At 39.8% G+C, this 72,089-nt stretch overlaps 1 protein-coding gene across 1 annotated transcript; it reads left to right on the plus strand.

Annotated features, from left to right (window-relative positions):
• Positions 1 to 8,211: 8,211 nt before the first annotated feature.
• Positions 8,212 to 39,226, plus strand: LOC308701814 (natural killer cell receptor 2B4). Its single transcript, XM_081384256.1, has 6 exons — positions 8,212 to 8,295; positions 36,187 to 36,522; positions 36,770 to 37,072; positions 37,224 to 37,334; positions 37,438 to 37,505; positions 38,907 to 39,226. The coding sequence occupies exons 2-6, from the start codon at positions 36,213 to 36,215 to the stop codon at positions 38,952 to 38,954; spliced, it is 840 nt and encodes a 279-aa protein (XP_081240382.1). The 5' UTR covers positions 8,212 to 8,295; positions 36,187 to 36,212; the 3' UTR covers positions 38,955 to 39,226.
• The last annotated feature ends 32,863 nt before the right edge of the window (positions 39,227 to 72,089 follow it).

The following is a 72,089-nucleotide window of genomic DNA, read 5'->3' on the forward strand; positions in this document are numbered from 1 at the left end:
TGAATAGCACACTGATATTTTTCAGAACTAAAATTAGAAACTGAGGTGCTGTAGTTTAAAGCAAGCAATTTTTTTGGAACAAATTAACAAACACAATTAAATAATTTAATTAATCATTTACAGAGCTCATAATTAATAATAAAGGAAAACAGCAAACTGTATTACTACTGTATTATTACAGCAGTACTGTATTACTACTGAAAATTCACATTAAACATTTAACACATATAAAACATATAACATAAAAAACCCATAGGCTATACCTGGTTCTCATGTTCCAAACTCTCATGCAGGAAATATGTACACTTCTTGTTTTTCTTCTTCGACTTTGAGAAAAGATATTCCTGCATCCGAGAGCTGCCAAAGAACTGCTGCCCGCATGCACCACCGGGATCTCCCAGTCACGTGACCCGTAGCCGCGTGTCAGCCATTTTGACGGAATACATCCGTCAGCTACTCAGCGGCAATGGATCTATTAGGCTAATTATAAAATTATCTGTTTTACTTTCTCAGGTTATAGGGCTGTGACGGTGGCAGTTTTTTACCACTGTGGTGGTAATGGACCAACTACCTGCGTGGTTGGGGGGTTGTTTTGAAAATTGAAATAAAAATGTAGGGTAGTTGACGTGACGTGGCTTTTTCACCGTCACAGAAGATAAAAAATAATTTATTTCACATTTTCATCATTTAGATTTGATTAGCCTTTATTGTCTCCTAGCGGAGAAATTCATCTTGGGCATTCGGGACAACAGATGCAGCACAACATACATAACACATAACATGATTTACTACACATAACATGAATTACTACACATAATTATCACCTTAAAATAACGTGAACACATCCCACCTTCCTAGCACCTTCTGCTAACGCATACTGTAATCACTAGCCTCTATACCTAATTACAGCTTGCCCACACCCTATTTGTTTTTATTCAATATTTTAATAGAGAGTGGCACAAAGGAAAATTTAAACCTATTCAGTTTACAGGTCGGTACCCTGTACCTTCTACCTGAGGGCATCAACTCATACTCACTGTAGAGAACATGATTCGGATCATTAATAATTTTAAAACTCTGTTTTCGCACCGCCTCCTCAAAAAGCTCATTAAGAGTAGTCGGTGGCACTGATCCAATTATCTTCCCTGCCCTTTTAATCAATGTTTGGAGCTGTGTTTTTAGTTTAACTGACAGGTTACCAAACCAAGCTATAATACCATATCTCAATATAGATTCAATAACTGTCTTGTGAAAAAGGAGCATAATATCTTTATCAACACCATGAACTCTTAGTCTTCTTAAAAAATATAAACGCTGACACATTTTTGATGAAACATAATCTACATGATGTGACCACTGTAACTGTTTGTCTAAATGAATTCCTAAATATTTATATGTTGTTACTTGTTCAATCGGTACTCCTTCAATTATAATAGGGCTTTGGTCACCTATAGACCTAGGGTCAAAAATCATTTCTTTAGTTTTGTTAACATTAAGGAGCAAGTTATGCTTCTTGCACCACTTCTCCATCTCCTCTATCTCCTGTATATAAGTACCAATGTCTGACTCTTTGTGGAGTAAACTCAATATGGCCGTATCATCAGAAAATTTTATAATAAAATTATTCCTATTGATGTTTCTACATTCATTTGTATATAATATAAAAAGTAAGGGCGAGCTTACACAGCCTTGAGGGGCACCTGTGCTTATATCAATCATCTCGGAAAGAGTGGAGTTAACTCTCGCCTGCTGCTTCCTTTCTGTCAGGAATGAGCCATACCATTTAATAATGTAGGGGTTCACTTCCATCTGATATAATTTGTCTAGCATTGTCTGCGGAAGAATACAATTAAATGCAGAACTAAAATCCATAAATAATAAACGAACATAACATGATGGATTGTCTAAGTGTTTTAAGATAGAGTGGACAGTTGTAATTAAAGCATCATCAGCACCCCTGCCATTATTTAATGCGAATTGGTACGGGTCCAAGCGAAGCTGTACCTCACCTCTTAATTTACCAACCATAATACGTTCGAATGACTTCATCACTGTTGAAGTTAGCGCTACTGGTCTATAGTCATCATTTTGCTGTGGGCATGGTTTCTTGGGCAACGGAATGACAACTGATGTCTTCCAGATAGTAGGAATGACACATGTATCCACAGACAATTGAAATAAGGGGCACCAAGCCGGAGTTAACTCATCCGAAAATGTTTTCACAATAAAAGATGAAATACCATCAGGTCCACTTGCCTTCTTGTTATCCAACTTTTTAAAAACTGCAGTAACATCTCTGGGGTTAATTAATATTCTATCCCGTACTGGGTCACATGATATTGACATAGACAGCTCTTTACAGCTTATCACATTTGTTTCACAATTCAAATCAAAACGTTTATAAAAGATGTTAAGATCATTAGCCTTATCTAAATCATTCTCCACATTTAGTTGCTTCTTACTAGAGTTCATATTAGTCATATCTTTCACCTTGTCCCACATTTTTTGGGGGTTGTTCGTTAAAAAGGCTTCCCTAACTTGTTTACTGTGTTCCTCTCGCGCCATCTTCAGTTTCCCCCTCAGTTCTTTTTGTATTGATCTCAGTTCCATCAAATCATTATTCCGGAATGCTTGCTTTTTTCTCCTGATCAGATGTTTAATTTCAGGTGTTATATAGTCTTTATTGTTCGGATATATGGTGATTGTCTTTTTCGGCACAACAGTGTCAACACAGAAATGGATGTATCCCGTTATTGTTTCCGCAATATTGTCAATACTGTTGTCCCTGTAAAAAACATCCCAGTCTGTAGCCAGAAAGCATCCACTCAACGTCTTCTTTGCTTTCATCCTGCCACACACTGACAGTTTTTAAGACGGGTTTACTTTTTTTAATAGCACACTTAAAGGTGGGGATCAAATGGATGATGTTATGATCCGAGTTTGAGAGGGGGGGTTTAATTCTGGCAGCATATGCATCTTTAATGTTGCCATAGCATTTATCTAGCATCCTATTCTTACGTGTGCTGTTTTTAACATATTGCTGGAATCCAGGTAGAGACAGCTCCAGTTTACATTGATTGAAGTCTCCGAGAACAAATATAGGGGAGTCTGGTTTATCCTTTAGCTGCTGATGGACACAGTCTGCTACACATGCAGCTGCTTTAGATGCATTCCCACTTGGCGGGATATATACAGAGCATAAAAAGATGTTCCCATAGTCTCTAGGTAGATAAAAAGGTCTCAAACTAATGCAGATAAGTTCAAGATCAGGAGTGCACACCCTGTGTTTTATCGTGTAATTATTGCACCAGGAGTCGTTAATATAAACACAAATCCCACCCCCCTTCATCTTCCCTGAGTCATTATTTCTGTCCATACGCACACATGAGAAGCCTCGTACCTGCACCAACGAGTCTGGAAAATCCTCTTGTAGCCAGGTCTCTGTGTAAATCATTAGGCATGATTCGCGATATTCGTTACACGCCTTTGCATTAAGCTTCAGCTCCTCCATCTTATTCCTTAGGGAGCGGACATTGCCAAAGAGTAATGACGGCAGCGGCGGCCTTGTGGCCCTCCGTCGGAGGCGTAGTTTAATGCCCCCCCCTTCTCCCTCGTTTCCGCAGCCGTTTACCTCCGCGCTGCCGTAGCAGCTCCTCCGGAACATCGACCAACAGGCCCGGTTCTGGTGTTATTTTCCTCCTCAGAGACAGCAGCCAGTCCCTGCCATCCTCCCGTAGCGTCTGCTCATTCCCTTCGGCGAGTGCGGTGACATCATATTGTAAGCGGGTGCAAAAGGTGGCTGTAATTAGCAACAGCAACAGAAGCCACACTCCAGTGACTCTCTTTCCCATCATAACTTCTCTTCCTAGTTCACTTCTTCCTCAATCGGCAGACCACAGAAGCACTTCAACACTCTTGACAATGACAAACAAACTTAACTTGGAAAACTTAGACAAACTTTAGACGACCTTAAAACGACCACATGCACCTGTTCTCCCGTGCCCGTGTCGCAAGCAGTGCTGCGCCACCGGAAGCCTATTCAATAACAGTTTAGAATACTATAAATGGTTAAACATTTTCTTGTTTTACATGAATTTGTTGTTTAAATACCTGAGTTATTTTTTATTTTTTTACAACTTTGAGCAAAATCTCAAAATCGTCCTATGGTGTGACGGTAGACAACATTATTTCATAAATATTAACTTTTATAAATAAAGAAAATAATGTTTAAACATCTTAATGAACACTCCTGGCATAATTCTGGCATAATTGTGCAAGTGTCTATTTCACTAAGTGGCCATCGCTTTTCCTATACATACATTTCTAAAAGTGTAGGAATTTAATAAAGTTTGTCACAGAAAAAAAATGTCCTTTTGTGTTATGCAATAACCTGATATTAAGTTGACCAATATCATGGACAACTAAATTATAGTTTCTATTCCGTCAAGATGGCTGCTCCAAGTGGCGTGATGTCACCCGGTACGTCCCTATATTGTTAGTTGTGATATAATGAAAAAAAAAAAAAAAAAGGTTGTGATATAAACCTTTAAAAGAGGTTGCTCAGTCGACATTACATGCACACTGGTGTTTTATGAAGCCAAATAATAAGAATACAACAACAACAATAATAACAATAATAATTTTATATTTTTATTATTATTACTCCAATGACAGTAATAGCCTTTATGTTGTAAAACAAATGCACTGTAAAATAAATGAAAATTAATATTTCATAAGTATATTATTTTACTTTATACTACAGTAGGGAAATTACAATACTTTTATCCTAATTTCTTTAATAGCAAGAGATATTCACAGTTCCATGCTGGTGGAATGCTCTCCCCACCCTGATCCGGAATGCAGAATCCCTGGCAACATTCAAAAGACAGCTGAAAACTCATCTCTTCCGTGAGCACTTAACCTCATAAAAAAAAAAAAAAAAAACCCTAACCTTTCTTTTCCTTTAAATCCTTGCTTATCGGGCTTATGCTACTCTGAACAATGCCTGAACTTCGTATTTTGAGCACTTCTTGCGTTGTTTTTGCCTCTTCACGATGACTCGCTTAATTTAGTCCTAATTTTTTGTAAGTCGCTTTGGACAAAAGCGTCTGCTAAATGACTAAATGTAAATGTAAATGTAGATAAACCCATAGGCTTTTCATTTCATTTTGACAGAAAATGTCTAGGTTACATATGTAACCCTGGTTCCCTAAGAAGGGGAACAAGATGCTACGTCATGGAGTTGACGCCATTTGGAACACCATCAGCCTGATCGGTTTCTGAAGCATGTGTACCAAACACGCCAATCTCATTGGCCCGTGAGAAAGCGTACCTTTAATACATGTTATCAACTCCATTTTCTGAAGGAGAAGTGCAGGCAAGCCCTAGGCATGGCAAAGAAACAGCGTCTCGTTACACTACTCAGGGAACCAGGGTTACGTATGTAACATTGACGTTTCTTTTCTAAGTGGAACTTCAATGCTGCATCATGGAGTTGACACTATGGGGAAACACTGCCCTAGTGAAACCGCAAAGGAGATTCAGCTCTAATTAAATATCCTATAGCAATTAGGGGAGCGCACGTAAGCCCTGCTTGAGCAAAGCTACTTCTCCAGGATTCATAAAAGACTCAGTTAATTTGTCTAAGTTATAAAGTGCTACAATAACAAGGAGGAATGCTACCAGGCAATGTACCATTCCTCCTTGTTATTGTCAGGTTCCTCCTTGTTATTGCCAACCATGTCAGGTTCCTTGAGCATGGATCTTACTAGAGAGACCTTACATGGTACCCAACCAAAGGGGAGCATAAGACCCTACTTCGAGTGCCAACAATAGTTGGAGAGGGTAAAAACCTCAGTAATTAGGCCTTCAGGCTACAACCTTCGATGTTGAAGCTCCTCCAAGGGAGAGCCTACACCCCTGCTCTTAAGGGAGGAAAATGAAAGTAGGGCATATGCAGTGTGACTCTAAACCCCAATGAAGACCTCAGTGTAACTGAGGAAGAGCAGTTCAGTTCAGTTCCTGCCTTGAGTAAAGGCACTCCACCTAAGACCTGCTATAGCTAGAGGTTCATCTTTTTCTTTTAGCATTAAAAGAAAATTCGGGCTGTCCGAATTCACTCATTCGTTTTGGCTTGTTTCACTCTCATATTTTAGATTTGATGAACTGCTGTGTGTTACAGCAATTTAATATTACTCACTACTTCAGTCTGTTTCTCTCCAATAATATTAATGTAATATTCAATATTTTTCCAAATTTTACTCATTATTTCCTGTCCCCCTTTCCTCTTGAAATTCTCAAGTAAAATTTCTCTTTACACACTGTAGTGGCTTTCCTTTAATCCAGGGAACGGTGGTAAGATATTCTTCACTCATAGTTTGGAATTAACAAATAAACAACGTCCACACAGCAATTTCATTTTCAATGCTTTGTTGTCCATTTGATGAAAAACTTGTTTTTGAAACAAGCACACCTGTCCCTCCTGATAACATCTGTTAAATTGATATGTTCAATTTATTGTTCAAATTCATGTTATTTAACATTGTAACAAACTCGACTTAAAAAAAACTGGACAATTTAAATAAACCAGTAGTCACTTAAAAGTTCAGGGTACTCACAAGGCATTAATGAATAAGGGGAATAACTGAATCAACACTTGTAATCAGACAAAGATAGGCATAAGCAGGTTAACCTACAAAGTATATTGATAACTCAATAGTCAAATCAGAAAAAAATTACACTTATCCAGTATTGTCCTTATGTGTGAATCCTTAGTCCTTGAGCCCCAAAAAAACGAATCAAAATGTCCAAGAAAAATGATAGTAATCCTCCAAACGTGATGAAATAGCAAAAACACCCCCAAAAAACAAGTCTTCTCTTGAATCTCGATGGGTAATTTATCCATAAGCGACTTAAAAGGAGAAGGCTAAAAAAACCCAATCCGTTTGATTCAAACAGGTGCTGCATTCCAGTCCACTTTTAGACACGCACTTGCGAACTTCCCTAAGCACTTCCCCTCGGGGGAATCCCTGCCGCCATTTTGAAGTGCGTTCCACTTCGTGAAGTGGACGAGGGAAGTTTATATGGACAGACCCTCGTTCCCTCGATTTTGACCGAGGGAGCGAGTCTGCTTCAAATGTACACTTCAGGCACCTATATGTCCCACAATGCAACACGATTGTGACGTCACCGCATATCTCGTCTAATCACCACCACACAGACAACTCTATGATATATTAATTATACTTTTTTTTAAATTTAAAACAACCCAAACACACCTATAAACATTTGGATGCTGCATTAAACAAATTCTTAAAGGGAAAAAAATGTAAATAATAAATCAACTCCACAGCTGATTCCAAGTGATCAAGTGCTTAGGACGTTCCAGTTCAGCCCATTGCAGTTTCCGCCAGTAGTGGGCACTCGCAATGACGTACATCCGAGTGAACGAGACGAAGGGAAGTTAGCAAGTGAAGGGCATGACAATTTTGGACTGGAACGCAGCCTTGATCAAATCACATGCCCCTCTCTCAACTTGCTTGGCCATCTCTCTTAAAGAAGGCCTTCCTTCCCCTAGGTGCTCTCCTGTCAAAATAAGCTCATCTTCAGGGTTTGGATGCCTTAATATTAACTGCAATGTTTTATTAATTCTTTGTCTCTATTCAAGTTTTTTTCTGACTCATAATAATAACTAAAAATAAATTTTGCTCCCCAATGTTTTTCTATAAATATCTAGGTGTATACTATGTAATATCTCCACTCAGTCACTTATGAAATGCAGATGATGGATGAAATGCATTCGAGGGACCCGGGTTTCATATTCAAGTGTTTATTTACAACTACACCATGATTATTCAGCTTTATCTCTGTAAGTATCTTTGAGTATTTTGAACAGCTTTTCATGTGCTTTATTCCTGTAACTTTATTTCATGTATTCAGTCAAATGTTTGGACACACTGCACTATATTGATTTCTCTTGATACTATGGTAGCCAGAAGGAAACATGGCCCCTCACAACACAGCACAATCACCTGCAGCACCATGGAGAGCACCATCAGAGGAAGACAAAAGGTCAGGGCTGCACCGTGAGGTTCAGGACCAAGGATAGCTCCAACACAGGTGTGCACAATTTCCCCCTCTGGCAGGGAGCCTCCGCTGCAGGCTGTTGGGCCAATTAGCACTTACATAAAAGAGAGCTAAGCAACCACAGTAGGAGGAGAACAGAGGAGGAGATCAGACACTGAGTGCTGGATGTTATACTGCCCTGTTCTGGAGGATAGAGGCCTAGAGGAGGATGTGAGTAGCCTGAACAATCTTTGATAATCCTACATTAGTGATGGTGAAATGAAGCTTTGTGAAGCACTGAGGATTTCCCCTCAAGTGTATCGTAAATTGGTTCATTACTTGAAGCTTTTCAACACGGTGCACACTAACGACATCTTGTGGTCAAAAGGTGGAAAAGCAACAATTTTTTTTTTTTATATATATATATTTTTTATATTTACACATCATTGTTAGTGTTGATGTTTACACAATGTATGAATAAATGAGTCTATGAATTAATTTATGAAAAAATTAATACATAGGAGAAATTAACTCTGCTCTGTTCAACAAATGCAGCCTTAAAACTTCAGCCGTAGTCCTAAACCTATGAGTTCATAGGCAAGGCTCATATAGGCATATATAATCAAAAGCAAAGAAAACCAATGTGGAATGGTGAAGTGCTGGGTAGTGAAAGTGCTTGTGAACTGGGGAGTTGGGTAATTGAAGAAATTAAAGATTTTTATTAAGGAACAGGACTTGTTCAACAGTGTGAGGGCTAAGTCTATTTCTTTTTTTCTTTACTACTTCCCCTGCCTTTGAGAATATTCTCTCACATGGGACTGAGGAGGCAGGAGTGCATAAAAAATTCCAGGGCAAGACAATGAAGATGCGGATAGACACCCTTTTGAGTAGCCCAAAAATGCAGGGGATCTTATCGGATGTGAGGCTTGTAGCTCTGGCCTTGTTCACTTCTTCTTTTGCCTTTTACCATTTTCTTTAATGACTGGCGGGATGGAATAATGTAGTTTGGATCCAACATTCCTACAAACTCCTTAAAGCCAGCATCTTCAACAACTGAAAATGGCTGGTAATCTTTAACAATCATGTTAACCAAGGCCCCATCAATCATTTGTTTTCTGATCCCTGCAATACAGTAAAATATTTAAAATATAACTGACTAAGTATTACATAACTATGCACTATTTAAGATACCTCATTATAAATACAGAAATTGACAAACAAATAAATGAATGACTGATCAGAAGTATACCTTGGTTGCTACTTTGTTGGTCCACTTCCAGAAGATGTGTTTTCATGTTTAGCTCTAAAATGTCTCAACATTGACAATGTGTTATTATAAGAAAGCTGTTGAGAACATTAGGCACTCAACCTACAGAAGGAGGTCACATGTATTAACTGGAGAACTTTATTTTTCATATACATAATGTAGGCCTATTATTTAACATAATATATTTTTTATTATACACTGAATATGCATAAAATTACATGTAAATATCAATTTACATTATAATTAATTCTTATATTTATTTTATATAAATTCGTGAATCACAATTCATTTTAAAATCAAAATATAATAAACAATTCTAACTAGAAAAATGCATTTCCGGAGGAACTGCAAAGTGTGCTTGCTCGGGTGCGGTGCACTAACGTTAGCAGGTAGTGGAGAAGGGTGTGTTGAAGTTTGCTTGATGTGAGAATTTCAACAATAGTACAAGATTCAAGATTGTGCAAAAAGGTGAAAAGTTATGTGCATTAAGAGACATGTCTGCAATGTAGACTAGTGCCAATGGCATTGTTTATGTGGCTTGGTTGTTGGTTTTGAAATAATTGGTTATGAATATACAGCAGAGAGTGGGAGTGTTTTGGGTGATGAAATAGTATTGAAAAGAAGTTGACAGTCTTCATTTACTGTATCCGATAAGCCAATACAAAACTCACCCAGCTGTTCTGTGGTTGAGTGTTCCCTTTGATTAGGAACAAATTTACTATCTCAAATTAAGGTCAACCGTAATTAGTGATGCTTTGATTGCTGCTGTCAAGATGGTTGTCATCACCTACACAGAAACGCTGATTTTTATAGCCTACCGTCAGTCCTCATATTGTAATTAAATGAAGAACGCTATCAGTTTCACTATTAGCTTACTCTAGCGATACAATCGCAACAACATGGATAACGCTGTTTGGCCTTGCCTAACTTTATATGACATATGCGCCATATGCTAGAGTTACACATCCCGCTGCCATTTCAGGGCTTGAATTTCGGTGCAGGAATGTGGGGATTGCACATAATTTAAACCATTCCCGCAAGGTTAGCTTTTATAGTGTGAGAAATTCCCGCACAAATATATTCGCTTCATCTCAGAACAAATGATTAAAAAATAAATTTACAGATGCGAGAAAAAAAAAATGTCAAACTGTCTTTTATTTTTGAATTTAATTCCTCAATCAGCGCTGGACCGCCATTTTCTGTCCTCCGCTGAGCCCTGGCCGTAGACAGATCATATGTTTCACACTGTCATTGCAGTGGTCTGCGTTGCTGATCTTATTCACACTATTGAGTGTAGGTGCAGCATTCTAACATTGAGTCATAATGAGCTGTTTGTGAAGAAATTATCCGCTTCCAAATTATGTCATTTTAATCACGAAATTGAAACATTAAAAAACAATTTGCTCTTTATGGTGTGCGAGTGATAGAGCGCGGCAGCAACGAACCAAATGATCAGCTTGCAGCGTAACAACATTGAATGCTCGGCCGAACAGCTGACAGGGTTTCTGAAGGGATCTTCAATTTAATTTTAATGCCATTTTTTTATTTTTAATGCCATACACGACCCACGATTAACCACGGATATTATGTATACGTATGTATGTATGTATGTATGTATGTATGTATGTATGCATGTATGTATATATATATATATATATATATATATATATATATATATATATATATATTAGTTTTATTTTTTTAACTTAATTAATCACACGTTTTTTCCGTAGTTAAAACACTTACATTTGTTTAGGTTTATATATTTTATAATGTAATCATTTCACAGTTAACCTACAAATGAATGTAGAGACAACATAAAGGCCAGTCTCACTGATACTAATACAGCTACTGATATCTGGATAAAAATGATTTCTCCCCCCTAATTTTAAACATTAATTATAGCCATCCAACATTACAGTGTAATTAAAAGCTATCAAGTTTTTAACATTAGGCTTCAAAAAAAAATATGACAACTTTTAATTTAAGTGAACTTAAACAATCCTCACATAAACCTTTTAATAAATGTCATATTTACCTTTGGCCTTCTTGTCTAACATACATTATCAAACAGTCTGCACAGCATAAATTATAGATTAAATATAGACTAATGCTTATTAAAGCTACAAGAGTTCTTTAGTCAATAGCAGTGAGTAATTTTCTCTGATGCCTTTGTTCTGTGATTAACTTTGATGACAGAAAGCTTTATTGGCTGCTGTCCCTTTAAGAGCAGCTGCTGACAGAAACACGGATCTAATGGCGCTTTTCCACTGCATGGTACGGTACGGCACGGTTCGGTACGGCACGCTTTGGCGCTTTTCCATTGCATGGTACGGTACGGCTCGGTTCGGTACGGCTCACTTATGGCGCATTTCCACTGCATGGTACGGTACGGTACGGCTCGCTTCGGCTCGCTTTAAATGGTACCACCTCTGTTGAGGTTCCAAGCGTACCGTACCGGTACTAAAATGTGACGTGAAAACACTGCAGATCACTGATTGGTCAGACAGAATCGTCACTACCAGTGTCATTGTATTTGCGACACGAGACCATGCACGAGACAAACCCGCTAGATTCAAATAGCCAGTAGACAACAGCCAACGCTGTAGTTTCTTGCAGTTAAAAAGTTTCTTGCAAACTGTTTCTTGCAGTCAGGGGCGGCGCCGGATCATTTTTAACGCACATATGTGTGTGTGTATGTATGTGTATATATATATATATATATATATATATATATATATATATATATATATATATATATATATATATATATATATATATATATATATATATATATATATCCCAGTCAGCAAATTACCTTTGGCACAGATGTGGGCCAGATAAACAGCTGAGCTGTGGCCCAGATTAGTTTGTGTTTGCCGGCCCAAATATGGCCCACATCTCCTTTGCCAGAACTGAACCAAAGGACTGCCATAACTCCACCAAACATGAGCCAAATACTACAAATTCATGTGGCCCATATGTGGGCCTGGTATGCAACTTTAGTACGGTTGAGTTCTGTTAAAATCTAACGGCCCTTATGTGGCCCACATGCAGCTGACAGTATTTAAAGCCTTAACTCACAGGTAAATTAAACACTCAACAACAAATGGACTCAAAACTATTTATTTTGACAAGCATTTAAATAATTACAGCTAAAGTGTTGTACTTAATTACAGCAGTATTCAGTTGAAAACATTTCATAAAAATAAATATAATTACAGCAAGAGTTGAATAATAACAGTAGTATTCAGTTGAAAACATTTATCAAAATAAATATAATTACAGCAACAGAGTTGAATTTAATAATTACAGTAGTATTCAGTTGAAAACATTTAAGAATACATAGAATTACAGCTACTCAGTTGTACTTATTTTAAGTAGAATTCAGTTGAAAACATTCAAGAATACAAATTAATAATATAAATAGCATTCAAAGCTAATTTTTTACAACAAAGTTCGAAACACTCGATCAAAGCTTGTATTAATGTTATGTTTAATTAGTCCAATGAGAGTAATACAAATAAATCACAGTTGGTAAAGAGAACTTTAAAGAGAAATTGAGAAAGTTAAAGCAAACTTGAAAGGTAAAGAGTTGAGAAGTGTGTTGATGTGCAGAGAAGTCTCCAATGACGGTCGGCAATGCGTTGACCTTTTCTAGTATGGGGATTCTGCCTGACTGCACCTGCAATAAAGAAGAATTTAAATAATGTTAGCAGCAATACAACCTGGAAGCTAGAGCTGCAGGATAATACAAAAAATCATTAATGTAAATATCCTTTAATATTTTAATTGCAATTATTAACAAATTAAACACATCTGAATTACCAGTGTATGAAAGTTTTTTTCCAGTAAATTTTCAAAAGGAATTGCAAATTGTATTTTTCAATATGTGGGCCAGAATTATACCGTAATTCCTTATGACAAATTATTTCGATTTTTAGAATACTTTTGCACCAACAACCGGATAAAATTTACATCACTGCATGTATTCTGCTTCTTTTTTAAAAAAAAAAGACATGCACACTCTAATGTAAAAACACACCAACACAGATAGCATTAATGTCATGTTTGAGTCCAAAGACAGAGTCTACAAAAATAAGTGTTTTTACTAACACAAAATAATCTGCAATGATGCGAGACAATTTGGAAGCAGAAACACACAAACAATAATGGGCCAAGTACTGAATGCAAGGAGGAACATAAAGGGTTAGTTCACCCAAAAATGAAAATTCTATCTGTAATTACCCTCAAGTTTTTCCAACTCCTGGGTTGTACGTCAGAGCGTAGACTCACTATTGGCCGACGCTGGTCATGTGTGGGATGCTGGCCAGTCGTGAGCCTACGTTCTGACGTACAACACAGAAGTGCTGTGCTGTTACACTACATTGAATAAAGTCTTTATTTTAGCTTGTTTTGCGCACAAAAAGTATTTTCGACACTTGATAAACTTAAGGTTCAGCCACTGTATTCTTGGACTATTTTAACAATGTCTTTACTAACTTTCTGGGCTGGCAAGTTTCAATAACAGAGAAGCCTATGGAGGAGTGAGACAGCTCTCAGATTTCATCATAAATATCTTAATTTGTGTTCCGAAGATGAACGAAGGTCTTACGGGGGTGGAACAACATGGGTGAGTAATTACTGACAGAATTTTCATTTTTGGGTAAACTAACCTTTTAAATACACAGTGATAATGAACTAAATACAGAAAGTTGTAGGCATGCGCTGGTATGAGACTTTGACAGAATGATAATCTTATATTGTGATTACAGCTTTAAAATGTATGATTGAAACAATATGATTCGCAATATATAAAAAATAACTTTCTTTAAAAACAAAACATAAAACTTCTAAATAAAAAAATGCAGTCACTTAGGCTAAGTGAGCCACGGATGTGATCAGGTAATGACAAAAAAAGTTGTTTGGTTCGATACTGAGATAACAGAAATAAAAATACAATGTTCTGTAAAGCGGTTTTGAAAAGTTGTGAATTGTGCAAAGTGCAATACAAATAAAAGTGACTTCTAAAAAAGGTCTCACCAATGACAACTTCCTTTACGACCAGGCGTTGGACACCAATCTTCCCATTGACTTCTCTCCGATTCATAACGTGCCACAGCAGTTGTAAAAGTGCCTTTCAGCACTCTCCACACGGTGTTATCCAGGTCAGAGCCACCAACCAAACCCACATAGGTAATCTGATAGGAAAAAAAAAACATTGTGTAAGTGGTTGAAATATGCATTTAAATAGACCACCCCCACCCTGAAATGAAAGTGCTTTTATATTCAAAAATGAACTATAAACTATTATTTACTCCATCTGAAACCATATTTTCTAGGTTTTTAATATGGAAATTATTGTCATTGCCCCACCCATACCACACATTAGGGCTGGGTGGTATGACAGTATACCATAGCATGGTATATAAACTATATCGTGAGAAATTAGAGTAATTATAAAAATGTCCTGCCTCTTCCAAGCTTTATAATGGCAGTGAATGGCTGCTCAATTAATTGATAGTTAACAGAAATACAGCAATTCATTGTTTGTTCATGTTAGTTCACAGTGCATACTAAAGTTAACAAGTACAATTTTTTTATATTGAATGTGTTAGTAAATGTTGAAATTAACATTAACACATATTAATATATGCAGTAGAAGTGCAGTTCATTATTAGTTCATGTTAATGTTCAGGTATTGTATCGAAAGTCATAATTTTGGTATTGTGACTTGACACTAATAGCCTAACGTTAACATTACAACTTTAATTTTAAAGAGGGAAAGGTCATGAGAAAAAGTCTTGGTTGAATATCATTTCAGAGTTAAATAAAGATACATACAATAATGCACACGTATTAATGTGTTTATTCTTGTCATTTTTATATTATTATGATTAGTTGAATGATTGTGAACACAAATTAGGATTTAGGTTTTCTGACAAACAGTAACACCAACACCGACATTGGGACCGCGTCGCCTTAATTCACAAATAGGCTACAACACAATGACAAACTATACTATTTTATTGTGTACGACAGTGAGCTGTTGATTTATAAACAAAAACATCTTAATTTAAAACGGCAAACCAGCGAACTGCTATAGCCTAAGTTAACGGTTAAGTTACATTAAACTTTATTGTAAGTTATAGCAGTAAACTGAAGAAAATATTAGCTAGTTCAACCCCTTCCTCGATGGAATGAATAACTAAACGCATAATAACATGCAATATTGACACATAATGCTGTATATTTCATTTATATGACTTTAAAATGCCAAAACATCACTTACCTGAATGTACACAGTCGTGAGGAAAGCAGAGTAAAAGGCGTCAGCTGGCCAGCGTCGCAGTCAAACTCGCGCCGTAGTCTCACTCCACCAATAGGAGGGAAGATGCAGAGCAACCTGAGGTGTGGAACGGCGGATGTTTGCCGCACTTGATTTCATTATTCCTGTGTTTTTCCACGTATAAGCCAAATGTTTACCACAAGTCGGTGTTTCTCACTGTGTGCCATAGCTCAACCACATATGGTCCTCATGTGTTCGTTGTTATCTGGGCCATATACCTCAAAATCAGTTGTGAACCAAGAGAGCATTTCCCGCGGATTTTAAAGTTATGGCAAAACAAATATGGCTACGATTTGGCCCATATCTGTTCAGCCATGCCACATCTAGGCCATATGTGCCTGATAATACCCACATGTGGCCCACATGTAATTGCTATCTGGGTATATATAAATTAGCAAAACTTGGCCACAAAATATTTAATATTCAATTATTTTAATGATCACAAGTTGTAATTTTATTAAATTTAACAAGCGCAAAATTCTGCAATCAAATATTCAAAAAGACTTAATAATAATGTTATTTCTCTCTATAGGCGCGTGGCGATCGTCAACTTCATCTTTGCCAGACACTGACAGAAAACACTATTTTATAATTAAAAATAAATGCACGCGTCCACGGATTTACAAATGCACGTCTTGCTTGTTGCACGCACATTATGTCGAAATAACGAGATATTATGTTGAAATAACATTATTATTAAGTCTTTTTGAATATTTGATTGAATGCTGAATTTTGCGCTTGTTCAATTTAATAAAATTACGCCTATATATAGCCTATATATATATAGGCTACTATTAATAAATGAGCAAAACTTGGCCACACAATATTTAATATTCAATTATTTTAATGATCACAATTAAAGTTTTAATTTTATTAAAACGCATGCACTGATTTTTATTTATAAAATAGTGTTTTCTGTCAGTGTCTGTGCATGGCAAAGATGAAGTTGCCGATCGCCATATTCGTAGTAAACGCGCCTATAGAGAGAAATGCACATAATGGATTACATAAGAGAGTAGCCTATTTCTTTTTGTTTTGAATTATTTCGTTTAAAGACATTTCAAGCTTTGTGTATTTGAGGATGAGATGCGCTCCAGTTAACGTACAATGCAAGTGACTGCTCGGGCGCCTCAATGATTAAATTGTCTATTTTGCTTCTTATTTATTTTGATAAAAAAATTATTAAAATTAAGATACAATTTATACAAAACGAAATTCACTTTAAAGAAATGTTTTCTACAAAACAAAACTTAATGAAGTGGTCAAAATTATGTCCGACTTGCTCCCAGGGGCGCAGATAGAATTTTTTAACTGGGGGGGACCAAGCTGTCAGCAAATGATTTAAACTCAATTCGTTATTTGCGTAATATGGGCTTTAACTAGTGCTCAAGTAGTAACTTTGCATAATCTGGGCTAATGATTTGCATTAAAAAGCCATTGGGGGATTGTTATTTAAAATCATGGATAAACAACAATGACCAAAGGTAAACAAAAGCCTACCTGATCACCACTAGCAATGCATGATCAGACTGTTATTTGACTAGTATGCCAATCACCCACCAAAAACTTCATGTCTTCAGCAAAGTATGTTTTTTTAATCATTTGCTTATCTCAGCATACAAAGTCTATCATTATGAACAAAAAAAGCAAAGAACCTATGTGCAAATAATAATAATACTAATTGTTTGGTTTTTGAAAAAACGAGGTGATTTTTTTGTGTCTCTTCATCGCCTTTATATGACATTTATACAGTCATTTTTTTTCAGTTCAGAAAATCACCGGCTCAGTTTAGAAATAGGGGCTGTTTACACCTGGCCACTTCATGCGTTTTCTGTGATCGGTAGCTATCCGATCGTGAAAAGACCAGGTGTAAATGCCCTCCGAAACGCATTCGAGACAGATTTGAATCCGAGCGCTCAAACCACTTCAGGAGGAGGTCTGGTCCGCATCCCAGACGAAACTGGACAAGTGTAAATGCATCTGGTTGTTGAAACCGTATATGTAAATTTTACTCCTCCCAAAAATGATAAAAAATAAACGTGTGAGAGCGTGTTATAGGCTATATGTAATGTTATAGCCAGATATGGCGATGCTACTGGAACAGCATCGCCGCAGACGAGAGGCTGAACTCAAACGTGCAAACTATCACAAATCAAAGTGAAAGTAAGTCACAGACGCTTAACACACAATCATCATCATTATAAGTAAAGAAATGAAATGATCTTACCAGGGCTGTTACTGCTCTCTCTTATTGCGGTCTATAATTTAGAATTTTTAGCTGATGATCAATAAAATGCAGCTCATATTGGTTACTTTCGGTGACGCGCACTCCATTAAATATGTATAGGCCTATAGCGTGCCAAGCGCGGGAATTGAAGATCGGATTTAAATTTGTTTTGCAAAAACACGTTTATGTATAGTGTATAGCCTACACATAATGTATAGCGAAAACACTGATTAATCCCCTGTTTTACCGATTTTTGTCGCGTTTGGGATAGTGAGGGCGGGGGACGGATCGGGTCACTATGAATCTGGGGGGGTCATGTCCCCCCCGTCCCCAGTGCCATCTGCGCGCCTGCTTGCTCCATGTCTCTCTACTCGTGCTGTTCACTTTTCATAATCAACATAGGCAGATGGAAAAAAATAACAACATTAACTAAATGCGCTTTTTTATGGCAGTAGGCTAGTTTAAAACAGTACATTAGGCCTAGACTCTCTATTTGTAAAGATTGCTGCACATTTATTTAATTCTGAATTTTGCACACACAAGTTGTAAGGCATTTGTTCAAATCAAGTTCACGGATAATTGTGCGTGCATTTATTAATCATTATGATACTAAAATCATAACAAAGTAGGCTATGCTTGCTATGTACAAAAAACCAGATGAGCCCAGAATATGAACGCAACGTTTAATTACACGTTAAGAATTTTCATTCCATATAGTAAACCATTATAAGAATGTTTAATTTAATTTAAAAACATCCACATGCCGAGAATCAAGAGCACCATCCCCTGTGTTGTGCGTTTGAAATGTGGCGCGTTTACGATGATGTCATGGCAGTAGAGGCGGCAACTATAACGATCAGTCCCACCCAGTTTGAAGCGGTACTAACTGCAATGGAAAAGCAACCGAGCTAAAGCGAACCGAACCGTGCCGTACCGAGTCGAGTCGTACCACGCAGTGGAAAAGCGAAGCGAGCCGAACCGTTCCGCGCCGAGTCGAACCGTACCGAGCCGAACCGTGCCGTACCATGCAGTGGAAAAGCGCCATAACACGCGCCCAGGGCCGGATTAATCATTAGGGCAACTGGGCACTTGCCCAGGGGCCCATGACATCTAGGGGGCCCTGACAGGTAGGAAATACACAGAAATTTAATAAAGTTATCAAACTCTTTACGATCTTCTTCACTGCATAAAGTGCATCTACGCGGGTTCACGCAGACTTTCCTCCCTCCCCGCTGAACGCCAGCGATTACTAATTCGTGAAATGCACTCCCACTGGTTGAGCGCGGTGAAATTCGTTTCAGTTTCAATATTAGCCGGACATTTGTTCTATAGGGTCGGTAGTCTAGCAAAGATATCAATAGCAAGATTAGTTTTAACATTATGTGACCATTGTATATCGGCATGATGAAATATTCGTTCAAAATCATTCGTGCATTAATGCTGCATAATTATACCTGAGAATTATGGGATCAAATTCCCGCCAAATATATAGCGGTCGCGTATAAAAAAATAATAAGCGTAAATCAAAAATTTAAAAACACATGTAAAAATATATTGCACAAACTGAAAAAAATAATGCAAAATGATCAGAATAGCAAACAACGTGGTCACGGATCAAAATATAATAAGCGTGAATAAAGAAATAACAAGCATGAATAAAAACTTTAAACACATTAAAAGTTATTTTGCACAAAACTTAAACTTATGGTCATGCTTTGTTAAAAAGTATGGTTTTATTACTGTGTACTTTGTGCTTTCTTGCATTTTCTGCTCATATTTTACTCTTTTGTACGCTTGTGATGTTTTTCTCTTCGCTCTTCTTTCTATGTTCTGCGCTTGCATGCTCTTCCAAATGTTGCAGTTCGAGTTTCATGTAAATTAGGGCGGGCTTAAGCGTCACCATTGGTCCACTAGTTCTAGATTGACAGATACTCCTCTAGCCAATCAATCGAAGAGGGGAGTTGACGTCACACCAATGCGACTCGTGGCTACTGATGCTTACTTGTTATACAGGGGAAGACGACCATCAACAGGACACCTTTAAACTGCATGTGTGCCTGCAACTCAAACTGTTGCCGGTATACGTATACCTGGCAATATGGTATAGTTAAATTCGTCATCCTAACAACGACCTGTTACAGTTATGCCTGTCTGATGATCCATCATTCACCTCTAATGCACTGGACCTGGCACCGCGAACGTCGATCTTCTCCAAGCAGCCACCACCTACTGGCCGTTTTACTTTCATATTTAAAATCATATTTAATCAATAACAAGGATGTGTAATGTCGGTCCTGACTCCTGGGTGCAGAGTTTAGCTCCTTCAACCCTAATCAAACACACCTGAACCAGCTAATCATCGTCTTTAGGATATTTAAGACAGGTGAGGTTTTTAATCGGAGTTGACGCTAAACTCTGCAGGACAGCGGCACTCTAGAAACAACGTTACCTATCGCTGATGGAGATGTTGCTGTATTCAAATTTTAAGCTATATTTAAAACATTAATTCTAAAGTAATATGCAATTATGTAGCTATGTAAGTAAACACAGTAAGTTTGTAATAAACCACTGTATTCAGGGACGTGCACAGGAATTTTGAGGGGCAGTTGCTCTGACCTGAAAAAAGCCCCCCCCCCCCCCCCCCCATGGGCTATATGAAGGACTGAGAATAACAGGGTCTTTATTAAAATATATATACACAAAGAAGTAAAACACTGAAATACAGCACTCAATCACCTTAACTACTACTAATAATAACACAGATTTTATCAATAATAATGCCACTGACGATTCTGATTATCGATCCGATTCTTTAACGGTTCTTCTTGATAGCACTGTGTGGAAAAAATGTAGTATGCTTTTCAAAAAAACAAGTGGTTTTATTTATTTTAAAGCTTAAGCTTGAGTAAGCAAACTGTACTTTTTATGTAATTTATGTAATAAATAGAACCTTATTGTAAAGTGTTACTGATTAGTTATACACCGATTCAGACGTCTCCTGAGTTCACTGTTGGAAAGATCAGTTGTTTTAGCCATTCATTAAAATGAATCGGTTCAAATGAGTCATTAGTTCGCGAATTGGACGTGTCATGCGCCTTGTGTGATTATCCCAGCAGTTAGGACATGGACATCCAAGATTTCTGTCAACACAGAAAACATTTCATCACTGGATAGTTTTTTTCGTTTAATTAAAGTGTTGTTTTATGTCAGCTGAATGTCCGGAACACTTTTCAGAGAAGTTAAGGAAACTTATTTAGCACAATTCACACCCAGCGGTAATTCAGGAAAACAAATCTCCGAATGCTCCACATGAAACTTTTGGTCTTCCGACCTTTTACCACCGTATCGATTAATTTTGATTAATATGTGTGAGGGAGAGAGAGCAAGACAGCGCTTAGTTTGGAGACGGTGAAGTCTTGTTTACACTTTCGCCTGGCTCCGAAGAGAGAGAGTGCGCGCGCGCAATCGGGTCTCTCTCTCTGCTTGTTCTTTCAGTTAAACATGCGCCGTCACAGGCGCAGCAGTTCATCTACATTACTCACCGATCAAATAAGACTTTGGCGGGACAAAAATTCACTTTGGCGGGCGCTAAAACAAGTTCAATGCAGGAATTCTTGCGTGAATTTAACTGAGTAGTACATGACCATGCACTCGCACAAATGTGACCACATAAAACTCGCACATTCTCAAAAAATGGTCGCAGTCTGGAACCCTGATGATGATCGTTCGTTTGTTATACATCACAAACTCACCTTTTCCGACAACGTTGAGTCGTCTCACCCGACAACCGCGACAATCTCCTTCTAGGGCCGCTCATGCAGGCTCAGCTCAGGTGCCGGTCGCGTGCAGCGCTGCAGCCACGTAAACAGAGTTTGCCCTTCCCCTAGTGACTTTCACTTTCGGTGCCCGAATGGAATTGAATGAGGCTTTGCGATTTTTTTTAATCTAGGCCTACGTGAAATTCTGCATCCATTGTACTTTTTATTTATTTATTTTTTTCCCCCTCGGAAGGGCAACGTGAGTCAAGAAGGGCATATGGGCAGTTGCCCGGGCAACCTGAGCAACCCCCCTGTGCACGTCCCTGACTGTATTAAATTCAACTGGTTTCTCTATATCTTCTCTGTAACACAATCATTTTCAATAATCTTGTCAAATTTGGCGAGGTTAATAAAAAAAAGGTAGGCAATGCGTAGCGGCGACAGGTCAAAGTCCTAAAGTCTTCAGACAATGGCCGTTTTTAACTTAGTTTTTGCGACGAATTGTAGTGTTTCATAATTGCAGGATGTTTCGCTAACAGCAGCCTTAACATATTGGCATCATGAGCCAAGTAATATTGTTTAACACCAATTACCTGTGTGCACATTAACATTCTCATGTATCTAAAAAAAAAATGAATTTAATTATTTATGTCCAGAGTTCAGATAGCTTTACTGCTTGAAAGTCTTTGTAAAGTTAAATTGAACTGCCGTCTTCCCTTGTAAGTGTAGCACTCCTGAAAAAGAGTATAATGATTAAAGAAAAATGAAACAAAAGAGAGTGCAGCAGTGCTTCTTTGTTGTTATATTTACTCAGAATGAAGTGCTTCACGGGCGCGCCCCACCCACTGAAGTGTGCGGTGACGTAATCACGCTGGTATGCCAAGCGAAAATAATTAATTTAATAAATGCACATATCAAAGCACAAATAAGAAATTGAACAGTATATAAAAGTATTAGAAAATAACATTTTAGTATATTATAATGGGATTGAAGAAATTGTACAAACATAAACAGCTTGTACCACGAGTCGCATTAGTGTGACGTCAACTCCCCTCTTCGATTGATTGGCTAGAGTAGTATCTGTCAATCTAGAACTAGTGGACCAATGGTGACGCTTAAGCCCGCCCTAATTTACATGAAACTCGAACTGCAACATTGGGAAGAGCAAGCGCAGAACATAGAAAGAAGAGCGAAGAGAAAAACATCACAAGCGTACAAAAGAGTAAAATATGAGCAGAAAATGCAAGAAAGCACAAAGTACACAGTAATAAAACCATACTTTTTAACAAAGCATGACCATAAGTTTAAGTTTTGTGCAAAATAACTTTTAATGTGTTTAAAGTTTTTATTCATGCTTGTTATTTCTTTATTCACGCTTATTATATTTTGATCCGTGACCACGTTGTTTGCTATTCTGATCATTTTGCATTATTTTTTTCAGTTTGTGCAATATATTTTTACATGTGTTTTTAAATTTTTGATTCACGCTTATTATGTTTTTATACGTGACCGCTATATATTTGGCGGGAATTTGATCCCATAGAGAATGCTTTGACGCGTTTCCACAGCGCACGATGCTTAAGGGAACGTCTGCCAATTCCACCAACTGCGTTAAACGTAGTCTATAATTTGTATTATTTAAAATTACTTTTAAGATTTAAAAACAGACGTTTTCAAATCCCAAAGCTTGCAGAAGGTTCCTAATGTCAATACTGACTTTACAGATACAGCTTTCCTGGTAGCCTTGAGTAAATTAACATGTCTATGAAAATGATTCATAAAACGTATAAATATCAGTTGAGCCTATGTTTATTTTCGTCACTGACACAGACGAAAATGAAAAGACTATCAGTCAAAGTTCAGCTTTAGGAGAGGTAGAAATAGGCCAGTATATATAAGAATACTGAGAGAATAAGAAATATGAAGATGAGGAGAGAGCAGACAAATAATCTAATGACAAGGTTTTAAAGCTAGCCTATTTCTTATAATTTTTTGGCCTTCAAAAGTCCTAAATTGCACATATGTAGGTCAGAGAAATCCAAATTTTCTCGGGGGAGCATGCCCCCGAACCCCCCTAACTACGGGGGGCCTTGAGTCTTGTTGCCCAGGGCACAAGAAATTGTTAATCCGGCCCTGCACGCGCCTCATTCTCTCACAACTCTTTGCGTTCATTAAAGACTTTATTTCACTAATTTAAGACCTCTCTTATTTTATGAGGATACTCACAAAACAGACATTTTGGCAAAATTGTGTGTTAATGTTCGTTGCACGAAAGAGGACCGTTTTCTGGTGCGCAGTCTGTGCGCACGATCTGGCGCGGGTCTTTCTCTCTCTCTCTGTGTGTGTGTGTGTGTGTGTGTGTGTGTTACATAGACAGGACATTCGCAGGCAGCGCGTTTAAAATCATTTACATGAATAAGAGCGGGATCATATAATGTAACGCTACCCAAGGGATGACAAAAATTTATTTTAACGCGTTAAACTGGAAAAAAAATAATCTCATGCGTTAACGCGTTAAAAAACGCAAAGTGAGCTTCAACAGCGGATGTCGAGCTGATGAGGGAACGCTACTACACAGTTAATTGCTGTCTGCCTTTTACCGTCGACCTGTGGCTGTCATCAGACTGCATATGAGATTTTACGCCATTGATTCCCATACATATTAGCTACCCAATTTAAATACCTTTTTACAAACGCTGCAAAATCCTTCTTTATTTTGACCACCAACCATGTTCTAAATTGTTTGTCTTCCATGCACTTTCCCAGTTTTCTGGTCTAGTTTTATTCCTGTTGTTCCTGCTGTCCAAAATTACTCGCGCCACCTCCGCAACTTTGCTCCGGCCGGAGGCAATCACCAAACTGTTTCCGCGTGTTTTTAATCACACTAACGTACATATTTTGCGACGACAGCAAATAAAATGATTAATCATGAAGACTATTCATATAAATTGATAATATAACATTTTCTTAAAAACCATATTAAAAAATTAATGCCTGTAGGATTACAATTTAATGCTTTTTAATGCCATTTAAGGCCTTAATTATCGCAAAATCCATTTAATGACTTTTAATGCTTTTTGCGGAAACCCTGCCTGATCATAGCTGTACAGGGCGGCTTATTATTTTTCATCTCCATAAATATATCTAGAAGTAAAGCTAATGCAAGGACTAGAAATCAATTAAATATTTTTAAATTATTAAATCTCTTATTAAATCTCTTATACTTCCTTGTCATCATGGAGATCGGAGTTCATGGTTGCATAGCAACGACAGGCGCCACGAGACAGCAAGCGCTTGTGGAAAGGAGAGAGCGGCGCGAGCCGGCACGAGCAGAAAAAAAAAAAAAAATCTGCGCCGCGAAACAGTTTTCTATTATCTATCATTTCACTGTGTGGGGAATTAGCAAATTTGCGCCCCCTGAAGCTGCAGGCGCCCTTTGCTTACTAAGAAGATGCCGTGCACAGAAGCTGTTTGTTGAGAAGGGGAAAAGGGAGGGGGCGCGGCTTTGGCGCGGGCGCGGATGACAGTTCACCTCTGGGTCTCTCCCAAATGGAACGGACAAGGAGGGGGGTCCATATAGTTATCTAAGTCAGTCACACCTCGACTTTCTTCCAAATAACGCACATTTCATTCATAATATTATAAATACAGGCCTCTATATTTCCTGCACATTTTTGTTTTTCTGAATGGTTTGAATGGCTAATAAAAATAGGTCATACAAAACGATTACTTGGTCACCACCACCAAGGTGAATTGGTTTAGTCTTGACTTCTGGTCGTGACTCGTGAGTGTCAGTTGGTATGGGGGGAATCAGGGGAAATCTGTTGATTGTCGATGTCAAGCGCCAAATAGCCTAAGAGATGGACAAGAAAGGTCGACAGCCATCAGGTGCCCAATTTAGAAACGAGCGAAAGATAAAGTAATGCAACTATGTTTTCTTTGTATGATTACGGTATCCATGTCATGAAGGGGCAATTGGTGGGTATAACTCTTATTTGTTAGCCTTTTTGCTATGATTCTTGCTATGCTTAACAATATTCGGTTTTAACTCAAACACGAGATCTAATTTCACCATAATATTGTTCTTTGATGCGCTCGAAGGGGGTCTCGCCCAGGGTGTAATTCAATGTAGAACCGCCACTGTGTACAAAGTTTGGTTTTGATACGTGACAGCGTTCCTGAAATATGAACTACTTCCTGTTTTGGCGACTACGCCGCCGATTTCGTTTGGCTGTGACGGGCAAATGCTTCCGAAAATCAAAAATCCTTCTAGTAACTTTTGTGAGGCTTGGTCCAACGATCATGGACATCTAGTTTCGTGAAGTTCGGACCAAATTTGTGACCTGTGAAACTTTAGTTTCGCTTTCTGTTCAATCCACTATGACGGACGAACGACGTGGACTCGTGATGTCATCTTCGCGAGCAACTTACACCGGTATTGGCCGGACATTTTAAAGTTGGAACGGTGTCTCTGTCTCAAAGGGCCTAGGCGCAGGAGCTGGCCAAAATTTTTCTCCCGGGAATAATAATAATAATAAAAAGAAAACTTAAGAAGAACAATAAGTGTGCTGCTTTCAGCAAGCACACTTAATTAGCTTACTTTATTTGTTGATACGACCTGAAAATGCTGCCAGAACGGCCTGTTTTCTTGGCTGGTTCCATGCTGAAAATTCAGAAGAGCTCACTCTCTGTTTCAGTCTCAGTCGGTCTCAGTTCACTACCGAAGGTGAATGACACTCGAAACCTGCCAAGGGGTTTGCGCTATTTTTGAATCAGAATATGAAGCAGTCACGTGGTTGTGTGTCGAAACGAAGCTTCGGACGTCACAGATCACATGGTTATGGCAAAACGAATCAAGCTCCGATACACTGCTTAAATGTGTGATGTGTTTTTTGTTTTTTTTACAAGCGTCGAAGCCTCGGTGCCGAACGTCACATACCCTACATCTCTTCTGCCTCCCTTCCAGATATAAACTTGATGTCACAAGGAGCTACCTAAGAAAGAAGGAAAACCTAGTTTTCTCCCACTCCCTTCTCCCACGCTTTATGAAGAAGTTTTGTTGCACTGAAACTCTGCCTAGTAAACTGTTTTGAGTAAAACTCGTCTCGTCTGTGAAGGTTACAATACATAACTTGGTTGCATAATAATGATAAAGAATTAAAATATGTGACAGCGTTTTAAGAGGATACTTATAAATTAACATGATTCTTTTTTATATATATATTTTTTTTAATCTTGTAGATCTGCTCATTTGGTGTCGAGCTGCAGAGACTTTAACAGATCAACTAACAGATTTGGGGCAAAATGTGACCATAAACTGTGATCTTGATGAAGAAGAGGTTTATTGGTTTTTACTAAAACTTCAAGATTCTGCGGGTTTGATAATGCGCTCTGTTCCAAACTCATCTCCGTTTTACTTCAATAAAAGATTCATCCACAAATATTCAGTGAACTCTAAACATCATCTGTTCATAAATAATGTCACTATTGATGAGTTAGGAGTTTATTACTGCATGAGCACATCAGGCTCAGATCCAAAATTCAGCAATCCCACCAGACTACACATCATTGGTGAGTACACTTTTAGTCATATTGTTCAGTATAGTGATTATGAAGAGATTATTATAAAGTGTTGCATCTAGACAAGTGGTCTGCACTTTAACCCAGTGACGAGTCTTTCCTCTTTGTCTTCTGTGATGTTAACATTTGCGTAGGCTATCGGTGTTCTCAACAAGTGTGTGATATTTGATGATATGCTAAGTATTAGCCTAGATATTTCACATCAACATAAAAGCCATTATTTCATCTAATGCTAATGTGCCATGTTCAACAATGTGCCTTATTGAATTAAAGTGTCACAAAATCCTCTCATTACTGGAGTTATCTTCACACTTCTGCAAAATGCTTTAAAAAAGAGGTGTGACAATTTGCTGAAAGGAACATGTGGAGGAGGTGACAGCCACAAAGTGTGTGTGTGTGTGTGTGTGTGTGTGTGTGTGTGTGTGTGTGTGTGTGTGTGTGAGTGTGAGTGAGAGAGTGTGAGAGATTTATTTTATTCCGGGTTGGCGGATGTGAAAGCAAATGAAAAGCCTTGAATGCAAACCTGAGAAAAATATACTGTTAACTTTTAAATAAATAAAAGGTTAATCAAAAATATATGTAATATTGGGACTCTATAGACAGAAGATAAAAGTCTAATGAGCATAAATAGGAAATATGACTGTGGTCACATTCACACATGAAAGACATAAAGGCTAACCACACTGTTGGCTGATTGTGTTTGTCATCTCACACACACACACACACACACACACGCACACGCACACACACGCACGCACACGCACACGCACGCAACCCTGTCAAAACCAGTCACATTCTAACTACAAATAAACTGGAGCAAAACACAAAAGTGTTATTATTCAAAGAAAATGTATGTCCATGTTACAGTCAGCTGGAACATATTCAGTTTCAGGGCTTCAGTTTGTGTTTCCTGTTGAGGTTTACTGAAGCTGTCGTCTGATTGGTCGTGTGCGCTCTGGTGGGTGTGGCTACAGTCGCTGTTTCGGTTCAGAGTGACGTCAGAGCCAGATCAAGCAGAAGAGCAGGATACTATAAAAGAAGAGTAAATAATTATTCTTATTTCTAGATTAACAATTCTTATAAAGTTTTCAAAATATTGTTTTGTCAACTCAACTTGATACCTTGATACATTTTAATGCTAATATTCAGATGCCAAGTTTATGAAGAATATGGAAGAAAAAAAAAATGCAAATATACTTCAGATCTGAGAACAGCTCAATTATAAACCGTAACGTATTAAAACAAAAGTGCACGGAGTCAAACACAAACCTGTTGTGGTGTGAGCTGTATTTTGGTCAGTATAACACACACACACACACACACACAGGTCATGTGATGAATGTGGTTTGTTCTGTTGGGTTAACAAATGGATGGATGTTTGTGGTTGGTTTGCATGTGTAGTTTGTGGGTAAAAAATATCTTGCCCAACCGTTAATATGCAGTCTGACATCCATTTTGCTATAAAACAGCTTTACAGTAAAACTGACTGTTCTCTTACGAGAGTTCTCTCGTACTGCGTTTGAATAAACGCTGCGGGAAAAGTCTCTTTTCACGAAATACTGAAGCAAAATTATCCTTAATTTTCATATTTGTAAAACGCATTGCAGCAGTGCACAGCCATGGCGAGACGGCTCGCTCACTCATTGGCTGTTCTGCGGCAACTGCATGAGCCTATCGAGCGAGGGCTGATGCAACATCAGACCAATGAGAGCGCTTCGCGCGCTCCTCGTCACATCCCGCCGAAACGGGTGTGGCCATCCCCTATAAAAGGAGCTCGAGTAGGCTGATTCAACTGATTTTCATCTCTTCAGCGAAGCTCACGCATCGCTGGATCACGAAGAAGCAAGCGTCGTCGAGGCAAGCTTTTCAGCGGGACGAGCCCTTGAAGCCGCTGGCCTTCGCCGCCTCTACTGCCGTACCTGCTGCGCTTTCCGGCGCTTCATATCCTTTACCTGCTCTGTTTTGTGTGTGTGTGTGCAGTGTTCCCCGAACACTCACCCCTAAAAGAGCCGCGTCTTTTTCAAGATGCCATCCTGTGGCTCGTGCCGAGCCCCGCTCACCGAGGGAGACCGCCACGTTATTTGCGTCTCCTGTCTGGGCGAAGATCACGCAGCGCTCGCGCTCGCTGACGGCGGCTGCCCTCACTGCGAGCTTTTGCCGATGGTGACTCTGCGGACTCGCCTGGCACACTTCTCCGAGCCTGCGCCCCCCGCCGCGGTGCCGCGCCGTAAGAAGCGCCGCTCGCAGCGGGCCCCGGAACCCACCTCTTCCCGACAAAGCTCGCCGGCTCGCCCGCCAGCTTCGCCGGCTTCCCCCGAAGCACTTCCCGATGCTCAGCGCCCGCAGTCTGCCGCCGCTTCATCTGAGGAAGTTGTTTCTGAAGTCGAGTCGGTCGATAAGGATTCCTGCTCTCTGCTAGCTTCAGGCAGTGAGGACTGGGCGAGCTCTGCGGATCTCACGCCTCCTGCCCGAAAGCCGTCGGCTAGAGCTAGCATCGAGGGGGAGCTCATGCGAGTACTCGCGTTGGCCGCGGCGAGCCTCGGCCTCGAGTGGTCTGCACCGGAACTCCCCTCGCGCACCCGGCTTGATGGTAGCTTCCTCCCTGGTGAGCGCACTTCTCCTGTGTCTAAGCCCGCTCCGTTTCTTCCTGAGCTTCATGAAGAAGTGGCGAAGGCCTGGAACGCTCCCTTTTCTGCACGAACACGTTCGTCTGTATCCCCAGCATTTTCCTCCCTGGATAATGCTCAGGACCGAGGCTACCTCACTCTGCCGCCGGTGGAACAGGCGATAGCAGCCCACCTTTGCCCGCCCTCTGCTGGACGGCGGACTAAGCCAGCGCTGCCGTCAAAAGCCTGCCGCATGACGTCGTCGCTGCTCGCGCGGATCTTCTCCGCCGCTGGGCAGGCGGCATCGGCGCTGCACACCATGGCCACGCTTCAGGTTTTCCAAGGCGATCTCCTCCGCAAACTGGACGAGATAGGACCTGAAGCTATCTGCATCACGGACCTGAGAAGCGCGTCGGATCTTTCCCTCCGCGCTACCAAGGCTGCAGCACAAGCCATGGGACGCTGTATGGCTTCCGCTACCGTAGCCGAGAGGCATTTGTGGCTGACGCTCACGGAGATGGCTGATGCAGAGCGCAACGCGTTCCTCGACGCCCCGCTATCCTCCGCTGGCCTCTTTGGATCTTCTCTCTCCGAGTTCGTGGAGAGATTTTCCGAAGCCCAGAAAGCGTCACAGGCGTTCAAGCACTTCCTGCCGAAGCGCTCCAGTTCTGCAGCGGGCCGTGAGAAACAGGCCCCTCGGAGCTCACAGCCTCAGCCCCCGGCCGCCCCCTCACAGCGACAGCAGCGCAGCTCACGCCCTCGCTCTCGCTCTACCAGCCGCCGCCCCACTCACCGCGGGCCGCGACCAAGGGTTGTGTTGAAGCCGGAAGCCCCAAAGAAATCCTAGCACGCCTAGGAAAGCGCAGGTGTGTAAGCCCCGTTGCGACCGGGCCCTCACCAAAGCGCACCGCTGTCTCAGTCCCAGGAATTGCGACTGCTTCAGCGTTCTCAGCAGAGCACAAGCCCGCACAGCTGCCCGCTTGCCTGCACACAAAAGCCGTTTTTACGGCTACCCAGATAAATCCCGAAAAGAGTGTATTTTCTGGTGTCCCGGCCAAGGCCGATGGTGCTATAAATGTAGTGTTGATGCCCACTTCTCTGTGCCCATCCCTACACACAAGCACAGCCCTGCACACAGGGCCCGTACTCATAAGATCGACGCAGTTCGATCGCCCCCCAAACATAGTCAAAGTGCCCACTTCCCAGTGCCCACAAACGCTATGTCTGGCAAGCCACAGGCTCCCTGTAAAAACGGGACCTGTGCGCGCCCGCTCTGTTCAAGCAGACAGCGCGGCCAAAGCAGTAAACGTGCCCGGTCCCCGCCCACGTTCACTTGTAGGCTGCATGAGTCCCATGAGACCTTCTCAGACCTCCCTCGTTCAGATAAACACTGTAGCGGGGTCGAGGATGAGCGTTTTGCCCGCTGTATTACGCGCGCTCCCCGCCTCAAATGTCACAGGCGTAACGCCTATGCTAGCGCGCCCCGAAGCGCCGCCGTCGCACAGCGATCAGAGCGCGCTTCGCATCCAACCCCTAGCCGGCCATGCAGACGCATGGGCCGCGCTTCCAGGGGTTTCGGACTGGGTGCTAGACATTATAAAGAGAGGCTTCTCGCTACAGTTTTGTCGACGCCCTCCACGCTTCACAGCGCGCGTCGAAACTACGGTGAATTCAGAAGTAGCACACCTACTTCGCGCCGAAATATCAAAACTGTTGAGCAAAGGGGCGATACAACATGTATCCCAAGCTCAAAGCGAAGGGGGGCTATACAGCAGATACTTCCTAGTCCCCAAAAAGGACGGTGGTATCAGACCCATACTAGATCTAAGACGACTAAACAGAGCTTTAGTGAAACGCAGTTTCAAAATGCTCACGACCAGCAAAATCCTCGCGCACATTCGCCGAGAAGACTGGTTTATGTCGATAGATCTAAAGGACGCGTATTTCCAAATACAGATAGCGTCACGCCACAGGCGATTCTTGAGATTCGCCTTCGAGGGTCGGGCATACCAGTATACAGTCCTGCCATTCGGCTTGTCCCTGGCACCCCGTACATTTACGAAGTGCATGGACGCAGCGCTCGCTCCCCTCAGACTCAGGGGCATGCGAGTGCTGAACTATTTGGACGACTGGCTGATCATAGCTCAATCACGATCTCAGCTCGTGGAGCACAGAACCATGTTACTCGATCACCTCGAGAATCTTGGTATCACGATCAATTGGACGAAGAGCTCCCTGAACCCCAGCCAAACTATATCGTTTCTGGGCATCGTTCTGGACTCTTGCTCTATGACGGCGCGGCTGTCGCAACAGCGCGCGCTGCGCATACAGCACGCAGCGAGGTCCTTCCGCTGCGGCGCGATTATCCCGCTCAAACGGTTTCAGAGGATGCTGGGCCTCATGGCCTCAGCATCATCAGTTCTCCAGCTGGGCCTGCTTCGCATGCGCCCTCTGCAGTTCTGGTTGAAAGCGCGAGTGCCACGCGGAGCGTGGGCACTCAGCCGATTGCGCCTCAAAGTCGATCAAGACTGCGCAGCAGCCCTGAGACCATGGGCGGCGGGCGATTGGTACCGTTCAGGTGTAAGCCTGGGGACTTCCTCGAGAGTGAAAGTGGTGTCTACGGACGCATCCACCTCGGGATGGGGAGCGCTGCTCGAGGGCAGGCCGTTCTTTGGCCTTTGGTCAGAACGAGAAAAGCTCCATCATATCAACTGCCTGGAAATGCTGGCAGTTCACAACGCGCTGACGCGCTTTTGTCCCCACATCAAAGACCAACACGTCGTAGTCCGCTCGGACAACACGGCCGTGGTGTCCTACATAAATCGCCAGGGCGGTCTCGGATCCAGTTCCCTTTACAGGCTGGCCGAGCGCCTCCTAATATGGGCTCAGCGCAACCTGAGCTCGCTGAGAGCGGTGCATGTGCCCGGGACACTCAACCTGGGTCCAGACAGGCTGTCCAGGAACAATGTTCCCACGGGCGAATGGTCTCTACACCCACAAACAGTCCGGCTGTTGTGGCAGAGATTCGGCAGGGCGGAGGTGGACCTATTCGCGTCCCCAGAAAACGCTCATTGCCCCGTGTTCTTTTCAAAGAACGACAGCGCGCTGTCCCACAAGTGGCCGCACTGCCCGCTATACGCGTTTCCCCCAGTCTCCCTCCTACCTCAGGTGCTGGAGCGAGTCAGGGAAGTGAAATGCCCAGTACTGCTTATAGCACCGTTCTGGGACAACCAAGCCTGGTTTCCAGTCCTGATGCAGCTAGCAGACTCCGCTCCATGGCCAGTGCCATTGAGGAGAGATCTCCTCTCGCAGGCCAGGGGCTCGATTTGGCACCCACACCCAGAGCTGTGGTCTCTTCATGCGTGGACGCTCAACGGTTACCCGTTAGCCTCACGGATGGAGTGCTGAACACCATCACTCAAGCTAGAGCGCCTTCCACCAGGCGGCTTTATGCCTCGAAGTGGTCGGTTTTCTCCAGCTGGTGTACAGCTCGGGGCCTGTCACCCCTCGATTGTGAGGTGACGGAGGTTCTCTCCTTCCTACAAGAGCTGTTGGACAAGGGCAGATCCCCTTCCACGCTCAAAGTCTATGTGGCGGCTATCGCAGCGTGCTCGACAGCAACGCCAGGCCAGTCACTAGGAAGGAACGATTTAGTCATCCGCTTCCTCAGGGGAGCTAGGAGGCTGAATCCCCCCAGAACTCCCTCAGTCCCGGTGTGGGACCTTTCTACGGTCTTGGCAGCCATGAAAGGTCCCCCCTTTGAGCCTATCCAATCTGTTAGCCTCAAACATCTGTCTTTCAAAACGGTGTTTTTGATGGCCCTCGCTTCGGTGAAGCGCATAGGCGATCTGCACGCGCTCTCTGTGAGTCCAACGTGCTTGGAGTTTGGGCCCAATGACTCCAAAGTCATACTCAAACCTAAGCACGGCTACGTGCCGAAATCCCTCAACACTCCGTTTAGGGCTCAGGTTATTTCCCTGTCTGCCCTGCCGGGGTCAAACGAGGAAGGGGACTCGAGCTGTCTTTGCCCCGTTAGGGCTTTAAGAGCTTATGTGTCCCGCTCCGCTGCCTTCAGACAGACGGAGCAGCTCTTTGTCTCGTTCAGTGGACGTTCCAAGGGAATGGCTGTTTCGAAACAGAGCCTGTCCAGATGGGTGGTTGACGCCATAACAATGGCTTATACTACCAAGGGCCTTCAGTGCCCGTTGGGCATTAGAGCGCATTCCACGAGAGGCGTTGCCTCATCGTGGGCCTGGTCTAGCGGGATTTCCTTACAGGAAATATGTACGGCGGCGGGCTGGGCCTCGCCGTCTACATTCATAAGGTTCTACAACCTAGAAGTTCCCGCCTTGCAGGCCAGGTTGTTTTCGGTTTAGCCGTATCAGCTGTCTACCACGACACTGATTTCGCAGGCGCACAACGCCACCGAAGACTTCACCGCACTTGCAAGCCAAGTATTTTCGGTGTATTCGAGTCAGCTGTCTAAACACGGCACTGATATCGCAGACGCACAGCGCCGCCGAAGTTCTCTGGGCAGAATTGTGTAAGACCCATGTTTTTCCCACATTAGCCAGGCTCCCTCCTGCCTATGTGATGTTATATCGCGTCTAGAACGCACCTATTTGGGCGAAAGTGTGTAAGTCCCACATTTCCCACATCAGCCAGGCTCTCCCTGCCTATGTGACGTTGTATCGCGCTTAAGGGCGCATCCATTGGGCGAAATTACGTAAGACCCACATCTCCCACATCAGCCAGGTTTTTCCCCTGCCTATGTGGCGCTGTTTCGCGCCTAAGGGCGCATATATCTGGGCAAATTTGCGTAAGACCCACATTTCCCACATTAGCCAGGCCTTCCCCTGCCTATGTGATGTTATATCGCGTCTTAGGACGCAGCTATCTGAGGGTGGTTGTCCCCCCCCCCCCCTCCAGACTCTCCGAGTCTACCGGGTGATTATGCACTGTATACCTGGACTAGCTTCCAGTGGTCGGTGTTTTCTCATCCCAGCACGCACGGCGTCTTACAAGTGGTTCCCGCAGCGTTTATTCAAACGCAGTACGAGAGAACTCTCGTAAGAGAACGTACTCGGTTACTAACGTAACCTCGGTTCTCTCTAGAAGAGGGAACGAGTACTGCGTTCCCTGCCGTGCGCGCGGTTCGCTGAACCAATGAGTCAATGAGTGAGCGAGCCGTCTCGCCATGGCTGTGCACTGCTGCAATGCGTTTTACAAATATGAAAATTAAGGATAATTTTGCTTCAGTATTTCGTGAAAAGACACTTTTCCCGCAGCGTTTATTCAAACGCAGTACTCGTTCCCTCTTCTAGAGAGAACCGAGGTTACGTTAGTAACCGAGTACGTTTTTTAAAGCAATAGCCTAGATAGATAGATTTATGTCTAAGGTCACAGGTCAAGCAAAATAATTTACACCACAAGAGTAAAAAAAAAATAGTTGTTTTTTATCATCTGTCTTTTACATCTATTTTTAAGATAAAGATTAGAGCAAGATTAGAGTATCTGGGTTCATATTTCTGGTTCTATTAGAGATTAGTTAGTTAACTATTAAAGCCCTTACATTTGTGCAAGGCTAGGCCTATAGTGTCCTTTTTATTATCATGAACTTTATTTCAGTCAAATGATCTGTGATTGTGTCATTTTAAGCTCAAGCTCAAGGCTGGTAAGTTATTGGGTAATCCTGCAAGGAGAAAGTCAAAAGCCATTAACTAAAACACAACCTGGGCAATGACTACGTACATGTTAATTGTCATATTGGATCAAATGTAAGTTAAATAACTATTAACGTACTGAAAATGTAAAGATATAGTTATTTACATTTAAGGACAGCGAAACCCATGTGCAGTAAAAAAATAGCCTATATTTTTGCTAACAAAGAAAACAAAACCACCTGCTCCCTCTTAAGTAAAAATAGACTTAGTACGATATGTAAATAAATGGATTTAAGGTTTGTTTCCGTTACTGATTAAATAACAGGGATCAGTTAAAAAAAAACACACACACACCGCGATTTAGCGCCTGTGCGCGTTCACGCGACAGGGTGTCAAATCCTGTCAATCAGGCTAAAGCGGCGTCTGAGGTTTCTGACACTTTTAACTACGGAAGAATATGATTCTCGCTTTAGTTTTACTGCGTTTTTGGTTGTTGTGGCATTTGGGTGGTAAGTATTCAAATATTTTTGATGCATTCCGTGTTTGCATAAAATTTAACTAGCACTTTTTAATAAATAGTTTGTTTTAGTTATTGACGTGTTTTCAGTCTGGAACGCTAATTTAGTTTGGGGTGGGAAAGGAGAATAAAGTCTATGTACGGATGTGTTCCAGGTGTGTTTGGTGTTGAGACTGGGGAAATGAAGACTTTGTCCGTGATGGAGGGAGATTCTGTCACTCTACACGCTGATGTTTCTGACATACAGGGAGATATTACAGTGATAGAGTGGATGTTTGGAGCTGAACACCCAGACACTGTCATAGCTGAGATCAATAGAGAAGCAAATATTAATACTGTTGATGATGAGAGATTCAGAGACAGAGGGCAGATGGACATTCAGACGGGATCCCTCACCATCACAAATATCAGAACCACAGACTCTGGACTTTATAAACTACACATCAGCACAAATATAGGTGTAGACAAAACATTCAGAATTAAAGTCTATGGTAAGTACAGCAGTATTGAGTCTGTTCTTTCCAAATTTGATTGTGACATGATCAATCTTTGTCACATTAACTCACAGAATTAAAAATACTATATATTTAAGCGAATTAGATATAGTGAAAAAGTGTTTGTTAGTAATGTATCCTCCTGTGTGTGTTGACTAAGCTTTGACTGAGAATATAAATCTGGACATTCTTGTTTGTTTTTGATTTGATTCACTCTGATTTCTCTTGTTCCTCTAATATCCAGCTTTTCTCCCCGTTCCTGTAATCATCAGAAACACTTCACAATGTTCTTCATCATCTGAAAGTTCATCAGTCTCTAGATGTGTACTGATGTGTTCAGTGGAGAATGTGAGTCATGTGACTCTCTCCTGGTACAGAGGACTCAGTGTATTGTCCAGCATCAGTGTGTCTAATCTCAGCATCAGTCTCTCTTTACCTCTGGAGGTGGAATATCAGGATAACAACACATACAGCTGTGTGTTGAACAATCCCATCAGCAACCAGACCACACATCTGGACATCACTCAACTCTGTCAGCCTTGTACAGGTACGTCAGTCATATTTGTGTTTATTTCTTGAGCTACTCTGTTGATCGTGTTCAGGTGTGTGATGTAAGCAGTGATTGGACGCAGTGTAAATCCTTACATGTGCTCTTGAAAGACTGGCCGATACAGTTACACTAATGACTGTCTCTTCAGGCATTACAAATCACATAGTGCTGATATCCGCTGCTGCTGGATCTCTGTTGATTGTGGCTGCAGTTGCAGTGTTCTGGATCTGCAGGAAATGCAGAAAAACAGATCAAGAAGGCAAGCGTAACTAAAGTACAGTTAATACATCTGTAAAAAAATATTAAAAAAAATATATATGAAGAAACATAATTTAACACATCTGTCATCACTGTTAAAATAGTCCAGGCCCCTGAAAAAGAGATGACTTATGCTGAGCCAACATTCTGTAAAAGAAATGCACAAAGACCGGTAAGAAAAAAACAGTTATGTATTTATTTTGTGTTTATAGAGATATTACTTACAAAGCAAACACTACAACAAATGTAGTTTGGACTTTTTTTTTTCTTTTTTTTTTTTGCCAACTGCTCTAGGTGGATATTTCTGCTATGATACAGAGTGTTGCAGTTGGAGGATTTTTTAAATATTATTTAACTTAAAAAAAAAAGTTAATTCATAATTATTTTATGTAATATCTGTATTCAACACTACATATCAGCATTGTACAATGCAACATATTTGTGCACTATAGAGGTCGATTACATCGCCAGGTGAGACCACGTGACTTTTTGGCAGTTTCACAGCAGTTTCCTGTCTGTTAGTGGTAGCTTTTCTGTCTTAAAGGACTTGACAATAATGCTTGTCTGCTTGACCAGGGCAAGTGAATTTTTGAAAGAGAATTTTACTTGCCCGACCAAACAATTAGCCTGATTGTAATGACAAAATAACTAGAAACAAGTTGACCAACAAAAATGTTTGATTTAGCATTAACATTCACATTTAAATGTAAACTGCAACTGATACTTAAAGTTAAGGTACTTTATGTGAGACTCTTGTAGAGAAATCAAAACAAAAGAGAAAGTTCACCCTCTGATTATCTTCATTTGGGCCGACACTAGTTATCTTTGGGACCCCAGACAATAAGATTTAATTTTGTAACAGAATAATAGTTTTTTTGTTTTACAAATGTAATTTTACTCTGTTTATTAATGTTTTTACTCAACATTTGTGCAGGTTTTGGAGGATTTATGATAAATTTTAAATTTCTATAAATAAATATTTAAATAGGCTTTTTACAAAAAACAGCATTTTATGTAAAATTCACTTTATAAAAGACCCACATTTCTAACTTTGTTATCATGGGGATAACATGGATAATTTTACATGGTTTAGTGTAAAATTTTTGCCTATGTTTTGTAAAATGTAGTTTTAAAAGTAAAAAAATTATCATTTTAGCCACTAGATGGCTAGAGCTCCACTATATGCTATTTGACTAACTGAAATATATCTTTTCACAAGTTTTTCCAGTTGGATTCATATCTAAATATTATTAAATCACAATTCTAACAGTAAAAATTACTTTTTTTGTCAAAGTTTAGCATTTATTTTGTACTGATTTTTTTTTCCATAATGTTACATTATGATTAGAATCAAACCTGAAAAAGATAAAAGTTGAATTTTTAGAGTTTATCATTTATTTCAATCTTCTTATTTTCATATAATTGTACAAATGTGATCTACTCTTCAGTTACTAACTGTATATATACAGTGATATATATATATATATATATATATATATATATATATATATATATATATACAGTGAAATTGGTATTGCTATTTTTGAGTGAAATAGTTTTTTCTTTTTTTCAGAGAGTTAAGCAAGAGGACGAGGTGGTGTATGCAGGTGTCTTGAGATGATCACATTCTGATTCCTGAAATTGTTTTGATCGTACATCATATATTTTTCTCAGTATTATTTTTATTTAAAATATGCTTTTATTTGAGTTTTGTGATATTTAAATATCACATTTATATTTAAGGGGGGTAATAAGTGAAGTTCAAGTGAAGTAACATTTTACATATATGCTGGGTATGATTAATGGTATAAGTTTTTATCATCTCATATATCTATTTTGTAACTATTTAAGTGTAACCATAACCATATATTGTCATTAAACCCTTTCAATTACAAATGATGTGCTAACTAGTTTTGGTTTGGTATTAACATTAATGTGCTACATATTGCAATACAATATCATCATCACACTATAGCAAAGCTCTCCCACATATTTTGCTATTATAATGCTTATTTGCGTCATTGGTAGAAGTACAAGTGGTACAGTAGGAACCACTGTAGGAATACCACCCTTACAGGACCAATGGGAAAATTCATAACTTACTGAAAAAGTAAGTGTTTTAAACGGCTGTCAAGCTATTATAAAAACATGATCATGATTGATCGCATGACTTTGTGTTATGGCAAATAATCACATCATACAGCAACTCACTTGAAGGCCAGATTGACGAACATTCAATGAGCAGTTTGAACCGTTCTACCCGAGGGTATTCCAGAAAGAATGCAACATTCCTGGGTAAATTTACGGATAAGTAAACAGATAACCTCAAATTTCATTTTCAAAAATGTAAGTAACTTTCAGGGTATGTATATAGCCATAGCAACTTACTCTCTGAACATAACCTCCTGCTGAGCTGGGTTAGTTTACTACAGGTACACGCCTCTTAGCTTCACAGAAATTCAGCGCAAGTTATGGATAATGATTTAGAATTATAAATGTTATAACTTTATAATATATGTAGTGGGATTGCTGTGTTTTTCATTTCAAATGGGGTAAAGTGTGCATGGCGTGGTGCAGCGTGAGATGCGAACCTGGCACCAAGAAACAGCATAGACAAAATATTTAAAATATTAGTTTAATGGCATCATTTAACTGAGCACTATGAATGAAGGCCAGTATCACTGATACCAATACTGATCCTGTCAGAGTGGGACACAGACTCTGACACTCGGCAGCCGCCTTGGTTTGTCTGGAAGCCCGGGCCAAGGCTTCCCCAGCCTTCATTCCAGGTGTAACGACACCAGCGGATGAAGGCTAAGGCATATGGAACAGTGGCATTGAGATCCTGTGAGGGGAACAAAGGAAGTTGAAACCCAATGAAACATTGGAATGGGGACATACCTGCGGCGGTAAGGAGTTGTCGGCGTACTCAATCCAGGATAACTGTTGACTCCAAGAGCTCGGATTCTGGTACGTCAGGCAGCGGAGAGCTTGTTCCAGATCCTGGTTTGCCCACTCGGACTGCCCATTGGTCTGAGGATGAAAACCTGACAACAGACTCGTAGAGGCCCTGATCTGCCAACAGAACTCTTTCCAGAACCGGGAGACAAACTGTGGCCCTATATAGAAGACCACATCTACCGGAGGGCCATGAATCCGGAAGACGTGATCAACCACCGATCGATGGCACAATCATAAGGCTGGTGAGGAGGTTTGGGGACATTACCAGAGCAAAGACAGGAGACACTGCTTGCAGTCAATTCAAATTTGTATTGACTTCAAAACTTGCAACAAAAAGAACAACAAAATCAAAAAGAACATAAAACAGAGACACAAAAAGTGATCCTCCTCATGGAGGTCCCTCACTAGATCTGACTCGAACAGACAAAATTAATAATTTTTTACTCAAATGTTTAACCATTTCATAATAATAGGGAATTGAAATGACATGTTCGCATACATGAATAATGAAAATAAAATTCAAAATACATTAACATCAATTTTACAAGAAAAGAAATACAAATAATAAAAATACATTTCTACATACTTTTAAAATAAACTGTGAATGAAACAATGACCCCCCTGCTCACACTGGGAAATAGAATAGGCCTACACTACCCAGAATTCCTTGGGATGGAATAAAATGAGGAAATGTTTTCTGACCCTGGCCGATGTCTTACAGTGAAATGGAAAGGTTGCATAGCCAAACTCCAACGAGTTACTCAAGCATTGCAATCTTTCATTTTGTCAATCCATTGACGTGCTCTATGATCTGTTTCAACTACAAAATCTCATCCCAACAGGTAGCATTTAAAAGAATCAAGAGACCATTTCAGTGCCAAACACTCCTTTTCAATGACAGAGTATCTTGTTTCCCGAGGATACAGTTTCGTACTCAAATAAGCCACAGGATGTAACTCACCTCCCTGCTCTTGTTTCAAGACAGCTCCCAATCCCACTTAAGAGGCATCTATCTGAAGCACAAAAATTCTCTCAAAATCAGGACTATACAGAATTAGTCACTAATGTATACCTCAAATGTTGGAAGGCTGGACTGGACCACTGAATTAGATTCTGGCCCGACTTCTGTGTCAAATCTGCTGCCCTAGTGGCAAAATGAGGTATAAACCTCCAATACCTCCTGGCTCTGTCTAGACTTTGCACGAGTTAACACCACATTACAGGTATTACTTGGCTACAATAAGTCCATTAACACAAGACAATTGTTATTTTGAAGGAGGAATGGATAAGAAGCAGACAAACAGCTTAGCATTCACTTTACTCAACTATCTCGTTTCTTCCACACAGCTCTAACATCAGTTGAACATGTCAACACATCAGTGCCACCTAGTGGACATTAATATTATAGTAATGCAATGGAGAAGAGAACACAACATCTTCCCCTTTTCAGAAAGAATACAGCTGTATGTATATCACAACAGAAATGAACAAAATCAAGAATAAACAAGTATTTTGAAACAACTTTTGTGTCTTTTTCATTCAAATATTAACTCTGTTATCTCAGGTTTTTCATTTCCTTACATATCTAAAACATAGTCCTTGGTCCAGCAGTGTTTTTGTCTAACTCTAACAGACCTATTCAACGGACTTGATGTTGTTTCATGTTGTACCTCAGTAGCCTAGTAGTAACACTTCCACTTGATTTTGGCATTTCAGCAAGACGTGAGGCATTCCACACCTCACCATCATCAAGCAGGTCTTCATCAAGAATCTTCACCTTTCTTCTGTACAACAGCTTTTGGTTGTGTGAACTTCCGATCACCCTTCTTTACCATCCAAGGTTTCTTAACTCGAACTAGATCACCAGGTCGGAATCTTGAAGGCAATGTCAATGGAGACCTTTTCCCATTCAACAGAAGGCAATTCAACAGGGTTGAGAGGAGCATTATGTGTCACAGCAGATTTGTCATTTTGTTTGCATGTCTGACAGTTGCGTATCAGGGCTTCCGTCTGGTTGTCCATCTTTGGCCACCAGTACAACTGCCTAAGTCTGTGCTTTGTACGGACCATACCTTGATGTGATTCATGCGCCAGTTCTATGAGTTTCTTCTGTAGTTAGTCAGGTACCAAAAGAAGGTATGTTGGTCTCTCTGGTCCTCTGTCCTCTGACAATACATCCATCCACGACAGCGAGCTCATGTCGGACAGGAAAGTATCCATGTAAGTCCAGATCAACATTCTTCGTGTGTTTTGGCCAAGCGGCAACCTCCCCGTCTCTCTCTTGAAACCAATACGGAAGTGAGTTAAACTGCAATTCATTGACTGGCCGCTTGGCCTGGCTGCAGAAGTGAGTCAAATCTGTATCTTCCCCATGTTAAAATTTCCAACTTTACAGCAGAAAAAAACATGTTTACAGCCTGGATCTCTGTGTGGCTTTGGTCTATACAGCTAATTTTGCCCTTCATAACAACTGTGAGGGGGGTGCATTTTTTTATAACTCGTCCGTTTAGTTAATTAATATTTAAATTTAAGGGTGTGGCCACTTGAGTGACAGATGGATTGCCTGCCGCTGTCAATGCTACGCTAGCCGTTTGTCTGCTGCACCACTTCAGCGGAAATCCCGCCCTGATTGCCCTACACCAATCACTGATCCCTAAACCTACCCGTCACAGATTGCCTACACCAAACACTGATCCCTAAACCTACCCGTCACTGTAACCTGAACCAATTAAATAGGCTGCAGGGCGGGATTTCCGCTGAAGTGGTTTGGGAAAAAAAATCACGCCTTCACCTCAGCAAATGTTAGCTGCTGAACTTGCCTTCTCTGCAGTGTTTGTGTTTTTTTTTCGGGATTATTTCATACAATTGAATACTTGGGTACAAAGCCCACGTCTTTGGATTGCGTCGTTATCGTTCGAGAGAACAACCAGCGCTGTATTTCAGTTGTTTTCCTCTGTGAACATGCACTAATGGATGTCTGACAATTTTGTTGCTTTTTGGGGTTTTCAAAATTTAAAACGTCAATACATGCTCGTTCGTTCTGCTCTCACGGAACAGATGGATTATAATATGCTTATGTACCGTCAGATGAAATCATGCAGGCGTCGGCGCTTTCTCCGTCCGTGCAATAAATGCACATGAATGAGCGCGGATTTTCTAGCGCATTTACTTGCACTTCAAAGGCAATATATCTATGGTTTAACGGTTTAACCCATTTGAGAGGCGGCCAAATTCAGAATTTAAAATGGACTGAATGCTCTCTACGAACTTGAGCGATGCCGCGCTGACGGACCATGAAAGAGTGACGGACATGTACATAAATCACTGTCACACACAAACACTCTCGAAGTAATACACAGTCTCACTTGTAGCCATGTCTTTTAACCATTATAATATTTCGAAGGGCAAAAACAGGAACTTTTATTTGGCTTTACATCATCAGCTAACTCGATCACGTCGAGCTAGGTGATTTCAGATAGCCAGGCTCATATCTATGGCCAGGCTCCTCAGCCTCACTCACGCCCCGCCTGTTTGCCTATTTTCTGTTATCCGGGAGTGACGCAAGGCCAAGATGGCGACGGCCGGCTCCGCCCACTTTAGGCTTCAAAAATGCTCTTCAGAAACCTACGGGTGACGTCACGGACACTACGTGCATATTTTTTTACAGTCTATGGTTTTGGCCAACGTGTCTGTTGATATGTATGCAGTTTGGCGAACACTGGGCAGTTGTTGCATGCAGCAGATTGGAAATCTTCCTTGGAAATTGCGCTGGAAGCAAATTAAATCATAGCAACAGACTCAATGGTTTCCGCAAAGTCATGTTTATTGTTAGCAAGAGGCAATCTTGATAAGCAATCAGCAACACTGTTCAAATTGTTCAATGGACTGGGTCTGTATTCAACATTGTAGTCAAACTCAATTAAGCACGCAGACCATCTAGCAACACGTAACTAGGGATGGCTGACGCGAATCTGACGTTCCGAAGCTTTTCGAGATCCCGAAGCTCAGATGTTTCGAAACACTGATCCGAAGCGTGATTCAAAACACCCATGTCACGTGACTACGGCTAAATGAAGCTTCGGAGTGTTTCACAAGTGTTTCGACAGGTGGCATGGTCCGCCGAATCAGCGTTTGATTGACAGGGTCGGGAACAGACCACACAGTCAAACATCTGTATAAAAGTCAACGCATCTTGACCTCGTGGGTTTTTGTGAGAGGAGTTTGATTTTGAGATAGTGGATTTTTGGTGATATAGTGACATTTATAGTGTGATTTGTTTAGTTATATTTAGGCTTACATTTAAATTTACACATTGACTGATAGGCTAGAGACAGACAGAGTATACATATAGTGACACATTAATAGATAGAAATATATATAGACCGATAGATTAATAGATAGATACATAGATTAAGAGACAGATAAATAAAAATGGAGGCTCCACAGAAGAGATGCCGTACATCTGTGGTGTGGGAGCATTTCCATTTGGAAACCCCAAATAAAGTGAGATGTGTGAATTGTGATCGGCAGCTAGCCTACTGCAACAATACTTCATCCATGATGCGCCATTTGAGGCACTCATCCTGCCATTTTGCAGGTGCAGAGGATGGTAGCATTCCCCCTGTACCTAGGCCTGCTACTGACACTGCTGGGCCATAGCATTGTTTGAAATATAATTATTTGTATGTCCTTGCTAAAAAATATCTTTGCATGCCAGCAACAAATGTCCCTATCTATAAAAAAGTGAGACATTGTGGCTTGATTTCTTTTATTAATATTAATTTTTCATGACCAAAATAACATTATGCACAGTGAGAAGCCTACAGGTTACAAGCTTCACATATTAGAAAAATACAATGATAAAAAAACAACACATTTTTTAATGGCTCATTGTCAAGGTTGTTTCAGATCAACTCCTGCAAGTGACCACTAGGTGTCACCGTTGAGACGGGTGTCGGATTGTTTCGAAGCCTCGACACAATATGGCACATTTGCTTCAACTGTTTCATTGTTTCACGAAGCCTCGATCTGCCCACCACTACACGTAACCCAGCTCGACTATTTCCTTTACTCGTGAGAAGAGTAGTAAGAGCTTGATGGTCAGTGCGTAGTAGGATTTTTTTCCCCACAGCCAGGTACACACAGACATATCATGCCAGTGCTTCCTTCTCAACGATGGAGTATTTCCGTTCATTATCAGACAAGGAATGTGAAGCAAAAGCAATGGTTCTTTCTGTTCACAGTCTTTACTAAGTAAGGCTCTCATTGGCTCAACCTACCAGAGTAGCATAGGCAGGCACAAACTTACTGTACCAGGCACTAAGACCCAGAAACGACCATAGTGTAGCTGCATCAGTAGGAGAGGGTGCATTGATAATTGCAGTAACATGAGCATCATCTGCGTGCAGGACATCAGCTGAGAGTCCGTATCCAAGAAAGCTAAGTGTCGTCAAGTTGAATTTACACTTTTCTGTATTCAGTTTCAAACCAGCTTCACTAATCCTGTGCAGAACAGCTTTGAGATTTGCATTGTGAATGGCTTCGGACGCACCATGGACAATCACATCGTCCAACACTAACATCGTCCACCTAACACTGTACACTTTCAAGGCCTTTTAAGATCATAGTCATCATTCGTTGAAAAGCAGATGGTGCCGAACACAGAGTGACGACAATGAGAAGAAACCAACCACAGACTAATTTTCTTCCAGAAAATTAATTCAAACTCTCTACTTCCTTGTTCAGAATGTTACATGATCCTCAGCATTCTGGCTATCTATAAGAGCCTCCCCCAACACTAACGAAATAATGAATGGACAATGCGAGATTTTGTTGCCGAAACACTGACTGATTGAGAGAATCCCACAATTAAGAGGTCCCATGATACAAACAGATTTCAGCAGGAAACACTCATGACCTCAGGGCTGTCTCAAGCCCATACACTTTACACACCAAGAGACATACACCTATCAAAGTCCATAAAACTCACCATCCCGGCGCCAGAGAGTCTGCAAAAGACCCTTCTAATGACCAAACTAACGGAAAAGCTTGTCAATATGAGGGTTTTTTTAAAAGACAAATGGGTTCAGAAATGACACACAACATTCCTGACCCCTCCCCCGTTGAGACCTCTGAACGAACAAACAGAGTTCTTTCTCTCTAAACCAGAAAACTGAGATTCTTCCTACAGTATACGTAAAACTCATTCAAGAACAATTTTCAATGGACTTATAAAGACATCATACATCATTCTATGTGTTTCTACGATACATGTGTCCATTTAATATGCTTTAATCCCATGTAAGTCATTTAATGGTTATAACTGTTAGATGTTTTGAATGAAAGTGTGTTGTGTTTCATATCAGTATCGTATGCCCGAGATTCAAAAGATGGCTTGAATGATATCTGTGTAATATGTTTTGATCTTCTTTTAATTAGAAATCATGTCTAAACTGTGGCCTCTGTTCTCTCTGCTTAAAGGGATACTTCACCTCTGGGAAGATGAATGTGTATTTAAAATAGGTCATTTAAGTAGAAGAAATGTGGAGAAATTTTTGAATTTGGAGCTTTCTAGACTGAGAAAAGCCAGAAAATGTATTTTTGGCTTATGTGGATGAAAGACAACAACTCCCAGAATGCACTTGCTTCGCTGCCTTAGGAGGCCACGCCTACCGGTTAGAGAGCACAGTTGAAAACAACAAGGCTAGCCTAAGTAAGTGATGAGTTTGCCAGGGATTTAGAGACCCAAAATGTCCGGGATTCGGCTTTTGCGTTCTACAGTCGCCATTCATCATGTTTACTGTGGCGAGCAGGACGAGGCTGACGGCCGCGGGAGAATGGCGCGAGGCCGGTGGCTTCATACTGAGACGCGCGGGGTCTCGCATCTCTCACGGAGGAGCGGGAATTTTCTTAGCAATGTTAAAACGCACATCAACCGATCACTTGTTTAGCGTTCATGTAAACACAGTCAGATTCACCGATCGGAATTAATTCAGTTAGATTGAAACGAGAGGTGTGCATGTAAACAATGAATGGCGACCGCAGAACGCAAAAGCCGAATCCCGGACATTTTTAACAGTCTCGCCCGCCGGACAAGTCCGGGAAAATGAAGATGGTAACCCCTACTTACTCAGCTTTCTCCTATTATTCAGCTTTCTCCACAGAACAAGAGCATGCTAGCTTAGCTTCCAAAGAAAGACGGCTGATACTGTGTGCATTCTGTGAGTGAGATCCCACCCTCTATGGGCGGGTTGAAAACATGCGGAACAACGCCATCTACTGGCTGTAGTCTTTAGCCTCTGGACAGAAAATCCTCCGATGACGCAAAATGACGATTTTTGCGTCATCGGAGGATTTTTTCCAGACAAAAAATACATAAATCTCTCCTCTCAGGGGGATATGAGGGGGGAAAGCATGGTAATTCGAAAATACTACAGGTTTTCTACTAATACAAAGCTTAATGCTAAATCCTGAAGTAACCCTTTAAGAGCTATAGAACAGACACCCCCCCCCCCAGATAATGCATGATTTACGATGAGACAAACAAAGCCAGTGTCTAATTGGTCCGATCTCTTCAGGAGGGGGGACAAACTTTTAGTTTAAAAACCTTAGACCCAAAAACAAAGTTCGCTCTCTCTCTCTATGCTCTCGCTCTCTGGGTTCACCCTCAAGAAACGCTCTGCTATCACTCTCAAGAGAGATGTGCAGAAAAAGATGAAGATCTGAACCAGAGTAACCATGTAACTGAGGAGCAGACCAACCCAAATTAAGATCAGATGGGTTAGATTTATTCAAGCCATCTTACTACTCTCGTCTAAATTTTCTTTTCTGAGTTATCATTTCCTTTCTTTTCCGATTGAAAGTCTCGGTTTTAAGTTAAGTTTTGCTGCAAAGTTTCGGTCCACGATTCACGGCAACGCACGCTTTCAACTTCAAAGACCTTCAACCATCCGGCATCCACGCCACAGACATTTATCCAAGCACGAGGCGGCCAGCCGACGAACGGACGAGGGAAACCCCCTTTTACGCAACAAAGGGAATTCCAAAAAGGAACGCAGAAAACAAGCAAGTAGCCTACCTCCAGACTAAAAGCTGAACTGGTGTATTTATATAACTTTAATAACCTGCCTAAAACGATAGAAGGGTTAAATTAATGTTTGATGGTTCGTTCAGGTCATGTCTAAGTGCATATGGAATCGTGAGATTTCATCCTTTCACTCTTAAACCCACTCTTTCCTCACTCTCTTCCTTTCTGCAACTCGTATGAATGTGTGTGTGTGTGTGTGTGTGTGTGTGTGTGTGTGTGTTTGTGTTAGACATTAGCTGTATGTGTTAGTATATAATCAATAAAGTATTGTTTGTATTTGAAAAGAGATTACTTGTGTATCTGCTTACAAATTTATTGTCTTGAACTTCGATTTTAAGTTACCTATGCTTTTACCCTTAATTTATTTCTTAATTTATGGTTAGCTGGGGATTATTCTTTCTTGGCCAGGAAGATATTATATTTCCTAGAGTTAATAATTGGTTATGCTTTCTGTTCGTTGGATGAACTGATAAAATGATCATACTATTGATTCTGCTACAGTCAATTCTGAAAATAATTAAATTATTAATTATTGTTCATAATTCGTTATGAATAATAATTAATTATATTTATACGTGGGCGTATAAACGCTACAACAGTCTACAAAACTGATATAGGTCTTCATGGGTAATGAAAGCAGTAAGTCCTCTACTTTAAGTGAACTTAAAACATATAATACTATAATAAATTATAATAAATGTCACATTTAGGTGTGCCTTTAATATATCAGGGTTCAACGCTATGGGTTATTTCTACTAACCCAGACGGGCCAGTATTATTTTTACCTGCCTTTCTACAATGCAGAAAAAAAGGTTATTGTTTTCATTGTTTTTGACCCATGTAACCTTCTAAACAGTGCTTTAAGATTTTCAGGTAGGTCTAACAGGTGAATATACAGAAATTTTACAATTTCTTGAGTAATTTCTGTCTCTTTGCAGTTAATAAACACAGCACAGTCTTTACTGCATGAATTATACATGTAATATTGCTATACGGTAATCCTTATTAAAGCTAAAATAGTGATTCAGTCAAGAGCAGTGAGTGATTTTATCTGTCTTTTGTTCTTTGCTTAACATTAATGAAATAGTTAATGTTAAATAACTTACCCTCAAGCCATCCTAGGTCTACAGTATATTACCACTTTTTTTCAGCCGGACACAATCATAGTTATATTAATGTCCAGGCTCTTCCCAGCTTTGTAATGGCATTGAACCTCTCCCGAGTTTTTGAAGCTGCAAAAAGTGCTTCTGTCCATAATAAAAGCAATTCATACAACTCCAGTGGGTTAATAAAAGGCCTTCTGAAGCGATGCATTTTTGTGAGATAAATATCCATATGTGAAACTTTATAAACTATAATCACTGGCTTCCAGCAACGGCGGTACACGCGTTCACGAGAGAGTCTAGTTCTGGGCTTTCCGGCAGAAAAGTGAATTCTGACCCGACGTATGACGTATGGCGTAGGCGTAGCGTAAGCTGAGAATCAATAATAACCAGAGCTGGGTAGTAATAAAGTACAATTACTTTGTAACATTTACTTGAGCATTTTTTTTTTTTTTGAATTTCTTTTACTTTTAAGAGTAGATTTAAATGCGGGTACTTTTACTTTAACTCAAGTACATTTCTAAGGAAAAAAACTGTACTTTGACTTCGTTACGCTGGGCGACGTTCCTCTCGTTACTTTATTTTAATGCAAATGTTAAGAAATGCGTAGTTTATTCCATGCACACTACAGTATCTCTTTTTTTCTGGGGCATTTGCCTCATTCACAAATGAATCACTCCTTTGAGTCGATTCTTTTCAAAGCCTTGATCAAACAAGTTGGCAAAACTGTGTAAATTGTGTCGGGAATCAGTTTTTTTTATTATTATTATTATTTATTCAGTTTCCTGCATGCACTGACACAGAGTTGTAACAGGACATTTAAGAACATCAAGAGCGTTGGATGAAGTGGCAGTGGACCTACAATCAGTTGAAAGCAAATCTTCAAAAGCATCCTATATATTGCCAGCAATTAATATTTGAACATCTGCATATGCTGTCTGTGAACGATTCCACACAGGTTCAGCTACATTCGATTCCATTTCATACATTAATACATAACCAAACAGATTACCGTACACGTTACACGATACTACTACTAAACTCGTCTTGAAAAGGAATGCCTTTGCTGCAGTGGCGGCTGCTGGTCTTTCAAAGAGGGGAAGCTCATTTTCGGCCTACATCATAAAAATTGTCCATTTATTTATACGTAAATTCTGCCCAACGTTCCTTTTCAAGAAAATGCTCTGTGACCCTATATCGTTCCAACTAGGTGTCTTTTCCAGTGACTTGACCAGTGTGTCCTCTCAATGGCCAGCAGAGTTAGGTATAATTGTATAAATGTAATAATATAATAAAGGTATAAATAACAATATAATAAAGTGTAATAATAATACTACTAATAATATATAGGCTATTTTTAATTATTTTAATATTTATTGTTTTAATTATTACAAATAATATTATAAAAAATATAATAGGATAAGTAATAATATAATAAAGGTATGAATTTATAATTGTGTGAAATGTATTATTAAAAATGGCTAGCAATTTCGACAAGCAAATACCAAGAAAGAGGTAGCAGCAGTTTATCTTTTGACTATCACTTGAAAAATCCGCGATGGGACTGAGCTCGAATAGCTTCAGCGGCAGCGACTTTTTATTGTATGAAATCGCTGTCAATCAAAAGGAGATGCAGCCCCTCCAATCATCACGCGGAAGCCCGGAGTCCGGGCCAGCCCACTCCTCATTCACTCCCAGAGACGCTGAGCGTCCGTGGGCGGGACATAATCGCAGCATTTATCCAATGGCCGTCTAGTTTCGAAGCGCTGAAAAAAACTGTTCATAGCAGCCCCATTGAAGTCAATGGACGCTGGGCTTCAACAGGGAAATGCGCTGTCTGTGACGCTACGGGAATATATGAGAAGGAGATCGAGTCAGCCGACCTGCTGTATGTAGCTGATTCTGAACGTCTTTGAGATGAACGTTTTCTAACGCATTTTTAGTCAATAAAATGTTAACACAATAGTACATATTTGACCATTAATTTTTTTGACATTATAGGGGAAGCCGAGCTTCCCTTGCAGTCTTAAAGAAATCCCCACTGCTTTGCTGAGATACAGTGAACCAGTTTACACTCGCCTGCAAAAACATTTTGGAGAACAGATGGAAGAAGATCTGTCAATGTGCATTTGATAGTTGTTTGTGTTCAGATGTTCAGTAGTGGTTACGAGTGCAAGCACATTTGAAGAGTTTTAACTCTGAAAATACTAACGTGCCGAAGACTTTTGCACAGTATATGATATGGAGTAACTAACTACTTGAGTATTTAGACTATTAAGATTCTTACTTTTACTTTGAGTAAATATTTCTATACAAATACTCTACCCACCTCTGATAATAACCAACTGCAGAACCGCAGAACCATATTTCACAGTATTTTTATTTATTTAGCATCAAACAAACAGTAGTAAATAGTAGTAAGTCACATACAGACTACATATTTATTATTTTATTTATTATACATAATCATTATTTACATCAATTTAGTACAATCACTGTAGAATAATTCATTAAAAACAACAGGTTGCAATATACAGTATAGAATTATAAATCTACAGACATACTTAAATGCTCATATAAAATATAGGTATGCTTACATATGCATATACAAATTCAATTTTTTATTTATCCCTTAATTTTCTCTGTTTTTATGTACACATTTTCCAAAAGTCTGTTCTTGTAATTTCAATGTCAGGGTTTCTATATTGCACTTTTCTGTAACATGTTTTCCTACAGAATTTTCATAACTGTAATATTACTTTAGTTTAACAATTAACAATTTTTAAGATAAGACATAGACATACAGGTATAAAAATGTGATTATTAAAACTACTATAACTTTGATGCATGCTAATTAAGATCCCAAGCTAAATGGGGTAATTTTAACCATGTTATTTAAGTCTATTATGAAAAACCAAGCACCCATAGGCTAAACCTAAACCACTGCTCCATTATAGTATAAACATAAGTTTAAAAGTAAAAGATTATTGTAAAATCTGTACTGTACAGAATTCCCTGCATGACACTTGAAGGTATTTTGTTTAATGATTTTTTTATAGAAATTTGGGTTTCATTTTTACATCTTATATTGTTTAACTAATAATTTGGTGTCACGTGTGTTCAGTGTTGTTGTGTATTTGTGTGTATGACACTGTGCACCTTCTATATATTAGTATTTATATCTGTATAACTAATGTATTTTTTCCAGGCTTGTTTTCAGTTATTTTCCCCAACCCTCCCCATTAATCCGGGCTTGGGACCGGCATATGGCAGAAGAATCAACTATATGGCTGGGTTAAATAAGAAATACGGGGATGCAGGATTTGATGGAATGACTGCAGAATATCTAAAAACCAGTGCTAGTCAGTGTCACAAAAGCCTTGTACCAAAAAACATTAATCCTGACAGGACTTCCCTATTCTGGGATGGCAGAATTGAATGCAATATCAAGCAGCTTGCACTTCTGTCTTATTTTCTTTTTAACCTGAGAGGGGGGAAAAGTCATATTAAATAAAATCCATAATTCAGAGTCCAAAGTAATTAATCAATATACCTGTTCAAGTGTCCTGCAGCTGCATTGCAATGAATTTGGCAACACTTTACAATAAGGTAACAACAATACATTTTATACAATAATAATATTTAAAATAATTTGTTAACATTTCTGCCGCACTAAGGCAAAAGGTCGTAACTTCACTTTTTGGCGAAAATGAGTTATTGTAATTTTTAGGACAATAAACATAAGTTTTATCATGTAGACAAACATCAAGTTTCAATTCGATTGTTTTTTGGGTGGAATAAGATTATGTTTTTGCCGTAACTTCAAAAAGCCAAGGGGAAACTATGGTAGAAGCCCGTAACGTCAGTTACGGCTTTATGCCTTCGTTTCTCGCTGCTCCTGAACACTCGAATGAAGTTACGGGTGCGCTGCCGTGAAGTTACGGCACTCTGCCTTCTAACCGACCATCAAAGTATTGCCGCGCTGGAGTTACGGGGTTATGATGTAGCAATTAAATCACCTCAGACACACACGTACATTTTTCACAGTGATTGCTTTTGTTAGGTTTGAAGAATGGCATACTCTCGGCGGAAAATGATGGTGGAGATGGCTTTGAATCGTTAACATCTAATAATGGCTAGCGGTAGCCTTAAGCTAGCGATACTACTTCACAAACTATACACAAACACTTTTCGAGCCATAATCAACAATTTATCCAGTAACAAGCGCTAAATAGAGCAGGCTTGTATGATATCTTAATTCACAGCCCGTAATACAAAGCTACATGTACAACTGAAATAAAATATGCTTCATAGCTAGCTCTCGCCTGCCAATGACAGTCCACTGACTGAAAACTACGCGAGTTGGTTGGTTGGAGCCGCAACGACACACCCATTATACACCACCAACAGGAATAATTTAGAGCCTACCTTTTGTTGAACCTTGGTTAAAATCCATGTCAAACAAGCGACGAGAAGGCAAATCCATTACATCCACCACGAGTTTTTAAAACTTGCTACCGGCTCTAAAACTGAAGTGTGTGTGTGTGTGTGTGTGCGCGCGCGTGCGTGCGTGCGTGAGAAAGAGAGAGAGAGGCGCGGACGCAATCCCACTGTTCGATCGCGCCCGCACCTCTCTCTCTCTCTCTCTCACACACACACCGAGTCACACGCACACGCACACGCGCGCGCACACACACACACACACACACACACACACACACACACACACACTTCAGTTTTAGAGTCAGTTTTTCAAAAAAAAAAACTTTAAATGTTCCACATCTTTTATACTTTAGTGATGTTAATCAACTTTGTTTTATGAAATTCATGTTAATTAAAACCATTCATACTTTTCCAACTATTCTCACTACTTTAACTTCTTGTTGATACATGTAAAGCCATTTTTATCATAGTGAGTCCAATTTTAATATTGCTTACATTTTAAGCATAACATTGGCTATAAAATAGAAGTTAAGGTCTTTTGCCTTGGTATGACCGATTGTCATTTTGTGGGCAATGCTAAGGCAGAATACAGTAACTTCCGAAAAAGGGTCAAAGGTCAAATTTGAGTTCAACATTTTTTTGTAGATGGGCTAATAAAGGTATACACTACAACATGTGAAAATTACAATATTATACCTATAACTCAATTGCCAGGACATTAAGATAACTTTAAAGTCATTTTTCTCAGTTTCACACTCTGGTGAGTTAAGGTCTTTTGCCTTAGTAGGGCAGATTTGTTAATGCATTAACCAACATGAACTAACAATGAGCAATGTTGACACAAGTTTGTTCTGTCTTGTCTGCACCTGTTCTCGTTGTCCCTGATTAGTTAACCTTCATCCACCTGTGTCTAGTTTGTTCCCTCGTTACTCTGTGTATAGAGTCTCCCTGTTCAGTTCAGTCTCTTGTCGGTTATTGTTCATGTCTTGTGGACACGCTGTTACATTCTGTTACGCCTGCTTGTTACATTAACTTATCTCCGTTGGAAATGACCTTAATCTGCCAAGCCGTGACAAATATATTTTTACAGCTTTTATTAACCTTTGTGAATGTTATATAATAAAATATTCATTTTAGTTCATAATGCATTAAACTTTTGTTAACAGATACCAATTTTGATTTTAAAAATGTATTGGTAAATGTTGAGGTTAACATTAAGATTAATAAATGCTGTAGAATTGTTGTACAGTATATTGTTAGTTCATGTTAACTATATAATTAATGTTAAAAAATCAGAAAAAAAGATCTGCACAAAGAAAGTGGCCAAAAACTTACAATAATGTTGTCCTGAGGCCACAAATAAAGTGCAAAAGTGCAAAAAGTGTTTGGCAAATTTGTGTGCAGATTTTTTGGGATCTACGCACCACAAGAAGTTGGCTCATTCTTCCGTTTTGGACTAGTGCTTGGTGCTACGCCTTTCCGTTCTCTGTAAACTAATGTTAAAAAAATTCAACCTTATTGTAAAGTGTTGCCGGGAATACTGTTGTAAAGTAAGCAGGGATGGATGAAATTAAAGTTTCTATGTTTAATGATATTTTTATGCTGCCTTCACATGCTATCAAAATTATCATAAATATGAGTTTCCTAGTTAAAAATTAGACATGAACACCCTCTCAAATCAGATTTACCACTGGGAAGCTTGGGAATCATTTTACAGTTAGCGAGTTAGGCATACCATAAACTTTAAACATGGCAGAGGGGAGAATGATTGCTGCTGTGACTGCTATTCTTCAGTTTTCCACAAAAGTTACATTGTCTTGTCTTATTAAAGTAGTGCATATTTACATATATGAATAATTATTTTGAGTATTGTATATTTTATACACAGTGAAAACAGTGTATTTGACCGAAATTCCAGAATCTTTAGCAAGCTCACTATCTAGAATATTTATTGTCAATGGATGTGCCGCTACATTTTATTCAAAACTACATATCTTCAATACATTTTGACTTTAATAAGATTTCCTTAAGAAATCTAGTGTCCTCCATGATTTACAATTCTTTTGGACAACAAAGCACTTGAAAGCGACAAGCTCATAATCACGATCAGAAGTGGGAACTAACATTTCTGATAGCATGTGAAAGCAGCATTAAACTAATATAATACTGAATATAATGTATGTGGAGTATTTTCTATTGCACATGACTTATATCACCTGTAGATTAAAATTAGAATAAGAGATTAGAAAATTTCAATTATTCAGACATGCGTTTGCATCTTCAGACTTGCTCCTGGATTTTATGTCCTCTTTCTTTGGTCTTCAGAAATGTTTCAGCATGCCCAAATTTCATCAAGTTGGCTGAAAAGCAGAATAAAGCGTAACATTTTTTAATTTTTCACTCATTATGATGAGGAGAAAGTCAGGAAAATGATTTTGTTTTCTTTATAAGACCTGCCTTTTTGATATCCTCCTCTTTTTGTTTTGAAGAATATCACTCTGTGTGTTATTAGGATTACTGCAAATAATACTGCAATCAAACACACTGGAAGAAATATGGGTCTATAGCGAGCATCTAAAAAGACAAATTAAAGACAAAAACTACTATCAAATACATTTAAGGACCTAAAAATATAGTGGCCATTAGGGGTGGGATTGGTCACCGATTCGAATCAGCTGATAAATACTTCAGGTTACAGGTTTTAAGGTGATGTTACAGTGTAATTACAAAAATAAGTACTCAGTAACATTAACTACGTAAGGAACAATTGCAATTATTCTAGCAAAAGCTATCATACCTTATATTCAGTTAACAGTGATGAGCTTAATCTGATCTTGATCAGAAACATCTCTTGTAGACATATAGCAATTTTAAACCTTTGCCATGCTAACCAATCAATGAGTTCTGATCAATTATAATGAATTATATAAAGACATGACTGACAGAGATACACGAATATCATTGACGTACCTGTACAGGGCGGACAGAGTTGAGTGATGTCCAGATGTGTGGTCTGGTTGCTGATGGGATTGTTCAACACACAGCTGTATGTGTTTTTATCCTGATTTTCCACCTCCAGAGGTAAAGAGAGACTGATGCTGAGATCAGACACACTGATGCTGGACAATACACTGAGTCCTTTGTACCAGGAGAGAGTCACATCACTCACATTCACCACTGAACACTGCAGCACACATCTAGAGACTGATGAACTTTCAGATGATGAAGAACATTGTGAAGAGTTTCTGATGATGATAGGAACAGGGAGATTGTCTGAAAAACAGAAGAGAAAAAAGATTGTCACCCCAATTTGTATTTTAGACTGCAATCAGATAGTAAAACAGAAACAAATTGAATCTTGCAATGTATCACTTTCTATATGTAGAAATATTTTTCTTATTCAGAAAAAAAAGTAGCAGCTGCGGACAGGTTACATTATTGAAACCAAAAATTCATCAAAGACTAATGTTTCTGAATCTGTCCATTTCAATAAACTAATTTGATGGATTTAAATATTTTTTCATTGTGTTTTCTGCATGAAAGGGCCTTTATATACTGTAGGAATCATGACAGTAGGTTCATGCAGAGCTGCTGCCCCCTAAAAGTGTAATGTATCAAAGTTGCTGAATTTGGAATACTCACCATAGACTGTAACACTGAATCTCTTGTATGAAACTCTTTTTTTGCTGGTGATCTTAAGATTATAAAGACCAGAATCTGCGGTTATGGTGTTTAGGATGGTGAGAGACCCATCATTATCTAGCTGCATTCTCCTAACAACACTCTCATGAATTGTGGTGCTATTGGCCTTTCCATTGATTTGGGCAACAAGAGTGTTGGCAGGTCCAAAATACCACACTATCAGATCATCATTCTGTTTATTAACACCTGTTTGTAGAGTGACAGAACTCCCCTCCATCACTGCCATTCCTTCAGTCTCAACACCAAACACACCTAGAGAAAAAAATACTATTATTTTTTTACTTACACTATGGCCAGTACTCTCATTATTGTCAAATAACATTAACAATGTTTCAACTACGGATAAAGACTGACAATGGACATAAAAACAAGTGTTCAAGGATGTCAGTTTGCTGGACATTGAAAATTCACATGTTGTCTGTGTTTTGGTTCTTTGAATTTAGTTTTTTGGCCTGTGTTTAGTTCCTGTGTCTATGGTTGCTTAATAATTGATTGATCAATCCAACCTGTGCCTTGTTTTAAATGAAAATGAAATGAGGCATTTATATAACGTTACCACTGTACACCCATAGCGCTTTTTGTTTTATCACTTATTATTTTGTGCAATTATAGTCCCTTGTCTGGTTCAGTCTCTTTTCTTAAGTGTTATGTGTTTTTGTGTTATGTTCCCCATTGCATTCTACATTTTAGAGTATTTACTTTAGTTCAAAATAAATACTGAAACTAAATCCTCTCCTCTACTGCAAGTTGTGGCAACACACACACCCACACCCACAGGACACATAGCAACCTCACCCAGTAAAACAAAAAAAAAACCTGCTTTACTGGTCTGTTTCTGTTTACCCGGCAGAAAACTTTCTGCACTTTTACAAGCTGTTTTCAAACATAATTTATAAGCTGATTTATAAGCTGTTTTCTTCATTGGGACAAAAAAAAGTTGTTAATTGCAATAACGTAGGGTTTACCAGGACCACACACAAACACAAACATATTCAAAACAGATGATATAGAGGAAGAGAAAAACATGTAATCTAGACTAAATAGTCTAAATTTAAAAAAAAGTAAAGAGGGTTTGAAAAGAGGTCCACATTTCACTCTGCTTATGCAGTTTATGCAAGTATTTTGTTTGAAAACATTTCAGTCATATTGATGTTGTTTTATATGTTTTGAAAAAGAATATGTCGTTTTCATAACTTTAGAGTGTTTTGAGCAGTCGCAAGTTAGAAGTTCAATGAATTTAATTAAATCATTGAAATCAATGGAGTTCATACTGGTAATCAGGGCCGTTTGAAGGAATTTGGGGGCCCCAAGCAAAATGGACATGGAGGCCCCCCCAATAAAAAACATATTATAATATGTAACCATATTCCGTCCGTTCGAAAAAAAAGTTGCACTAACGGTTTGTTACAAGCAGCGTTTGCCGTCAGGCAGATAGCTAACATAAACATATTTTTTCTAGCCTACCTGCTGCAAAATTACACCATTTGTACAAGACAAGTGGAGCTATTTTATCCAGTGTAATTTATCACTTACCACTAGGGGTGTAACAAAATTCACGGTTCGGTTCAATACGATACACTTGTGTTACGGTTTGGTACGTTTTCGATACAGCAAAAAGAAAGAAATGCCAGAGAAATTTCCTTGATTTATTTAGTTTTCTTCTTTTTTTAAATTAAAACTAACATCATAAAATATGATTTTTTTTTACTTTGAGCAATTCTGGAGCTATAATTGACTCTTCTTAGGAGCATATAAAACATAACAGCTCCTTGGAAAAAATGAAATGTAATATTGTAGTTATAAACAAAGGTTTATTTTAGTTCAGATTAACATTTGAGGGCATTGTATTCATAATGTCAAAATAAAACCGACGTAATGTTACTTGAAGGCATTATAGCCTACTATTCCTGCCAAACTATGTGAATGTTTCTCACTACATCTCGCAGCGATGTTATTACTTCTGTGGCGAATTCAAATGCTTTCTTTACTGGATCGCTTATTAGCGCTGTGTACTAACAGTGTCGCTTGATCAAGATCGGCTCGCGCTGCTTTGGTCCAAACTGATGAACGGTAGGCTACGTCAACCACACAATAACGAGCAGTTTCGTTTCGCTTGCATTACGTTTGCCATTTGATGTTGGGCAATGTTGTGGTCGCGCCGGCGTCTCTACATTATGAGCGCGCTTGCCACGCGCAACGCGCCTACATTTGAAATGACGAAATTTTGGTCGGCAGGAAAAATGATCCAACGAACCGTTCGGTTTGAAAATGCGTACCGAAAACCGAACCGAAAGCCTCGTACCGAACGGTTCAATACGAATACGTGTATTTACTGCATTGACTATCAAAGGGGCGCTCACACAGTTTGTCATTGCATTTTATTCTTAACCAGTCGTTGTCCCAAGCAATTGCTTGGTTTGCTTGCCTAGCAAATTTTTAACCACTCGGGGCCCCAAGCAATTGCTTGGTTTGCTTGCCTTGTTGCGACGGGCCTGCTGGTAATTATCATATTGTATGTTCTTATAAATTTAATATAATGATATATTCAAATAAAATTTCTCATAAATATCGATGAAAAAAAACATTGTGCATTCACTAATGAGAAGTCACTGATCGGATACGATATGGCTTTAATTGAAAAATATTAAGACGATAATTATAAACAACTATGAAAGTGACATTGAAGTCACTTTAACAACTATTTCACTGTATATGCACTGAACAATGACAGAAATTGTATTTGTCTCAGTGGCGGGTCTAGCTCATATGGTGCCCTAGGCGAACCACCCTTTCTGTACCAACCCAACATTTCAAATCTACTGACAGAATGATCAAAACTGAAATGATGAAGCTATAAAAACATACCATTTGTGATCAGTAATGATAAAGAAAGAAACTTGAAGCAGCTTTCCATATTCCTTAGACAATGGAAGAGTTGAAGCTGAAAATAACAAGTTCCAGTTTTAAGACAGGTTGTTTATCTGGATCTATGTCATGTGAGCTTTGTTGAAAGGGAGCAGCTGATTATCTTGTGAGTGGAAGGTGACTCCTATTGGAAGAACAGAAACAGAAACAAAAAGATACATTGCAAATCACAAAAGGTGATTAACCAACATAACATTTTAGCAAAACTTTAAAGTAGATTATGAAAAATTATATAGCCTACTCAAACATTTTATAATTTCTTTCTGAATAGACACCCAAAAAAACACCCAAAAATTAAGAAAACATCTTCATCAGTTTCACACCACACATGTGCTCCAAATACTCACAACACAACCAAATACAGAAACGCGCTGCAAATAACACAGACCATAACAGAAATGTTTCCAGGGGAAATAAGTGACAAACCCGGCTGGGATGTGCTTACAGCTCAAAAAAGTCTACTTTATTTTATTTTAATTTATTTCTTTTAACTTTTTGTTGTTGTTAGTGTTGTTGTTGCAAAACATACAGCGATTCCATTTTTATGACATACAACTTGTATACAATATACAAAACGTATTAAAAATATGTTCAATGTCATCAGAATACAAATGAAAAAAGAACAATGAGCTGAAAACTAAAATAAATAAAAAAGATAGAGAAAAAGAACACGAGGGAAAGATATTAATCTATACATCAGTTACACTGTACAAATTTTTTCATGTTATGTTTAAATTTTCATAAAGAAAAGTTTAATAAGAAATGTTAGGAAATGTAGGGTCCAAAGTTTTAAAGTTGAGACACTCACACACAGATATATAACGCATATTTTAAAAGCTTTTTTGTAAAAAAAAAAAAAAATTATTTGCAACCATTATGTTAACAGCATTATATTTCTGTCGTAAGAACAGGTATTCAGCTGATGGACACCGTGCTTCGTTGTCATGGGAACATCCCCAGTGAAAATAATGAGGAAATTACGTTGTCTTTCGTTGCTCCCTTCATTAAGTGCATTCCAAACGGCTACATAATGGCACACTAGTGCCCTGCTCACTCCAAAGTGCCCACTACAAGAGCTCTACCGTCTGCCCTAGGGATGCTCACGAACAATAAGCATGTCCCAGCCGGGTTCGTCACTTATTTGGTTCCCCTGGAGCTCTCTTGGCCACCTTACAAATGCCCCTCAAACAGCACGCAATGTGCACTGCTTAAGTAATTTTTTTTTTTTTTTTTTTTTAAAGATGAAGCACTTCAAAAGCTTTTAGGGTGGGGACATAAAAACAGTAAGTCAGGAACATTGTGATCTACTCCTTTGACAAAAGCAGAGTTACTATATATATACATATATATATATATATATATATATATATATATAAAATGTTGATCAGTATGGCAGGACTGAGTACTGACACGAATTTTACATTTCGATTTACAAGCTTGCACTTAAATTCCATTACAATTTCGATTCAATATCAATTAATTTGCTATTTGTGACCCTGGACCACAAAATCAGTCACAAGGGTACATTTTTTGAAATTGAGATTTTTACGTCATCAGAGAGCTGAATAAATAGTTTTGGTTTGTTAGAATAGGACAATATTTATCCGAGATACAATTACTATACTATTTGAATATATGGAATCTGAGGGTGCACAAAAATCTAAACACTGAGAAAATCTCCTTTAAAGTTGTCCATTTATGTTTGCGATAGTGCTGCATTCACTCACAAAAATAAATGGAATATTTATTTACGGTAGGAAATTTACAAAATACCTTCACGGACCATGATTTTAACTTAATATCCTAATGATTTTTGGCATAAAAGAAAAATCAATCATTTTGACCCATACAATGTATTGTTGGCTATTGCCACAAATATACCCGTGCGACTTGTGACTGGTTTTGTGGTCCAGGATCACGTTTTAGGTACAGTACAAAAATTTTTTTTTAAGTCTCTCTCAATGACTGCTGTAAATTATAGGCCTACAGACCTTACTGTCATTCGGAACATTACTGTAATTTTAAAGGTTAAAATTACCTTTTTTGTATACAAACCTTTAAAATGACGGTAAGTTTTATAATAATAACGTTATAAATCACAATTATGTTTGTACTCTGTTATGGATTTTTTTTTTTTTTTTTTATTAATCATAACTAGCATTTCTTTTTCCTTCAGGATTAACATGTATATTGAAAAACAAATGTCCTCAAAACTTGGACTAAAGGGTGTCTGAATCATGTCCGTGTCATGTGTCATGAATCATCATAACAAAAGAGGAAATGAAACTAGAGTCATCAAAATATATAAACCCATGACTTTGAGTAACAAAGTGAAGTAATTCAGATTTGCTGAATTAAACGAGTCGATCTCCGAATGCGAATGAACTGACTCTGAATTTTAATATTGCTTCTTATATGAGCATCCTTTTTCAAATACAAGGTCAATGTTGATTTTCACTAACAACAAAACAACAAAATATCTGTGAATTTATATGAAACTGAGCTTTAGGAGCTTTCCATCTTTACTCTCCTCCCCATTACGTTGACTGTCAAAATGCCGGCGGACACAGCTTCAGGGAGTTGTTCAAAATCTTTCTTTTTAGTAAACTCTGTGTACACAAACAATGTAGTCAATGCTGGAGTTCATGTGTAGAGCCCCTGGTGATACTTCCAGCAAAGTTTCATGTTGTGTCGAGTCTTCTTAGTGTTTTAAAAATAAAATTTTTGATGCTTTCATAGTCGTGCCCCATTCACTCCCATTCAAAAGGCAGTTTGACCGAAAACGAAAATACGGTCAAACTTAAAAGTGGAGTTTCCATTCTAATTATGCTTTTACACGAAAATTTGCCTCAGGTAGATTAACAAAAAGACCCTAGGTTGGATTTTGGCGAGAGTTACCCTTTAAACACTAGAGATCTTACTTCTATTCCCAAGTGACTTTGTTTAGTGGAGCACTAGAGACCTTATTCCCAAGTGATAGTGTTCAAAAAGGACGAGATGTCATTTGACTCAAACAGGTATTGAAGAACGCTTAGTAGAGTATACATTTTATAGGTTTCTGGGACACCCGGTTTAACTTAAGTCAGTTGCGTAGCGGAAAATATACCACAACTCCAATTATTTATTTTTTTAAATATAAACATTTAAATGGTGGCTAAATGGTTAACTTGTTTTCATGACGGATTTATTCAAACATTAAATATTTAAAAACAGGTTAAAGGGGTCATGACATGGATATTTTTGTTATTTTAATATGCTCCTTGAAGATTCAATTATAATGTTATTTATGTTTTTTACACAGAAAACAAATATACGTGGAAAAACTATTATTTTCAACCTTCATTCTGACTCTGAAATTATCTGTTTTTAAGGGGTGGCTCCTTTGAGGCTTGTCAATAAAAGATCACTGTTATGTAAGTAACATAACAGTGCATGTAAGTAACATAACATAACTCCGCTGCGCGTCGGACGGTTCACGCCTCGCCGTCATCCATTAAAACCTGATAATGGACACCTCGTCGGGCATTAACCCTCTTATACCATGGTCACTTGCCAAATAACCCATTTTTAAAACATTAGTTTATATTTTAATTAGTTTTACAATCGAACCTATTGCCTGTACTTTGGATTACGCCTTTGGATTGCCCTTAAATAAAGCTGCATTTGGATCTCACCTTCGAGTCTCTGAGCGGTTCATGACAAAACTTCGCCAACATAGATCCAGCAGTGAGACTTATGCATCTCAGCCAAGGTGACCGCCCTATTGAGAGGTATGTGGAGGAGTTTTGTGAGCTCTGCCAGGAGGTGGACTTTAATGAGGGTGTCTTAAAGGACATGTTCCGCTATGGGCTTATGGACATTCTAGATTACCTCATGCCTGATAACACCCCTCAAAGGACCTTAAGACAATATATTGACATCACCCTTTGAATAAGTGGCGTGTTCTTTACTGTGGGCGTTGTGGATGAGGGGTCCCACAATCTCACAGCATCCTCTCAGCCTGCGCTCCACGTCAGCCCTGCCATGCCTGAGCTACTTCACGTCATGCCCACTCTAGTGTTGGCAAATCCAGCTCACCAGCGTAGTCATATCAGAGCCTCATCCCATCATGGCCGCTGCCGAGCCAGAGACTGTTCATGTCACACCTGCCAAGTCTGAGTCTCTTCACGTCATGCCTGCCAAGTCTGCCGCCGAGCCAGTGTCTCCGTACAAGATGGCCGTCACCGAGCCAGTGTCTCCGCCGAGCCAGTGTCTCCGGACAAGATGGCCGCCGACACACCTGAACCTGAGCTCTCAGCAGAGATGGCCGCCGACATACCTGAACCTGAGCTCTCAGCAGAGATGGCCGCCGACACGCCGAACCTGAGCCCTCAGCAGAGATGGCTGCCGACACACCTGAACCTGAGCTCTCAGCAGAGATGGCCGCCGACACACCTGAACCTGAGCCCTCAGCAGAGATGGCCGCCGACACACCGGAACCTGAGCCCTCAGCAGAGATGGCCGCCGACACACCTGAACCTGAGCCCTCAGCAGAGATGGCCGCCGACACACCTGAACCTGAGCTCTCAGCAGAGATGGCCGCCGACATGCCTGAACCTGAGCCCTCAGCAGAGATGGCCGCCGACACGCCGAACCTGAGCCCTCAGCAGAGATGGCCGCCGACACACCTGAACCTGAGCCCTCAGCAGAGATGGCCGCCGACACACCTGAACCTGAGCCCTCAGCAGAGATGGCCGCCGACACACCTGAACCTGAGCCCTCAGCAGAGATGGCCGCCGACACACCTGAACCTGAGCTCTCAGCAGAGATGGCCGCCGACATGCCTGAACCTGAGCCCTCAGCAGAGATGGCTGCCGACACGCCGAACCTGAGCCCTCAGCAGAGATGGCCGCCGACACACCTGAACCTGAGCTCTCAGCAGAGATGGCCGCCGACACACCTGAACCTGAGCCCTCAGCAGAGATGGCCGCCGACACACCTGAACCTGAGCCCTCAGCAGAGATGGCCGCCGACACACCTGAACCTGAGCCCTCAGCAGAGATGGCCGCCGACATACCTGAACCTGAGCTCTCAGCAGAGATGGCCGCCGACATGCCTGAACCTGAGCCCTCAGCAGAGATGGCCGCCGACACACCTGAACCTGAGCCCTCAGCAGAGATGGCCGCCGACATACCTGAACCTGAGCCCTCAGCAGAGATGGCCGCCGACATGCCTGAACCTGAGCCCTCAGCAGAGATGGCCGCCGACACACCTGAACCTGAGCCCTCAGCAGAGATGGCCTCCGACATGCCTGAACCTGAGCTCTCAGCAGAGATGACCGCTGCCACAGTGTCTGTTCCTGGGCCGGTGTCTGTTCCTGTGCCATGGCCGCCTGAAGGGTCGTCTCCTCCCTGGCCGTCTGCACAGCCTGCTCCCTGGCCGCCTAAAGGGTCGTCTCCTCCCTGGCTGTCTGCACAGCCTGCTCCTCCCTGGCCGCCCGAAGGGTCGTCTCCTCTGCCTGCTCCACCCGAAGGGTCGCCTGCACCGCCTGCTTTGCCCTGGTCGCCTGCTCCGCCCTGGCCTCCCGTCTTGCCGCAGTCTCCAGGTCCTCTTCCGCTCCATGGGCCTGGCCCTCCATCCCGCCCCGGGGTCCGCCTCCGCTCCACCTCCCTCCTGGACAATTTTTTTAGAGCGTCTGGAAGCCACTCCTTTGAGGGGGGGCTATGTAGCTGGAGTGTCCTTGAGAGCCACCAGAGGGCACTCCACACCAGACTATCATATTTCACTCACAAACTACATTTCCCAGAACTCACTGCCCAGACTCAACACTCATTATCACAGTCACCTGTGTCTTATTATCTTGTTTAGTTCACCCCATATAAGCCTGGTTCATCCCATCACTCATTGTGAAGTTTTGTATGTGTCTAACTGCATTTCTGAGCATTCTCCTTGGTTTCATGTCTCTTGTTTTTTTTTGGGATTTATTGCCCTGTTCCCTGGATTACTCTTTGCCTTTGACCCCTGCCTGTTTTGTTTGTTTGTTTTTACGGACTGCCTGCCTGTGTATGACCTATTGCCTGTACTTTGGATTATGCCTTTGGATTGCCCTTAAATAAAGCTGCATTTGGATCTCACCTTCGAGTCTCTGAGTGGTTCATGACAATATGTGAAAACATGGATGGGGTAACAGAAGAAAATAAGGATATATTTTTACTTGGTAATTTTACTATTGATTGTTTTTTTTGAAAAACTGCTCATTAACAAAGTTAAAATCAATGGCTGATGTTTGCACGCACACAGATGATTACTCAACTAGCAAGAATTGGTATGAATGTCAACAATGTTAGTACTTCTAGTTGTGTTGACCTTATACTGCATTTACTAACATTCAGGAACTGTCTTCATAGGGAGTATCAGTGTCATTCCTAGTTTTGGTTTTGTTTCATGTTGTTTTCAAAGTTTAGTTTCTTGTCTGTCATGGTCTCTTCTAGTCATGTGTCATATGATCTCATTGGTTCAGTGTTTGATCATTCCTTTCTGGTTTGTCTTTTTTAGTCATTAGTGATTGTGTAGCTACACTTGACACTTAAATGAATGCAATAAGAATTCACTGAACAACATTTGCTGTAACAAAAATAAAAAACCCTAATATACACAACTGATTAGAAAAAAATAAGAGTACAGTAATTTCAAGGAAAAAACATCAAATATGAAGTGTCCCACAGAATACTGGGAATGGCAATTTATGTTTTTGTCAAATTATACAATGACTTGTTTTTCAGTTCAATAAACTGTACAATGTTGTATTTACTGTAAAATTACATTAAACGTAAGGTTAGATATTACAGTTATTCACTATATAGCAAGGAAACTATTCCTATAACTATGTGACAATCCCTGGATGTTCAATCCCTAACTCGCTTTCTTGAAGAACCGCACCAGCCCCAGTAGCAGAAGAATCCACTTCTAACTCGAAGTCCGGCGCTGAGAGGCTAGGGGCGTTACACAACAAAACCTTAGCTGCTCGAAAAGCTTCCTCACAAGCAGGAGACCACACAAAAACTTGAGTTATGCTGAGAAGATCTGTTAATGGTGATACAACACTGGCAAAGTTATGACAGAATCCTCTGTAATATCCTGCCATACCCAAAAATCTACGCAACTCCCTTTTATTCACTGACATTCCATAACAGATCTTCGCTTCAACTGGACATACTTATCCCTGACCTACCCTTCTCCCTAGTTACACCACTGTTACCTTAGCGAACTCACATTTGGCTAAGATTAAAGTCAGAGAAGCATCAACAAAACGTGAAAACACATAATTTAAAGATTCTCTTCCCAACTGGAAGAATATATTACAATATCGTCTAAATAAGCTTCACATTTCTCAACTCCATTTAAAACAATGCATTGGAATGTTGATGGTGCGTTGCGCATTCTGAACACCATAACAGAATACTTCATGAAACCTCCGGTGCCTGAGAAGTAAGGGGAACTTGCCAGTAATAATAATAATAATAATAATACCTTTTATTTATGGGCGCCTTTCAAGGCACTCAAGGACACCTCACACTACAGAACAAAGCAATAAATACAAAACATACAAACACATCGATGCTACACATCATACAATCATTTCATTAAAAGCTATTCTAAAAAGATACGTTTTTATCTGAACTTTAAAACAGGAAATTGAATCCATTTGGCGAATGTGCAAGGGTAATGCATTCCACAGCTTAGGCGCCACACAACTAAAAGCTCTACCACCAAAGGAACTCATCTTGAAGTTTGGCACAGACAATAAGTCTGCAGAAGATGATCTCAAAGATCTAAGAGGTGTATACAGATGAAGAAGATCTGACAAATATTGAGGAGCCAGATTATGAAGTGCTTTAAATGTAAGAAGTAATATTTTATAATGTACACGAAAATGAACAGGAAGCCAATGTAGATGGTAAAGAATTGGAGTTATGTGTTCAAAAGAATGTGTACGAGTTACAATTCTGGCTGCTGAATTCTGTATTAACTGTAGTCTGTGAAGCTGTTTCTTTGGAATCTCACATAAAAGGGAGTTACAATAGTCAAGCCTAGATGTAACCAAGGCATGAATGAGAACTTCAGTACAGTGTTGAGAAAGTGAAGAACGAAGTCTAGTAATATTACGTAAGTGAAAAGATGCAGTACGTGAAATATTATTGATATGAGAACTAAAAGAAAGCAAACCATCAAAAATAACGCCAAGACTTTTCACCTGGCTAGAGAAGTTAACCGGGCAATTATCAATGAGCAAGGGGAAAGATTGAGCTTTAGATAAAGCAGACCTAGATCCAACAAGAAGGGCTTCAGTTTTACCTGTATTTAACTTTAAAAAATTATTAGTCATCCATATATTAACATCCTGCAAACATTTAGTAAGATTAGAAGGGGGATGAGAAGCATTTGGTCTTGTGGATATGTATACTTGTGTGTCGTCGGCGTAGAAATGAAAATAAATACCATAGGAACGAAAAATATAACCGAGGGGTAGAATATAAATAATAAATAAAAGCGGACCCAAAACTGACCCCTGCGGAACGCCATGAGTGACCGAGACAGGCTCTGATTGAGCAGTCTTAATCTGTACAAACTGTTTTCTGTCACATAGATAAGACGAAAACCAAAGTAAAACATTATTAGCTACTCCAATGCAGGCCAATCTATCGAGTAATACTGAATGACTAATAGTGTCAAAAGCAGCACTAATATCTAAAAGAATAAGAATAGACAGGAAACCAGAATCAGCAGCCAAGAGAAGATCATTTGTAACCTTAACAAGAGCTGTTTCTGTACTATGATTGGATCTAAAACCGGACTGAAAATGCTCAAAAATGTCGTTATCTTGCAGAAATGATTCTAGTTGAGTTGCTACTATTCTTTCAAGGATTTTGGATATAAAAGGGAGGTTAGAAATGGGCCTATAATTATTTAGATCATTAGGATCGGCACCAGGTTTTTTGAGAATTGGAGAGATAGAGGCCATTTTTAATGATGAAGGAACAGTAGCAGAAGATAATGAAGAACTTACTATAGCTGTAATAATAGGAGAGATCGAATAAGAACAAGACTTAACTAAAACAGTAGGTAAAGGATCGAGTGAGCAAGTAGAAGACTTAGACTTTGTGATCAACTTAGTGATGGAATCAACTGAAGGCAGCTCAAAGTTAGAGAAAGTTTTGGCAGGGACAAAAATATGATTATGACCAGTTTGATAATCACTAGACATTAAGTCAGAATTAAGTAGTTCTTGATGAATATTGTCAATCTTAGATCTAAAAAAATTTGAAACAGATACACATTGATTGGGAGAAAGTGAAACAGTATTGTGAGGTTTCAACAGTTTGTTAAAAGTACTAAATAAAGTCCTTGTATTACTTTGTCCATTGGCAATAATATTTGCATAAAAAGATGACTTTGCGCTTTCCAGCTCAGCCTTGTAAGAAACCAGATGCTCAGAGTACATCTGTTTGTGTACTTCAAGACCAGTTCGTTTGCATAGTCTCTCCAGTCGGCGACCTAAAGCCTTTTGATGTCGAAGTTCCGGAGTATACCATGGAGACGAGTTGACATAGGATACAATACGAGTTCTCATAGGAGCAACATTGTCAAGTATTTGAGAAAAACTATTGTTATAGAAATTTACCAAGTCAGATGTAGAAGAATTAAAACAACACTTGTTTACAGAGTGATCGATCATTCCATCCAAAACATTAAGATCAATATTCTTAATATTACGAAATGAAACAGAGCGTTGAGACTTAACTTTTGCCAATGGAAGACAGATATTGAATAATATAGGCTTATGATCTGAGATAGAAGATTCAATAGGAGTAAAATTAAAAGGCTTGACACCTGAACAGCATACAAGATCCAAAATATGTCCCTTGTTGTGTGTTGGAAATTTAACAAACTGCACAATGTCAGCACTATCCAGAATTGATTTAAATTCATTATACTGAGTGTTAGTAGTATTGTCAAAATGAATATTGAAATCTCCCATCAACATGATGTTCGGAGACAGGGTACACAGATGTGTTAAAATGGTAGAAAATTCAGTAAAAAATATGTTCATTGCAGAAGCTTTTGGTGGTCTATAAATCGTGACAACAATAGTGGGAGTTGAACCTTTAAGCTGTACAGCCAATATTTCAAAAGATGATGGCTCCTCCGATATAGAAATTGGACAGACTTTATAACTGTCACGATAAATAAGTGCAAGACCGCCTCCTTTACCAGAACAGCGAGGCTTGCATGTATAAGCATATCCAGCTGGTATTGTTTGATTTAAATGAAAAAAGTCGTTAGGCTTCTGCCAAGTCTCAGTTAGAGTCATAAAATCAATGTTTTGGTCTTGAATAAGTTCATGGATAATAGATGTCTTGTTGTTGAGTGATCGAACATTAAAAAGAGCAAAACAGAGTGGTGCAGAGGGTGCGAGATCTGACCTGGGCAACGGAGTAAGCACTTCATAGTCAACAGATCGCCCGGCATTTTTCGTTCAGGAGATCTAATTTCGTTACAAACTTTGCAGATCCAACTCAGCCTATGCAGTCCTCCATACGTGGAAGTGAAAAGGAATCAGGTTTAGTCACTGCATTGACCTTGCGATAGCCAGTGCAGAAACTAACTGAGGAGTCAGCCTTAGGAACTAATAAAGAAGTGATACTTCAAACAAAGTTTCATGTTGTGTCGAGCCTTCTCAGTGTTTTAAAAATAGTGATTTTTGATGCTTTCATAGTCGTGCCTCTAGCACTCCCATTCACAAGGCAATTTGACTGAAAACAAAAATACAGTCAAACTTAAAAGTGGCGCTACCATTCTAATTAACAAAATTAACAAAAAGACCCTAGGTTGCATTTTGACGAGAGTTACCCTTTAATAAACCATAAACCCTAGACAGCGCTTCTGCAACAATATTCTGATTTAATGTAGTTGTCTTAGATGCAGGCAGCGCACCACTTTACTAAAAAAACTTTCTTATCACGTGCAAATTCCACAAAAGCTTGTCTCGCTGATTTAGTATAGTTACGAAACTTCTGTCTCTATGTTTCAGAAACAAGCTATAACCCACAAGACAGCAGCTTTCACTAAAGCATAATTCAGATAATCTTCAATGGGCAAAGCTGAACAGACTCCGTGTGCCTTACCTACCAAACTACACTGCATCATTAATGCCCACATATCCTTTGGCCATTTGAGTTTGCCAACAATTCATTCAAATGCAATAAAATAAACATCAACCTCTGACTCTCGAAAAGGAGGCACAAGATTAATATGCTTACTAGGATCAAATGAAGTCACATCAGTAGGCATATAAGTTACCCTTTCTGCAGAGTGATTAGATGAAGGCATGGCAGTTCGTGCATGCTCTCTTTCTTTCTCTTTATGCACCATCATCTCCAACTCACGCAAATACACTCTATTTTCTTGCTTTTGACGTTTTTTTTCCCCACAACGCATTAAATGCTATATATTGGGTTTAGAAAGAAATGCTTCAATGTCAAACTCCATATTTAAC

This window comes from Scardinius erythrophthalmus, assembly GCF_964197995.2.
Source record: "Scardinius erythrophthalmus genome assembly, chromosome: 14".
In the NCBI taxonomy this organism is placed as follows: domain Eukaryota; kingdom Metazoa; phylum Chordata; class Actinopteri; order Cypriniformes; family Leuciscidae; genus Scardinius; species Scardinius erythrophthalmus.

Bases quoted from the DNA above. Each gene is read 5' to 3' on its own strand.
- LOC308701814 (XM_081384256.1), top strand. From the start codon at position 36,213: ATGAAGACTTTGTCCGTGATGGAGGGAGATTCTGTCACTCTACACGCT. The intron at 36,523-36,769 runs GTAAGTACAGCA...TCTAATATCCAG, and splicing joins ATTCAGAATTAAAGTCTATG to CTTTTCTCCCCGTTCCTGTA. The intron at 37,073-37,223 runs GTACGTCAGTCA...CTGTCTCTTCAG, and splicing joins ACTCTGTCAGCCTTGTACAG to GCATTACAAATCACATAGTG.